The following is a 72,089-nucleotide window of genomic DNA, read 5'->3' as shown; positions in this document are numbered from 1 at the left end:
CACCACCGGCTCTCATTGGCATTTCAGCAAACACGCACAAGGCACTAGATCACTGGGAATGATTTATGTCAGCGGTCCAGCCATACACGAGGGGAAGTCCACTTCGTCTGAAGACGGAGGTCCAGCTATACACGAGGAGAAGTCCACTTCGACAGAAGACGGTGGCCCAGCACAGGCCCGGCCCAAGCGCGACAAGCGGGCCCCTTCCTGGGCCGGCGGATGGCCATTGGGTCACGTGAACGGTAGTGTAGCTATATAAGGAGGATTGCTAGATCCCGGGAACCTTGTCGAGTATTATCCCGATTGTAATTAAGCGGCGATGCCGTGGAGCACTGGCTGAAGGGGTGGTTGGTTGCAGCCAGCCTCCTAACAATTCCTCGTTTGAACTCTGAATCTCGCTACTACTCGAGAAGATCTAGATAGTTGTTCACAATTGGTAATCAGAGCCATACGATCTACGGATCTGGAGATTCCCTCCCACCCACACCACACCCGGTTCGCCGGCCGACGTAGAGCACAAGCCATGGAGAACCTCTCGCCGGAATCCAAGGCCTTGTACCAGCTCCTCCGATCGGAGACGAAGGAGGAGTACGAGATCCGCTTCGCCTCGTACAAGAAGGAATTGCTCGATGCGGTCAAGGTGTTCGTCGACGACACTACGGAGCAGATCACGGACGTCCGCACCACCATCGACGGCGTTCGCACGGCAGTGAGCACTGATCTTCAGGCGGCGAAGGAGTCCCTCGGCGCCGAGCTCGACGCCGTCAAGACCTCCCTCAGCTCCGAGATCGCCGGACTCGCGGCTGCTGTGGATCGAGCGATGCGGTGCGATCCAGGAGCCGTGGCGGGAAGGCCGTCGTCATCCGCATCCAAGGAGATCGACGCTCGTACCGCCGGCCCTGAAGGGCGCCACTGGGATCCACAAAACCGGGGAACGAACTGTGCCCAGCACACGAATTCCCCGGAAGGAGGTACAAATTTCGACCGCAACTTTTTTCCCCAGCGCCACTACAACAACTCGCGTTTGCCTGGCAGTGATTCTCATAATTTTGCTTCTGGTTTCCGTTCCGATCTGCCTCACTTCGATGGAGCCAACCCTAAACTGTGGCAACGGCGTTGTGAGGAACAATTTCGGAGGAACCTGACGGCATCCAACCTCTAGGTCACCCTTGCGGCTGATCAATTCATGGGCGCAGCAGCAACTTGGCTAGAGGCATACTTACATCAGTATCCGCAACCCAGTTGGATGCAGTTCACAGAAGCAGTCCTGGCTCGATTCAGCAGAAACCAACATCCGATACTCTGTCGGCGTCTGTTTCACATCAGGCAGGAAACTACTATCGAGGATTATGTATCTCGCTTCTCTGAGTTGATGGATCAGATCTCTGTATATGAGGGTAAGCCAGATCCAGTTCATTACACAACCAAGTTCATCGATGGTTTCCAGTCTTCAGTACGGGTTCTCGTGGCAATTCAGCAGCCGAAAACATTGGAAGTGGCTTATTCCTTGGCTCTTCTGTATGAGGAATTGGGCGATGACAATCAGCAACGATTTCAGCCAATAGCTGCATCTTCTTCGAGAAGGTCCATCTCTGCACCACCACCTCCACCGCCACCACCTTCCAAGTGGGTTTCTCGAACAGTGGAGGAGAAGAAGGTTGTCGACAGTCAGAAGCCTGCTAGTGTCGACAAATGGAACAGCCTCAGAGCCTACCGCCGCTCTAAGAATTTGTGTTTCACTTGTGGAGAGAAGTACAGTCGTGAACATCAGTGCAAGTCAGCTATTCAGTTACATGTGGTGCAGGAAATGATTGATTACATGAGATCATGCACAAATAGTGATGAAGATACTCTAGAAGCTGATCAAGAGCCTGTAAATCAGCAGGTGATGATGCTTTCTGTGGCAGCAGTTAGCCCAAAGATTAGTGCGCCAAGAACTATGCAGTTAAAGGTACACATTCAGGGACACGATTTCCTATTCCTTGTTGATTCTGGTAGTTCAGTTTGTTTCATCGATGAGGAGAAGGCCAAGCTTCTGACAGGCCTGCACCGTTTACCTATCCCAGTGTCAGTTAAGGTAGCGGGGGGTGCTGTGTTACAGAGTACCACTTTTTTCCCTGATCTCCAGTGGTCAGCTGATGGTGCCAAGTTCTCGGATACCTTCCGGGTGCTGCGTTTGGGTAGCTATGATGGTATCATAGGCTTGGACTGGCTGGGCAAGTACAGTCCTATGACGACTCATTGGGAGCAAGGATGGCTTGGCATTCAACATGAAGGGCGACAGGTCATCCTGCATGGTGATACGTCTCCGACGTATCGATAATTTCTTATGTTCTATGCCATATTATTGATGATACCTACATGTTTTATGCACACTTTATGTCATATTCGTGCATTTTCTGGAACTAACCTATTAACAAGATGCCGAAGTGCCGGTTCCGTTTTCTGCTGTTTTTGGTTTCAGAAATCCTTGTAACGAAATATTCTCGGAATTGGACGAAACGAAGACCCAGGGGCCTATTTTTCCACGAACCTTCCAGAAGACCGAAGAGCATACGAAGTGGGGCCACGAGGTGGCCAAACCACATGGCGGCGCGGCCAAGGGGGGGCCACGCCGCCCTGTGGTGTGGGCCCCTCGTCAGCCCTCCGACTCTGCCCTTCCGCCTACTTAAAGCCTCCGTCGCGAAACCCCCGATGCGAAAAACCACGATACGGAAAACCCTATCGAGACGCCGCCGCCGCCGATCCCATCTCGGGGGATTCTGGAGATCTCCTCCGGCACCCTGCCGGAGAGGGGATTCATCTCCCGGAGGACTCTACACCGCCATGGTCGCCTCCGGAGTGATGAGTGAGTAGTTCACCCCCTGGACTATGGGTCCATAGTAGTAGCTAGATGGTTGTCTTCTCCTCATTGTGCTTCATTGTTGGATCTTGTGAGCTGCCTAACATGATCAAGATCATCTATCCGTAATACTCTATGTTGTGTTTGTCGGGATCCGATGGATAGAGAATACCATGTTATGTTAATTATCAAGTTATTACATATGTGTTGTTTATGATCTTGCATGCTCTCCGTTACTAGTAGAGGCTCGGCCAAGTTTTTGCTTTTAACTCCAAGAGGGAGTATTTATGCTCGATAGTGGGTTCATGCCCGCATTGACACTCGGGACGATGACGAGAAAGTTCTAAGGTTGTGTTGTGCTCGTTGCCACTAGGGATAAAACATTGGCGCTATGTCCGAGGATGTAGTTGTTGATTACATTACGCACCATACTTAATGCAATTGTCTCGTTGCTTTGCAACTTAATACCGAAAGGGGTTCGGACGATAACCCGAAGGTGGACTTTTTAGGCATAGATGCGGTTGGATGGCGGTCTATGTACTTTGTCGTAATGCCCAATTAAATCTCACTATACTTATCATGCCATGTATGTGCATTGTTATGCCCTCTCTATTTGTCAATTGCCCGACTGTAATTTGTTCACCCAACATGCTTTTATCTTATGGGAGAGACACCTCTAGTGAACTCGTGGACCCCGGTCCATTCTTTTAATACTGAAATACAAATCTGCTGCAATACTTGTTTTACTGTTTTCTCTCGCAAACAATCATCTTCCACACAATTCGGTTAATCCTTTGTTACAGCAAGCCGGTGATATTGACAACCTCACTCGTTTCGTTGGGGCAAAGTACTTTGGTTGTGTTGTGCAGGTTCCACGTTGGCGCCGGAATCTCTCGGTGTTGCGCCGCACTACATCCCGCCGCCATCAACCTTCAACGTGCTTCTTGGCTCCTCCTGGTTCGATAAATCTTGGTTTCTTTCTGAGGGAAAACTTGCTGCTGTGCGCATCATACCTTCCTCTTGGGGTTGCCCAACGAACGTGTGAAATAAACGCCATCAAGCATATTTTCTGGCGCCGTTGCCGGGGAGATCAAGACACGCTGCAAGGGGAGTCTCCACTTCTCAATCTCTTTACTTTGTTTTTGTCTTGCTTTATTTTATTTACTACTTTGTTTGCTGCATTATATCAAAACACAAAAAAATTAGTTGCTAGTTTTACTTTATTTACTGTCTTGTTTGCTATATCGAAAACACAAAAAAAATTAGTTTACTTGCATTTACTTTATCTAGTCTGTTTTATTTACTACTGCTAAAATGGCCAACCCTGAAAATACTAAGTTGTGTGACTTCACTAGCACAAATAATAATGATTTCCTATGCACACCTATTGCTCCACCTCGCTACTACAGCAGAATTCTTTGAAATTAAACCTGCTTTACTTAATCTTGTCATGAGAGAGCAATTTTCTGGTGTTAGTTCCGATGATGCTGCTGCCCATCTCAATAATTTTGTTGAACTATGTGAAATGCAAAAGTATAAAGATGTAGATGGTGACATTATAAAATTAAAATTGTTTCCTTTCTCATTAAGAGGAAGAGCTAAAGATTGGTTGCTATCTCTGCCTAAGAATAGTATTGATTCATGGACTAAATGCAAGGATGCTTTTATTGGTAGATATTATCCCCTGCTAAAATTATATCTTTGAGAAGTAGCATAATGAATTTTAAACAATTGGACAATGAACATGTTGCTCAAGCTTGGGAAAGAATGAAATCTCTGGTTAAAAATTGCCCAACCCATGGACTGACTACTTGGATGATCATCCAAACCTTCTATGCAGGACTAAATTTTTCTTCGCGGAATTTATTGGATTCAGCTGCTGGAGGTACCTTTATGTCCATCACTCTTGGTGAAGCAACAAAGCTCCTTGATAATATGATGGTTAATTACTCTGAATGGCATACGGAAAGAGCTCCACAAGGTAAGAAGGTAAATTCTGAAGAATCCTCTTCCTTGAATGATAAGGTTGATGCTATTATGTCTATGCTTGTGAATGATAGGACTAATGTTGATCCTAATAATGTTCCATTAGCTTCATTGGTTGCCCAAGAAGAACATGTTGATGTAAACTTCATTAAAAATAATAATTTCAACAACAATGCTTATCGGAACAATTCTAGTAATAACTATAGGCCATATCCTTATAATAATGGTAACGGCTATGCTAATTCTTATGGGAATTCTTACAACAATAATAGGAATACACCCCTGGACTTGAAGCTATGCTTAAAGAATTTATTAGTACACAAACTGCCTTTAACAAATCTGTTGAGGAAAAGCTCAATAAAATTGATATTCTTGTTTCTAGAGTTGATAGTCTTGCCTCTGATGTTGATCTTTTGAAATCGAAAGTTATGCCTAATAGGGATATTGAAAATAAAATTGTTACTACAGCAAATGCCATCCAAGTTAGAATTAATGAGAATATAAGATTAATGGCTGAACTGCGTGCTAGGTGGGATAGAGAAGAAAATGAAAAACTAGCTAAAGAGAAAAATGTAGCTAAAGTTTGGACTATTACCACCACTAGCAATGCTAATGATTCACATGTTGCTGCACCTCCTACTATCAATGGTAAAATAATTGGTGTTGGCAATGCTTCTACTCCTAGTGCAAAGCGCGCAAAATTACCTGAAACTGCTAAAACTGCTGAAACTGCCTGTGATAAAACTGCTGAAATTTTTTCCAACCTTGGGGATGATAATCCCATTGCTTTAAATTGTAATGATTTAGATTTTGATGATTGCCACATCTCTGAAGTTATAAAGTTCTTACAAAAACTTGCTAAGAGTCCCAATGCTAGCGCTGTAAACTTGGCTTTCACAAAACATATTACAAATGCTCTCATAAAAGCTAGAGAAGAGAAACTAAAACTTGAAATTTCTATTCCTAGAAAGCTAGAGGATGGTTGGGAGCCCATCATTAAAATGAGAGTCAAAGATTTTGATTGTAATGCTTTATGTGATCTTGGTGCAAGTATTTCGTTATGCCTAAGAAAGTCTATGATATGCTTGACTTGCCACCATTGAAAAATTGTTATTTGGATGTTAATCTCGCTGATAATGCTAAAAAGAAACCTTTGGGGAAAGTTGATAATGTTCATATTATGGTTAACAATAACCTTGTCCCCGTTGATTTTGTTGTCTTGGATATTGAATGCAATGCATCTTGCCCCATTATATTGGGAAGACCTTTTCTTCGAACCGTTGGTGCTACTATTGATATGAAGGAAGGTAATATTAAATATCAATTTCCTCTCAAGAAAGGTATGGAACACTTCCCTAGAAAGAGAATGAAGTTACCTTATGATTCTATTATTAGAACAAATTATGATGTTGATGCTTCATCTCTCGATGTTACTTGAGTTACACTTTCTGCGCCTAGCTGAAAGGCGTTAAAGAAAAGCGCTTATGGGAGACAACCCATGTTTTTACTACAGTATTTTTGTTTTATATTTGTGTCTTGGAAGTTGTTTACTACTGTAGCAACCTCTCCTTATCTTAGTTTTGAGTTTTGTTGTGCCAAGTAAAGTCTTTGATAGTAAAGTAAGTACTAGATTTGGATTACTGCGCAGTTACAGATTTCTTTGCTGTCACGAATCTGGGTCTACCTCCCTGTAGGTAGCTCAGAAAATTAAGCCAATTTACGTGCATGATCCTCAGATATGTACGCAACTTTCATTCAATTTTAGCATTTTCATTTGAGCAAGTATGGTGGCCTAATAAAATCCATATTTACGGACTGTTCTGTTTGACAGATTCTGCCTTTTATTTCGCATTGCCTCTTTTGCTATGTTGGATGAATTTCTTTGATCCATTAATGTCCAGTAGTCTTATGCAATGTCCAGAAGTGTTAAGAATGATTGTGTCACCTCTGAACATGTGAATTTTATTGTGCACTAACCCTCTAATGAGTTGTTTCGAGTTTGGTGTGGAGGAAGTTTTCAAGGATCAAGAGAGGAGTATGATGCAATATGATCAAGGAGAGTGAAAGCTCTAAGCTTGGGGATGCCCCGGTGGTTCACCCCTGCATATTCTAAGAAGACTCAAGCGTCTAAGCTTGGGGATGCCCAAGGCATCCCCTTCTTCATCGACAACATTATCAGGTTCCTCCCCTGAAACTATATTTTTATTCCGTCACATCTTATGCACTTTGCTTGGAGCGTCGGTTTGTTTTTTTTTTGTTTTGTTTGAATAAAATGGATCCTAGCATTCACTTTGTGGGAGAGAGACACGCTCCGCTGTAGCATATGGACAAGTATGTCCTTAGGCTCTACTCATAGTATTCATGGCGAAGTTTCTTCTTCGTTAAATTGTTATATGGTTGGAATTGGAAAATACTACATGTAGTGATTCTAAAATGTCTTGGATAATTTGATACTTGGCAATTGTTGTGCTCATGTTTAAGCTCTTGCATCATATACTTTGCACCCATTAATGAAGAAACACTTAGAGCTTGCTAATTTGGTTTGCATATTTGGTTTCTCTAGAGTCTAGATAACATCTAGTATTGAGTTTTGAACAACAAGGAAGATGGTATGGAGTCTTATAATGTTTACAATATGTCTTTTATGTGAGTTTTGCTGTACCGTTCATCCTTGTGTTTGCTTCAAATAACCTTGCTAGCCTAAACCTTGTATCGAGAGGGAATACTTCTCATGCATCCAAATTCCTTGAGCCAACCACTATGCCATTTGTGTCCACCATACCTACCTACTACATGGTATTTCTCCGCCATTCCAAAGTAAATTGCTTGAGTGCTACCTTTAAAATTCCATCATTCACCTTTGCAATATATAGCTCATGGGACAAATAGCTTAAAAACTATTGTGGTATTGAATATGTACTTATGCACTTTATCTCTTATTAAGTTGCTTGTTGTGCGATAACCATGTTTCCGGGGACGCCATCAACTATTCTTTGTTGAATATCATGTGAGTTGCTATGCATGTCCGTCTTGTCCGAAGTAAGAGAGATCTACCACCTTTATGGTTGGAGCATGCATATTGTTAGAGAAGAACTTTGGGCCGCTAACTAAAGCCATGATTCATGGTGGAAGTTTCAGCTCTTGGACATATATCCTCAATCTCATATGAGAATAATAATTGTTGCCACATGCTTATGCATTAAAGAGGAGTCCATTATCTCGTTGTCCATGTTGTCCCGGTATGGATGTCTAAGTTGAGAATAATCAAAAGCGAGAAATCCAAAATGCGAGCTTTCTCCTTAGACCTTTGTACAGGCGGCATGGAGGTATCCCATTGTGACACTTGGTTAAAACATGTGCATTGCAAAGATCCGGTAGTCCAAGCTAATTAAGACAAGGTGCGGGCACTATTAGTATACTATGCATGAGGCTTGCAACTTGTAAGATATAATTTACATAACTCATATGCTTTATTACTACCGTTGACAAAATTGTTTCATGTTTTCAAAATAAAAGCTCTAGCACAAATATAGCAATCGATGCTTTCCTCTTTGAAGGACCATTCTTTTTACTTTTATGTTGAGTCAGTTCACCTATCTCTCTCCACCTCAAGAAGCAAACACTTGTGTGAACTGTGCATTGATTCCTACATACTTGCATATTGTACTTGTTATATTACTCTATGTTGACAATTATCCATGAGATATACATGTTACAAGTTGAAAGCAACCGCTGAAACTTAATCTTCCTTTGTGTTGCTTCAATACCTTTACTTTGATTTATTGCTTTATGAGTTAACTCTTATGCGAGACTTATTAATACTTGTCTTGAAGTACTATTCATGAAAAGTCTTTGCTTTATGATTCACTTGTTTACTCATGTCATTACCATTGTTTTGATCGCTGCATCCACTACATATGTTTACAAATAGTATGATCAAGGTTATGATGGCATGTCACTTCAGAAATTATCTTTGTTATCGTTTTACCTGCTCGGGACGAGCAAAACTAAGCTTGGGGATGCTGATACGTCTCCGACGTATCGATAATTTCTTATGTTCTATGCCATATTATTGATGATACCTACATGTTTTATGCACACTTTATGTCATATTCGTGCATTTTCTGGAACTAACCTATTAACAAGATGCCGAAGTGCCGGTTCTCGTTTTCTGCTGTTTTTGGTTTCGAAATCCTAGTAACGAAATATTCTCGGAATTGGACGAAACGAAGACCCAGGGGCCTATTTTGCCACGAACCTTCCAGAAGACCGAAGAGCATACGAAGTGGGGCCACGAGGTGGCCAAACCACATTGCGGCGCGGCCAAGGGGGGGCCCGTGCCGCCCTGTGGTGTGGGCCCCTCGTTAGCCCTCCGACTCTGCCCTCCCGCCTACTTAAAGCCTCCGTCGCGAAACCCCTGATGCGAAAAACCACGATACGGAAAACCTTACTGAGACGCCGCCGCCGCCGATCCCATCTCGGGGGATTCTGGAGATCTCCTCCGGCACCCTGCCGGAGAGGGGATTCATCTCCCGGAGGACTCTACACCGCCATGGTCGCCTCCGGAGTGATGAGTGAGTAGTTCACCCCCGGACTATGGGTCCATAGTAGTAGCTAGATGGTTGTCTTCTCCTCATTGTGCTTCATTGTTGGATCTTGTGAGCTGCCTAACATGATCAAGATCATCTATCTGTAATACTCTATGTTGTGTTTGTCGGGATCCGATGGATAGAGAATACCATGTTATGTTAATTATCAAGTTATTACATATGTGTTGTTTATGATCTTGCATGCTCTCCGTTAGTAGTAGAGGCTCTGGCCAAGTTTTTGCTTTTAACTCCAAGAGGGAGTATTTATGCTCGATAGTGGGTTCATGCCTGCATTGACACCTGGGACAGTGACAGAAAGTTCTAAGGTTGTGTTGTGATGTTGCCACTAGGGATAAAACATTGGCGCTATGTCCGAGGATGTAGTTGTTGATTACATTACGCACCATACTTAATGCAATTGTCTCGTTGCTTTGCAACTTAATACTGGAAGGGGTTCGGACGATAACCTCGAAGGTGGACTTTTTAGGCATAGATGCGGTTGGATGGCGGTCTATGTACTTTGTCGTAATGCCCAATTAAATCTCACTATACTTATCATGCCATGTATGTGCATTGTTATGCCCTCTCTATTTGTCAATTGCCCGACTGTAATTTGTTCACCCAACATGCTTTTATCTTATGGGAGAGACACCTCTAGTGAACTGTGGACCCCGGTCCATTCTTTTAATACCGAAATACAAATCTGCTAGCAATACTTGTTTTATCGTTTTCTCTCGCAAACAATCATCTTCCACACAATTCGGTTAATCCTTTGTTACAGACAAGCCGGTGAGATTGACAACATCACTGTTTCGTTGGGGCAAAGTACTTTGGTTGTGTTGTGCAGGTTCCACGTTGGCGCCGGAATCTCTGGTGTTGCGCCGCACTACATCCCGCCGCCATCAACCTTCAACGTGCTTCTTGGCTCCTCCTGGTTCGATAAACCTTGGTTTCTTTCTGAGGGAAAACTTGCTGCTGTGCGCATCATACCTTCCTCTTGGGGTTGCCCAACGAACGTGTGAAATACACGCCATCACATGGTGAAGGGGAATTCTGTCGACACATGCCTTGATTGAATTGCATCTCATCAGGGAAGGCCAAACAGATCAGCCAGTTGAGCTACCTCGTGAAGTACAGTCAGTCCTGGATCAGTACTCGGCAGTTTTTGATGCACCTACTGGCCTGCCACCGCGCCGCCTCTATGATCATCATATTCCATTGATTCCAGGGGCACGTCCTGTCTCGGTTCGACCCTACCGCGTGGCACCTGAACTCAAGACAGAAATTGAGAGGCAAATCAAGGAGCTACTCGATCAAGGTGTTATCACACACAGCAACATCGCTTTTGGTTCTCCCATCTTGTTGGTTAAAAAGGCAGACCATACTTGGCGCCTGGTGGTGGATTACCGTCACCTCAATGCACTGACGGTGAAGGGAAAGTATCCACTACCAATAATTGATGAGTTACTGGATGAGCTCGCCGGCGCGCATTGGTTTTCTATGCTCGATCTCAGGGCTGGCTACCATCAGATTCGACTGGCGCCTGGTGAAGAGTATAAAACGGCTTTCCAATCGCACAATGGCCACTATGAGTTCAAAGTCATGGCGTTTGGACTGACAGGCGCCCCAGCCACCTTCCAACACGCCATGAACGCGTCCCTTGCCCCTGTTCTCAGGAAATTTGCCCTCGTCTTCTTTGACGATATATTGATCTACAGCGCTACCTATGACGAGCACCTGCAACATCTATCAACAGTTCTGGGAATATTGAAGCGTGATCAGTGGAAAGTAAAGCGTTCCAAGTGCGCTTTTGTTCAGCAGCGAATTGCTTATCTGGGACATGTTATCTCTGGCGAAGGTGTAGCAACAGATGACACTAAAATTCAGACGATCAAAGAGTGGCCGACGCCTACAACACTCAAGGAACTAAGGGGGTTCCTAGGCCTAGCTGGGTATTAACGCAAGTTTATCAAGCATTATGCTATCCTGAGTCAACCTTTAACCAATCTCCTGAAAAAAGGTGTGATGTTTATTTGGACAGAGGATACTGAAACTGCTTTTCAAGTTCTGAAGTCTGCGCTTATATCGGCACCAGTCTTGGCACTTCCCAACTTTTCGCTGCAGTTCACCATTGACACTGACGCCTGTGATGTGGGTATTGGAGCAGTACTCTCTCAGCAAGGTCATCCATTGGCTTATGTGAGCAGGGCATTGGGTCCACGGAATCGCACACTCTCAGTGTATGAAAAGGAGTACCTGGCTATTCTCTTAGCAGTACAACAGTGGCGCTCCTATCTGCAAGTTGGAGAGTTTATTATCAGAACCGACCACAAAAGCTTGACTCACCTCACTGATCAGCGCTTGCACACCGAGTGGCAGCAGAAGGCTCTGACCAAGTTAATGGGGTTACAGTATAAGGTGCAGTACAAAAAAGGAATTCACAATGGTGCAGCTGATGCTTTGTCGCGCAGACCAAATTCAGATTCCCAGCTGTTCTCTGTTACGACAATCCAGCCTAGTTGGTTGTCCAAGGTACAAGCAAGCTACAGCTCCGATGCCACAGCTCAGAAAATTTTGCAGAAACTGGCGGTCGACCCCGAGTCGGATGAACATTATACTTTGAAGCACGGTATCCTGCGCCACAAGGGAAGGATTTGGGTGGGCAACGACTTGGTGCTCCAGCAACAGATTATCTCTGCCTTCCATGACAGTCCGCAAGGGGGTCACTCTGGGTTTCCAGTTACCTATCGTCGGCTCATTTCCCTCTTCAGTTGGCCAGCAATGAAAACCATGACTAAGGATTATGTCCGCTGCTGTCGCATCTGTCAGCAAGCAAAACCTGAACGATTGCCACCTGCTGGTCTTCTGCAACCGCTCCCTGTTCCATCTGCACCATGGGAGGTAGCTACTATGGATTTCATTGATGGACTGCCCAAGTCCCGGGGCTACAACTGCATCTTGGTAGTCGTTGACAAGTTCAGTAAGTATGCACATTTTATTCCTCTCAGCCACCCTTACACAGCTAGCAAAGTTGCAGAGCTGTTTGTTGACAATGTTTATCGTATGCATGGCATGCCTAAGTCCCTGGTATCTGATCGTGATCCCATTTTTACAAGCATTTTCTGGCAGTCCGTTTTCCGAGCAACTGGAACACAACTCAAAATGAGTACTGCTAATCATCCTGAGACTGATGGCCAGACAGAGCGAGTGAATCAGTCGCTGGAATGTTACCTGAGGTGCTTCATCAGTTCACAACCACATCACTGGAGCAAGTGGATTGCCTTGAGTGAGTTCTGGTATAATACAAATTGGCATTCCTCGCTTGGTAAAACTCCCTTCGAGCTGTTGTATGGGCGGCAGCCTCGTTACTTTGGCGTTACCGCGACCGACAAGATAGCTTCCCAGGATGTGCAAGAATGGCTCCAGGAGCGTTCCCTGATCATTGCGTCCGTGCGTCAGCACCTACTCCGGATGCAGCAGAGGATGAAAGCACAGGCTGACAAGCATCGCACCGAGAGGACATTCGATGTGGGTGCTATGGTTTTCTTGAGACTCCAGCCCTATCTTCAGTTGTCGGTTGCTCGCCGCGCAAATCACAAGTTAGCATTCAAGTTCTTCGGTCCCTTCCGTGTTCTGGAACGTGTAGGGCAAGTGGCGTACAAGTTGGAGCTGCCCAGTACGAGCAAGATCCATCCCGTCTTCCATGTGTCCCAGCTGAAGCAGTGCATTGGACCGGCGCAACAGGTATCTCCGGTCCTTCCTCCACCTGACGCTTTGTTTCAGATTCCTATCAGAATTCTGCAGCAGCGCGTGCACCAGAAGGGAATTCGTACGGTCGCTCAAGCTCGCGTACAATGGAGCGGTGGCACCGAGGATCAAGCAACCTGGGAGGACATGGACGCTCTTCGTCAGCAGTTCCCGTATGCACCTGCTTGGGGACAAGCAGGTTTTCAAGAGGAGGGGATTGTCAGCGGTCCAGCCATACACGAGGGGAAGTCCACTTCGTCTGAAGACGGAGGTCCAGCTATACACGAGGAGAAGTCCACTTCGACAGAAGACGGTGGCCCAGCACAGGCCCGGCCCAAGCGCGACAAGCGGGCCCCTTCCTGGCTGGCAGATGGCCATTGGGTCACGTGAACAGTAGTGTAGCTATATAAGGAGGATCGCTAGATCCCAGGAACCTTGTCGAGTATTATCCTGATTGTAATTAAGCGGCGATGCCGTGGAGCACTGGCTGAAGGGGTGGTTGGTTGCAGCCAGCCTCCTAACAATTCCTCGTTTGAACTCTGAATCTCGCTACTACTCGAGAAGATCTAGATAGTTGTTCACAATTTACCACTACAGAAATTGAGAAAGAAAGAGCAGCTGTAGCTGTATGTGTAGTACGAAAGAAGCAATCCAGCAGCACTGCTTCAAGGCACGCTAGAAAAAGAGAGAACATCAGCTGATCCACGACTGTGCGGGACTGCGGGGGGAGAAATAAAGAGCAACTGCTGCTGCTGCACGTAGGATGGGGCTCCGGTCCGGCGGCGTACAGGGCATCACTGGCGGAGATAGGAGGTCGACGGGATCCCCAGAAGGCGGCGGCGGCGCATGAATTTCTGGAGGTGGCCGGCGATGGTGCGGCTGCTTGGGGAATTCGGCTGTTGGTGATTCGTGGGGGGCTGTTGAGGCTGGCCGGAAGAGGGCTTGTGGGTAGTGCGGAGGGAGTCCTGGTCGACGGCGACGGGTATTCTGGCCGGGGAAGGTCGGGCGGGGCTGATTTGCCACGGATGGCTGCCGTGAGGAGTTCGGGAACGAAGGTGTCGATGGGTTTTTTTTTTCGCGTGTGCAGAGTTGGCTTGGTCTGGCCGTTTTCCATCATATCATGTTAGACTGCTAAGTGCCCACACGTTGCAGCGGAACAACAAAAATATTAACTTAAAAAATACAAAATAACTCATCTACATATAATTTACACTAATTAGGTTTATGTTGGACATGTTGCTTGCATAAAGTTTCAAAAAAAATTACTTTAATATCTCCTTTCCCCTCTCCTGGCAAGAAGTGTAGGCAAACGGTGAGAATGCATACATGATGTAGTGCATGGTAAATAACAGCCAGAGGCCCAGAGTAAGCTAGCAAGGCTTTCCCATGCATGCAATGCATATTCCGATGACATGTCATGGGACGCTGGCTCGGCAGAGCAACCAATCAGTAGTTTAGTGAGCAGCTGACTCGTGGGTTCTGATTAAGAGAAGAATAGATGTGGTCGGCCATAGAAGTTGTCTCCTAAATCAACACAGGCCGAGAAAGCCATCTATCGTCGTCATCCGTTGAAGTTGGGCGAACCAGCAATCGCCGTCTCGGTTGAAGATTCTCACCCAAGCCATATTTGTGGCCTTGCGTCACGTCCACGGCGGCAACCGCCGTTGCGTGCGCCTCTTCGGGTGTGTTCGGTTTCAGAATGAGGAGGAATGGGATGGAACGGTTCCGCACCTAGATCCCATTCCAGTGTTCGGTTGTGTGGAGGAACGGAACCAACTAGTTCCACAAAAAGGAATATTCCCTCTATATGCGGAACCAACCCATTCCACCAAATCGGTGGAATGTGGAGGAACGGCTGGCTAAACAACTTTGTCAACCCACTGTCAACAAGAAAACGACATAATCTCTCCCTTGCCCCTCGTCTCTCCCTTGCCACACCGTCTGGCGGCTAGCAGGAACCACGCGCGGCGGCGACTTCGGGCGCGGCGGCTGCGGCGGATTCAGGCGCGGCGGCAGCAGCTCCAGGCGCAGCGGCGGCTTCATGCGCGGCGCCCGCGGCGGATTCAGGCACGCGGCGGCGGCTTCAGGTGCGCGGCAGCGGCAGCGGCGGCTTCAGGCGCGGCGGCGTCTTCTTCAGGCACGCGCGGCAGCGGCTTCAAGCTCGCGCGGTTCTTCGCTGCTCTTCCTCTGTCTCGTGCGCGCGACGGCGGCGGTTCCTGCGGTCGGCGGCGGGGCTGCTGTGGCGGCGGCGGTTCCTGCGGGGCGCGGCGGCGGCGGTTCCTGCAGGTCGCGGTGGCGGCGATTCCTGCGAGCGGCGGCGGCGGTTCCTGTGGGGCGCGGCGGCGATGATTCCTGCGAGCGGCTGCGGAGGTTCCCGCGGGGCGCGGCGGCGGCGATTCCAGCGGGCGGCGGCGACGATTCCAGCGGGCAACGGCGGTGGTTTCTGCGAACTATTGCTCGGCCTGGTGCTGGACAAAACTAGTTTAGCACAAAGTAAATTCAGTTTAGGCTCAAAATTAAGCTTAGATGGAGACATTCCATTCTACCTATTTTCCTCCCAACCGAACACGCGAATGGAGTGGAATGGAACCGTTCCGTTCCAGTGGAATGGAACCATTCCATTCCATTCTATCTCATCCTACAACCGAACACACCCGAAGTCGAAGCCGGTCTGCTTACCCACTCGTCCGATTGTCCCCAGGTTTCTGTCCGCATGAACTGCGATGTAGGGGTGGTCTTATTCGGGATTGAACTCCTGCCTGGTGCCAGCTCACATCCGTACGTTGTAAAGTTTCCTTCGGAAGGAAGATAATCAGACCGTTGTGCCAGATCGCACGGAGAATATCTTGCAAATCAGTCAGAGTCTGGGAATCGAATTTGTTGTTGTGGGCTTGTGGCCTAGCCTATCGCCGAGGCTTGCCATTCCGTGAAGGACGGTCGGTATCGTCGCCGAACTAAGTGCTTTTGGAAGAGATGCAACAACCCTTGTATTAACTTCATGGTAGCAGCACATCGAGATTCTATTGAAGAGCCGTGTACGCCGGCGAGAGCCCACAACGCCGGCTTGTTCATCTGCTCAACGCACACCCACTCGTCCCCGGGTTACTCATCTAGCTCGCGCAGTCTTCGTCGCGATGAGCAGATCTGGTTTGAAAAAGAAGGCCCTAAACTCTGAGCTGTGGACGCACGTACCTCTAGGTCAGATTATATCACTAGTGGAAAACGGGGCTATAGGCCCGGTCCATTTGGGCCTTCAGTCTCGGTTCCCAAACCGGGACCAATTAGGCGGGACTAAAGAGGTACCCTTTAGTCCCGGTTCAAAGTTGAACCGGGCCTAAAGGCCTCGACACGTGGTGCGGCCAGGGAGCTCGCGGTGGATGGCCTTTGGTCCCGGTTCGTGGTACGAACCGGGCCTAGGTTTCTCTGCCGCGGCAGAGAATTGCTATTTCTCTGCCGCGGCACAGGTTTAGGCTGTACCAGCGTTTCTCTGCCGCGGCAGAGTTTCAGCAATGCATATATATCATTCAAGAAACCACAAAAAATCGTCGTGAATATATATAGACATCGTCAACAGTACACGTAATGCATGCATATTTACAATATAAAAGCTAGTCGGATCTCTTTACTAAATATCTACGCCTCTACGAAGATCCTCCATCGTCACGATCTGCCGATAGTGCTCTCCACCTAGGGTAAGGGCCTCGGTAATAAAGAATCCCGCGATTTCCTCTTGAATTGCTTTTATTTGATCCTCCGTTATGAGACTGTCCCGCAGGCGTATCATCTATATTTAAAAAAGGAGATCAATATATGAATAGAACTCAATACAATAGATGGTACTAATTAAGATTAACTAGATTTTAATGTGCGCCTTGGCGCACGACCCCGTGAGACTAATTGTAGGAGGGAAAATGATAATAAATTTTCTGAGATTTTAAAAAATGTAGCGAACCACACAAAATTACAAATAGAAGAACATTCATTTACTTACCACCAGGGAAACATATATAAGAAAAATATATTATACCAACTAATAGTTGTTCATTCTGCCGAGAGCAACAAAAACAAGTGAACACCAAAGGCCACAGCATGGTCTTTAAAAGGCATGGCAGAGAGGACATATAGAAAAGATAAGCAGATTACATATCATCTGATAGCATGCCGACTAACTAAGAGGATCTACAGAGCCAATAGAACCAACGCAAGATACAGCCATCCAAACTAAGAGACCGCTAGAACAACAGCACACCGCGCAAGTCCTATAGGCTTGCATTCCCACGTAGTTTTAGTCATGAACATGAATCCATATAAACCCTGAAATAAGTGTGCAACTTGCATGGCTGATTCGTCGCACTGAGATCGCGAACTAAACGACACAGTTGACCAAAAAAAGAACCAGGTGAGCCCGGCTCCCTCCTGGACAACAATGATCTCAAGCTCCATGCCTCCATAGATGGAACCATCACCGTCCACCTCACGTAGGTTCTTGGGTCTAAATTAATTCATCTTCTAGGTATAAACCTGAAAGAACATAAAAAACAATAGTGATTTAATAATTTGGAAGAAAGAGCTAGGAAAACATAAGTGTTATAAAAAAATCTATTCTATGCAAAGGCAAACAAAAATGCTGACATATAGCAAAGACCATCGCACTACTTGTTCTGACAGAAAATTAAGTAATTCGCGAAAGGGAACCTAGACCAGCAATATGTGTGTTGGATGGACCAGAGCACAGTTCATACTACAAAATGCTACTCGGTAAGCTATTTGTCTGTGAGAGTGATATGAACTGTGTCAAGAGAGGCGAGATAAGAAAAAAACACAAGTATGTGAGAACCTCCAAACCAATAGATATATGATGTGGCAACACAAACTCTTGAGCATACACATCTTCTTTGAATATAAAAGTTTCACTTTCTGTAAGCATAACCTAGATGACAAGAGGGGATAATGGTGGAAATGATTAAAGGTTAGGCATAGAAGAAGTTTTCGATTGCAGTATTTTGCTTTCTTTAACACACATATAAATGACACCTCCTCTTCCACCTTTTTATCCATTTTAAATTAAATTCAAGCTATTAAATTTGTAGACATATGTAATATGAAATTTTTATAACAATGATAGAAAGACATATACTGCAAAGTTCGGTTCTTGCTATGCCCTAACCATTCTAGTTCTGTTAGTCTATCACCTTATTAACCCTTAATTACTTTGAGCAAAACAAATTGGCATAGGACCCCATATTACTCTCATCTGATGGTTCAGTTTGGGAAAACGTATGTTAGTTGAAATCATGCTCTATGGATTGGGAAGCCTATTAAAAAAAAAGTGGTATTGGAGAATAAACCTGAACGTGAGGGCACAGGAATTAGCACACTACAACCATTCAGCTGTCATTGGGAGCATTTTAAGCCAGATTTTGAGTAGCATAAATTAGATTGGAAGAAGACCTAAAATAAACAACCCGGTTAAAATTTGGTGCCTACTTTTCCAACACATCAAGAAAGAAAATACTTGAGCCCGTGCGAGGTAAAGATCAGCAAGTAAAACAAAAAAAAGTAGACTGCAAGAAGACCTAAGCACATCTAGCTAAGCATAAGAGCAAGGTGGTTACCACTTTAGTATAAAACCAACATCAGATCCTAAAGCTTACTCACAGTAGAGGAGGATAATCCAGCAGTAAATGTACCACCCGAGGTAGCTCTCAGGCAACAATTTTCAGTAAGATGACAACATGCAAAAGGAAGGAAGAATAGAGGAACCATACCAAGCAAAATTCTAGAGAAGCAAATTCTCAAGGCACAGGAAAGTAGAAAGTGCAAAGGTGCACCAGAAAGGGAGAAACCGGATATAAATCAGTGGACAGAAGCATAGCATAATAACACAAATCAAGCATGAATAAATCGCAACCATTACATGTCATACAATATTTGAAGCACAATTCAAGAAATAAGTCTAAAACACTGTGCATGTACCTGGTGCGGTGGTGTCAGGCTGCATCAGCATTGTCACTTCAGCCTTTTATCCCCAGTTCCCCACTAACTTTCTGAGCTGCTGAAGGAATAAGGGGATTATCAGCCAACGCACACACACACATAAAAAAACAGAGAGAGGGAAACGTACATGTAGATCAACAGCGATGTTGAGATTCATCCCCAAGCACCTGATCTCATGATGGTGGCAGCATACAGGTTGTGAGGCGGCAGATAAGGCCAGAATCAACACAGCTGGAGGTGAAGATGTTAAGATAGAACTTCTGGGAGATATAGTAGTTGTTGAGCTGGATACATTCGGGGTGGCTGGCTGGAAGTTTACCTTGGCTCGATGTACTTTTGCCCTTCTCTATGATGGCGGCGGCCACGATCCTCCTGCAATTAGATATAGTTAAATTGCATATATACAATCACATACACCAAATCTCTCAATGAAGATCAATGTTAGGCAGTCATTTTTTCCGATAAATAAAAGGTGCAATATAAGTAACTTAAATTTGAAAAACAACCCACTTTTGGTTCTTCATATTTGTTCAACAACAAAAATTAAAAGAGCATAAAACAAAATCGAGACCAACTGCGTGGATTTCTATCGAACAAACACAACATGCACAAACAAAAAGGATTTGTCATTTGCAGGGATTAAATCGAGAGAGAATCACAAGGAAAGAGAGGGATTTGGGTACCTAAGCTCCATTTGAGATCAGCCATAGCAACCACCTGTGTTACTCCATGAAGACAAGAGAACACCACAAATAATCTGCAAAGCAAATTAATGACATGCCAAAAATCCAAATGGTCAAAGGCAAAACCAAATCGACCACCGTGACAATGAACTCCTAATCGGGCAAAACTTTTAGTTACTGTAGACACCAGACATAATTCCCAACAACTCATAAAAAAGTTCTGATATATATAGCCATTGTAAACACCAACAACAGCTTGGAAGACAACAACAGATCTACTTTCATAGATTTAATGTGCGCTCATCTATATGTGAGGAAACAATGGTCACATGGTTAATTAGCAGCCACCAGGCAGTAATACGAACATGAAAAAAATAACGCTAAACGGAAGAAGATATCAGAAGTTGCAAACCTGCACAAAGTTATGATAGTTTTAACCTATAAACTCGAAAGAAGGCAAAGGGAAACAGAAAACTATTCTGATGTTTCAAATTATTGTTTCATGATGAACGGCTCAAAGTGTCCAGCTTTCAGAATGTAGTGCCTAATATATGAACTGGTAGTGTCCAGAGGTAAAATAAATTGTGCTCGTAAGGGATTGATCCCCCCTCCTATCATTGCTCATATTTTAAAAACAATAGAGATGCAGAAGGTAGTAACTGCTCAATGTAATAGTATGGGAATTTACCTAATCTATAAGCATCACATGCGGAAATTAATTTTGATTCTTTGGAAAATATAGCAGCTGATGAGCTAGAAGAGAAACTATAGCAGCATGGGAAGCTGCTCCAGGAGGCCGTCCTTGCTCAGGTTTCTCAACCTTCTCTTACCAACGAAACAAATCAATCAAGTATCAAACCATGATGACACGAGTAAAACTTAAATAGGAACAACTGGTTTAGAAGAAGTTGCAAGTAAAGTCACGAACCTTGAGAGATATACTTGCCGCTGGTGCCAGCGTTGGAGGCATGAACCCCCTAACTCATGAGCCAGAGTATGCGCACACCCTCATACTGTCATACACGATCACCGCAAGCTGGTAAACGTGTTTTCTCAACTGTCCACAACAATTGAGCAATATTTACTGCCACGATGCAACGGTTAAGCAGCCAACCAAGCAATATTTAGAATATAACAACAAGCACTGTACCTCTTATAAACTGAGTCCATCAACATGAACCAAACTAAAAATTTGACTACCCAAGTGAAAATTGGTGTAGGCATATATCAAGAAACAAAGAGAAGTTCCTAAAATTATCCCAGTAATTCACATTCACGGAGATCAATGGCTTAGTTCGGCATCATTTGTTCTGAACGGTTTAAAATGCCTAACGCCAAGCAAGCTACCTTGATAACTTCTCTAGGAAAAAGAAACTTTGTAATACTGGCAGCTGTCTAGACATTGTAATACCGGCAGCAGTCCAGTTAGCACCAGCGCCACAGAAGCAAACCTAGCCAGCATCTGGTCCATATCTTCTTCTCTGCCAGGACTGTAAGAAAAGACACAAACCAAGCCTATTTGTTTAGAATTCACAACAATAATTATATACGACATTTCTTATGATTCATCATGGATAATAAAAAATATGGACATAGTGCTCGCTCACCGTCTGCGGCCACGAGCATCTTTAGAGGGTGGTAAGCGGTGGAGCTCATCGACACCGATGCACATGAGGTGAGGAGAAGGCACTGCAGCTTGGCAGCATGTCATCGAGCGAGCTGCCGAGGTACACCCGCACTAGCTTGATACTGAAATTCCATGGCTGATTATAGTCCCTGCATCAGCTAGTCGGGTGAATTGTTGTTTATACTCACTACACCACATCAGACTCATATGGTAGCATTTGAAGAAAAACTCACCTTGGTCTCGCAAGCCTAGAGAAATGGCTGCTGAAGCCCTGTCAGTGCGATCAGGTTAACTATTCTGCAACTCAAGAGACAGTAGTTCATTAACATGAAACGACCTATCAATTGGACAAATTTAACATCTAATGAAAATAGTTCCTATTTGTCTCCTAAAACCACACGGCACAGTCCCTGACTAACCTAATACCATGGAGATGAATGTCCAATCACCTGCGATACCTGGTATGTCATTTGGAGAGGCTTCCAGCACATCTTTGATTAGCCCTGTGACATAGGTACATAGGTACTGTACTTAGGTTACTCTGGATCAAAACTGAAGTTGATCTTTGAAACTAATATGAGCACATCCAGGGGAGGTATAGAGGACATAACCTGATGCGAGCTCACCCATCCCAACGCTGGCCGACGCAGCCCTCTTTTTTTTTCATCCATTGTGGTGTTCCTTGCTACTCCCGTTGTCTGCAATAAGAGGAGATGAGAAGGCGACGGCCAGTCGATCTAAGGTTAGGGAGCTACAGAGAAAGGACAGCTTAGGGAGAAATCACAGAGGGCAGAGGGAGGGAAGAGTGCCAGGAAGGAGGAAGCATGAAGAAGGAGGCCCCTACCTGCGCCGCCGTCGGGCTGTTGTTGCTGCTCGCGCGGACCAGCACGAGCCAGACGTCTGGAGCCTGGCCTCCTTTGCTGAGGACGACAGGGACGGTGAGGACAACACCGAGGGAAACATGTAGTATTGCATTAGGCAATTTCAACTAATAATTTCCTACGATCATTTACAACGTAAAAACAAAAATTAACAGTACATTAAATTCATGCTCAGTTTATAGATAACAATCTAGAGAGAGAGGGAGGGAGAGGGAGAGCTATTACATTTAACAATGAATAAAGCAGAAATGACTAAAATCCACATGAATGAATCAAGGAGCTATCCCGAAATTCCCAATAGGAAGACGAAGGTAAGAAATTCACCTTGAAACCTTGGCCGGCGCAAGCCAATTATGAAATTGCTTGAACACTGTGTAGAACCAGCTGTAACAATGTTGTGCCATGACCCGTGCACAACAAAGGAGAAAACTGAAAAAACCCTAAGAATGGAGGATGCCCGGAAATACCATATGAAAGCCATCACATACATTTTATGATCAGCAGGATGAGACGAAGAATACAAAAATTAATAAAGCCAAACAAAAACCAGAGGTGTAACTATGGAATCCACAACACCATCATAAAAAGCAGGAATAATTAGATAAATATCTCTATATCTTTGCAAGGGAAAAATCACATAAATGTCCATTCATTCAAAGATAGTTTCAATACTACTATTGCAAGAACTATCCAAACTGGGACTGTCATGTACCTTGTTAGATTACTGGGACTGCATTAGAATTCTTGTTGTATACTATACAATTAGAGAGAGCAATTAGCTCTTTTTAAAATGGTCCTATCCAAACTCCGGGGCATATCAGATTTGGTTCCAATCACAAGCAACCTGCTAGATAGAGCTAGATAGAAAGCTTGTAGGTATAAGCAAATGATGATGCCAATTCACATGGTACCTTTTCTAGACAAACAACATAGCGTAATAAGAGGAAATATCTATCTTTGCAAGGAAATAATTTACATTCCCAGACTTTAAACATAGTGCCTCTCTATAACATGGATGATGACATGGCTCTCTCTCTAAAATCAGGAATTCCTCATCCCATCTAGCTTGCCCTGAAGAACAAAATTCTTGGAGGAATTGTCAACAAACAAAAGGCACAGGAAGGCAAAGCCTAGTAATCAAGTGAATGGTAAAGCAAATTCGTGATTCAAAGATTATATAATTTATGTGCTCTTTTGGACAGAGGGGCGTTATTTAAAAACATCAAGTGCATCACAGTTCCTTGTTTCTCTTTTTGTCTTGAAAAAATTAGGCTAAAACAATTACCAAGAAAAGTCAAAAAAATCAATGATTAACATATTTTAGCAACATCAGATTATATGGTCTAGATTTAGAATCTAGTCAATCAAAACATTAGCGTTCTGAACAAGGAAAGGGAAAGAATGTAGAGGAAAGAAACTCAACCTCTGTAACTGGTTGCTGCCACTGTGGGTATCTTCTCAGCGCGGTGGCGGTAGAGGCCGAACCCCTCAGTCCATCCACATCCCGCTCGCCCGCTCCCCCATGTCAAGCTCTGCCTCCTCTAGACATGGCACCCTGCTGCCCTTCCCTTCCTATCGGCGGCCAGTCATGTGCTCCTCCCTACGAATGGAGGCCTACCGGTGAACGGAGGCCAGGATCCTTGATGGCGCGTCCAGCCGTGGCCGGTTCTTCTCCAGGAAACTTCCGCTACGGCTTGGGTCAGGAAGAAGAGGAGGTCAGAGGGGAGGAGAAGAGATCGAGCAGAGATTGGAGGAGAAGGCGTCGATGCGAGGTACCTGCTGCTGACGGCAGGGGCAAATCGGCCGCCGACGGTTGAAGCGCGCGGTCGGTAGAGGCGGCGCGGAGAGGAGAGCAGGGGCGGCGGCTCTGAGGAGGAGGCAGGGGCGGCGGCGCTGAGGAGGAGGCGGCGTCGGCGCTGAGGAAGACGCAGGGGCGGCGGCGCGAGCGCAGAGGATGGCCGGGAGGATGGCGAGGCGGAGCGTCGCTGCCGCCAACTCTCTTCGGCGACCATCGCCCCTTGCCCGGGAGTATGGAGAGGGCGGCGGCGCGAGAAGGGCGGCCGGGGCGAGGCGACGGAAGAAGAGCGGGACCATGCACCCGATTGGTGCGCTCCCGCGGCGCGGCTGGTGCTGGGCGTGCTCATCGGCTCCGCTGCGCTGCTCGGCTGCGGCGCGGCCCTGGCGGCGGCGGCGGCGGAGGACTCCATCAGGGCTCGGGTGGAAGAGAGGCGATGCGGGGATTGGGGAGAACCACCCCACGTCCTGTCCTGGGATTGGTGGAGCGCTAGCGACGTCGGGCCGAGAGGGCTTTTAGCGACCCATGGATAAAATGCGGGTTCGTGCGAGGGCCTCGCGCCCTGGATGGAACGGCCGGCCGAGATCGCTCCACATCAGCTCGATCGGACGGCCCAAAATCCAAACGTCTGGGAGAGCCCCATGGGGGTGCAACAATTATATCTTTAGATTGTAAAAAATTGTTATCGTACACGAGTGTGGTGTATTTGGGCATCCCCACCCTTGGGACAGGCCATGTCACGAATGAAGGTGCAGACGTAGTATCCACATAAGTTATTCCCGGGTTCCTGCCTCATACACTTTACGAAAAAATAGTTCGATCAAACTAATAATCAAGCATCGTATTGAAAGTAAATATCATATATAGAGTTTCACGGACATAGCTATATATATAGTACTACTTACAGGGTAATCTTGAAATGTAAGCTCCGGTTTCCATTTACCCGGAACAATATTGATGAACCATTTCCAAGCCCTGCCCGGCAAAAAATAATGAGTAAATGAGTAATTGATTAGTTGATGATATCTTCGAATTAGAACAGATGAAGATGCCAATACGAAATTGATTGAAACTACCTCTGGAGGATGGCAGCCATGTCCGCCCATTCCACATATTCTTTACGTTTCGAGTCCATGACTTTTACGACTCCAAGGCGAAGATCAATGATTAGGAGAATAAAGTGGAATCTGCACAAGCATAGCTCAATGATTACGAGAATAAAGTGGAAGGTGCACAAGCATAATGTATGTTATATATAACACTCACTTGAAGTTGTAGGGAAAGAATATATCCTCTTTGTCTGCTTGCTTCTCTAAAAATATTACGATGTTGTCCTCTGTGTCCTTGGCGAAGTCTCGAACCGTAACTTCATGAACTGTGTTTGGGTCTATGAACCCCAGCGGTAGGAGCTTGCCTCTTTTGTATTCCAGCTTCTTCATTCTGCATAATTAAATGTATAGCGTACACAAAGAATATAATGAGGATAATTGTTAGTGCAAATGAATGAGCTACAGACTTAATTACATAAATAAATCACTTACGAGCGGTAGCAATCGATGACAGCTTTGTCGAGGGCGTCTTGATTGAATAACTGAAACGAGTTCTTCTAACTCAAGGTTTATCTCGTCTTTCCCCGGAAGTAATGCTCATCTCTAAGATACACCGTGAGGTAGGCATCACCTCTTCGACGAGGCTTTCGGGTACCATTCATGCAACCTTCGCATCCGAGTCCCTAGACGCGCGAGCTCGCCGGGTTTGACGAGATCGGATCCGTATCTATACTTGTTTACCACTTGAGCCGTTGGATAGTAATCTTCGTACTCAACCGATGCTCCCCGAGCTCTAGCAGCCCGTTCGATCATCGATGCCGTCTCCGGATCATGATAGGGCTCCACGACGAAGTGGGGTACGGCCTGAATGTCCTGCTTGTCCAAGGCTGGGCGACTTTTTTGCTTCTTTGCTCGCTCTAGAGGACTGTCCAAGAGAGCGGTCATAATCAGCTCTCGGGTCAGGTCTCTTCATTCTCGTCTCGGCAAAGTGCTTCACCGTCCGCGGTGGAATAAACATCTTCTTCGGCGCAAGAAACGCCTTTTGCTCTTCAGTCTGCTCATGTGGTAACAACTCTGGAGTCTGTGCCCTCATCGGAGTTGATGATCTCTTCGGAGCTGTAGGAGGTGCCGCGGACCGCTTCCTCTTTTGCTTAGGTGGAGGCGGCGGAGTCTCCTGACGAGGAGGAGGAGGCGGCGGAGTATTTTCACGCGGAGGAGACTGGTCATGCATAGGGGAATCATCATCACGCAGAGGAGAATCATCACGCGGAGGAGAATGCACAGGTGGCGGAGGAGGCGGACGAGGTGGCCTGCTTGTTGGCTTCTCACCTGGAAACACAATGTTCTCCTTCCGCCATTGCACGGTGGTTCTACGGGCTTCTCCCAGTTCTTTGATTTCCCCATCTTCACCTGCGGGGTGCTCAAGCACCAACCCCTCATAATCTCTCAACACTTCATCCACCATCACAACAGCAAAGTCGTCTTGGACCGGACGGCAATGGTAAGACCTTGTAGGTAAGAGGATGCCGACCGCCGCCTTGAAGGATAGGTTGAAAACTTTAACATGCAACTCACAAGGACGGCTCTCAGTGAGATCATCCACGGGGGGGTAGCGAGGAGGCTCCACCACCTGGTCATCATCATCATTATCCACCTGCTGAGAGGAAGCCACGCTGCTTTTCCGGTGTGGTTGAGATTACAGCGGGACGATGGCATTGACCAATGCAGGATCTACAGCCTGCCCCTGAGCCATCTGAGATGTAAGTACTTGGGTTACCATAGTTAATTGGGCTTTCATGGTGCTAAAACCCTCCTCTAAGTTAGCTAGGCGGTCTGTTTCCCTTGCCTTTCTCCTCTCATGGCTTTTATCAGGAAATCTCTTCCTTTCCGCATGAAAGCCATACTTCCACGGAACGGAGCCTTCTGTGCCTCGTGTTCGTTCGGCGTGTTCTTTGTTCCCGAGGGCGCGTGTCAGCTCATCGTTCTCTCTTTCGGGCTGGAACCTCCCCTCCTCCACGTCCCTATGTGCTTTTTCTAGGGCATTAATGGGAACCTTCAGATGAGCTTTCTTATAGATGCACTTCCTCGTTTACGGATGCAACGTTCCCCCAATCTCGTAGAACCACTCCTTGCACCGTTCGATCCAACCGTGTGTCCATAATCTGATCCCTTTCCTGGTCGGTTCCGCCTCAGCTGCACTGCCACTTAGGACGGTTAGCCCTGTATCCACCTGGACCCAGAATTTTGTGATATAGCTTTAACGCAGCATTTGCCTTATTTGTTTCCGACCTTTTCTTAAATTCTTCTGACTCCGTGTTGTACTTCACGAATTCGTCCCAGTGATTTTTTACCTTCTCACTGTCCGGAGTCTTCTTTTTCTTGATAAGGCCGCGCAATCTTTTCTTGTGGTTCTTAAATAGTTCGGCCATCTTCTTCTTGCCAAACTCGCGGAGGGCCTGCTCCATCTTTGCCTTTTCAGCGTCATCCCCCTCTTCGGGTACTATGTTGAAATGTGACATGAGCTTGTTCAGAATGCTGTTTTTGGCTACATCATCGATATAAAGACCTTGAGCTTCTTCCTCTGCAGACAACACTAGTCCCTTCGGCTTGTGCCATTATCGAACGGTGATCGGGACGTGGTCCCTAACAAGCACTCCGCATTGAGCTATAAATGCCTTTGCACCTTTCTCTGGAGCAATCGGTTTACCATCCTTTTCGATGTGGGTGATGTCGTGCCTAACACCGTCATCTAACTTTTTGGCCGGGCCTCGCTTCCTCGACTTTACAGAAGAAGTGCTCGATCCGGAGGGGTAAAAAAGAAATAATTCATAGTCAGTACAATTTAATTAGTTAATGCATCTAGTCGATCAACAGCGGCTTAATTAATTTATATACCTCGGTGATAACTACGGTTCGGGAGCCATTATGATGATCTTGTTCCTCACCGGCGCCACTAGGATCTTCTTCCTCAATATTCTCCGCTCCCTCACCGGAGTCATTCAAATAAGTTGCGGTGACATCGTCACCGCCATCATCCGGAATAACGTCGTCGTCGCGATCATCCGGAGTACCGTGGGCTATGAGGTTCTCCATGAAATTTTCTTGAATTTCATCTCTGTCCATGCTTTCTACAACGACCTGCAAGCTATATATAGGAACCATCATATGATCAAATTAAGGATAATGCAGAAAACTGAAAATGGATTTACATATGTAGTTCTTAACTAAGGATCGATAATATAGTGCTGAAAGCGAGATAGTGCGATTACATGCATACATAGATCGGATTCATGTTTATTTAACCCTAATACATCAATCACTACTACAACCACTCAACCGCGCAGACCGGGTCCTAGAGGGCGCCGACCGGGTCCTGAGCCGCGCTGGGTGTACCCCCAAAGCCACGGAACAACAACGGGAGCATAGCTAACATGAGATCCCCGCATAACGCTCCATCCGGTCCTATACATGTTGTCTAACGCGTACATGTAACGGCAAACGTGCTTGTCCTCCGCTTCAATGCGCTGAGCTACCTCCTCCGGCGGGGCCGGCTCCCTCTGAAACGACCGTGGCCCATAAGTCCTCCACCAAAGAATATCTGGGTCGACGACGGGACCCGGATTCCGCACCAAGGTGTGCGCCCCGGAAGCTAAGACCTCCCAGTGCCACCCCGGCGGAGCCCAGTCCCGGACCTCCCCCATCTGCTCCATCTCCTCGGTGAGAGTCAGACCACGGCGCGGCAGCTGTCGCGGCATCGTAGCTACGAAAACAAATCATATATATATATATATATATGTACCAACGTTAACATAAATTAAAAAATAACTTTACTACTTTTATGTTAGTCGGCGTCGGCACTATTTAGTCGGCGCCGGCACTACTCTATTTAGTCAGCGCCGGCACTACCGTTTGAGGGGCGCCGGCACTACCGTTTGAGGGGCGCCGACACTACCGTTTGAGGGGCGCCGGCACTACCGTTTGAGAGCGCCGGCACTACCGTTTGAGGGGCGCCGGCACTACCGTTTGAGGGGCGCCGGCACTACCGTTTGAGAGCGTCGGCACTACCGTTTGAGGGGCGCCGGCACTACCGTTTGAGGGGCGCCGGCACTACCGTTTGAGAGCGCCGGCACTACCGCATAAATTTCACTATTTTCTATATAACATTTTTTCGAATTAACTATACTAACAACTATATACTAACAATATATACTAACAACTATACTAATTAACAACTATACTAACAAATTTTATAATTAACTATACTAACAATTAATAATATGCTAACAATATACTAATTAAAATATATACACTAATTAACAAAAATAAATAAGAAAAAAATATGAAAAAGGGGCCGGGGCGCGCGGCTCACCTTGCCGCGCAGAGGAGGCCGCGGTCGAGGAGGACGGCGGCAGACGCGGCCAGCGGCATCGTGCGGCGGTGGTCGAGGAGGAAGGCGCGCGCGGTGGCCGGCGGCGGCGGAGGGCGCCGACAGCGGCACCGGGCGGCGGGCGTCGGTGGGCGACGCGGACGAGGGCGCGCGCGCGGCGGCAGGAGGGGGAGGTGGCGTCGGCGGCGGCGGAGGACGGCGTCGGTGGCGGCGAACGGCGGCGGCTACGGCGCGGGAGTTGGGCGGCGGCGGCGTGGGCGCGCGGCGGAGCAACAGCCTGGCGGCACGCGTCTGTGCGTCTGCGGCTTCGTCTCCGCGGGATTGGTCTCCGCGGAGACGAAGCGGTTGCACTTATACCCCCCCCCCCTTTGGTCCCGGTTTGTAATACAAACCGGGACTAAAGGCCTTTTTTGCTGCGATTTTCGCTCGCGCGCAAAAAAGGCCTTTAGTCCCGGTTTGTAATACAAACCCGGTCCAAAGACCATTTTTTAAAAAAAGTTTCATTCCCGCCTTATTTCAAATGAAAAAAAAGCCACCGCACTGCCACACGTGTCCACCGCCGCCACCGCCACCGCCATGCATGTACAGGCCACCGTCGCCACCGCCGTGTACTGGCCATGGCCGCCACCGTCGCCACCGCCGTGTACTGGCCACCGCCGCCACCGCCACCGCCATGTACAGGCCACCGTCGCCACCGCCGTGTACTGGCCGCCGCCATGTACAGGCCACCGTCGCCACCGCCACCGCCTGGCCACCACCGTCACCGCCATGTACTGGCCACCACCGCCACCGCCATGTACAGGCCACCGTCGCCACCGCCGTGTACTGGCCACCGCCGCAACCGCCACCGCCATGTACAGGCCACCGTCGCCACCGCCACCGCCACCGCCTGGCCACCACCGTCACCGCCATGTACAGGCCACCGTCGCCACCGCCACCGCCTGGCCACCACCGTCACCGCCATGTACGGGCCACCGCCGTGTACTGCCCACCACCGCCACCGCCATGTACTGGCCACCACCGCCACACGTGTCCCTTCCCCGTGCCACGTGTCCCTTCCCCGTGCCACGTGTCGCCGCCGCTTCCACGTGCCTCGCCCCGCCGCCACCGCCGTGCGACGTGTAGATCCCGCTTCCACGTGCCACGCCCCGCCGCTTCCCCGCGCCACCTGTCGCCGCCGCTTCCACGTGCCACGCCCCGCCACTTCCCCGCGCCACCTGTCGCCAAACTTGCCGTGTCGCTGTGCTATAAAGCGCCGCGTGCGCGCGGAACCACACGTCGCCGTCGCCTCCGTTCATTCGTCGCCGGGATGCCGCCGCGCCGTCGCGGCTCGTCCGGCTTCCGTGGCGTCCGAGCGCGTCCGAACGGTAGGTTCTACGCCGAGATGCGCGCCGGTGGCTTCCGGCTCACCCTCGGCATGTACAACACCCCGGAGCTGGCGGCGCGCGCTTACGACGCGGCCGCATGGAGATTTCGGCGGCCACGGTGCGACATGAACTTCCCAGACGTCGAATCGCTAGAGGAGGCGGAGTTCCTCGCGCCGACGCCGTGCCTCGTCGACGACGAGGACTGTCGCCGCCACCGCCAGGTGCAGCGCCGGATCGCCATCGCCGAGCACGACGAGGAGTTGATGCGCCAGTGGAGGGCGCAGTTCCCCAATGACGTCGACAACACCGCCGCGTTCTTCGCTGACCTCCGGGCACAACGCAGGTCCAACAGGCGCCACCGTCGGGCCGTCGCCGTGTTCGAGCTCGACAACCCGAATACAACTTGGGCCGACAACGACCCTCGGTGGGACGACATTTGGACCGAGACAACCTCCGACGACGAGTAGATCGACTAGACTAGTTGTTTATCTATTTTAATTGTATTTTCAATAAAGTCGTTGTGGCAGACGCTGATGATGAGAAAAGTTTCTCGCCAGATTACATATGGAATTAAAGTACAGAGCTCAACTGAAAATCTATAATAACTAAATAGGAGCAACCCACTAAAGGTATATATCTCAACATGCAAGGTGTCCACCTCGTCAAGCATCCTTAACCAATTCTAGGCTGCCACATCATGCAATTCTCCACATCATCAACCACATCTTAATTTTCACTATCTATTTTTCTAGCTCTCTTTAGGCCAATGCCATACGATGTGTCCCACTATCTTCAATTATATCTTTGCATTCTGAGCGGGCACACATCAGAAAAGGCAACCATTTATGATGCTAGATAATTTTAGTGTAGTATGGTAAAGCCCTTCATGTTGTGGCGCTACGGTCATATCATGTCCTTAATAAATTTCCTCAACCAGTGATTATTTTTCCTGTTCACATTCGACCTTAAATCTCTTCATTTTCACCTCCTCCACTACTACAACACGACCTAATGGATTTCTTTTACCCATTTAAACTGCTCCATTCCCTTCGGTTACACAAATGATGGATTTACTCTAAGTCTTAGGTGACGCTGAGTTGATGCCCATCCATTCAACTTCCCACCTTCCTCTCTTTCTAATGGGTTGTAAATGTCCACCGGACCTCCACTTCCATTTCCAGGCTCGTGTATATATATCTCAAATTCTGAACATTGTGACCACACTCCTTACTTCTTCCTCAATCTTCGGCAGTAGTTCCTGAGGCTCTTCCAGTGACCATACAGAGAGCCTCTAGAACGCTGTACGAAGGATACACCATGCCGGATCAGTGGATTAAGACAAAGAGCTCCAAGAAGGCGGAGTGATTGCGTTCAGATCAAGGCAAGGAGGTCGTCGTGGAGTCCCACAGGTCGAGGAGGGTCAGTATTCAGTAATTCAAATGAGAGGAAACGGTGGCCACCAAGCAAACAGAAGACACAAGGCAGGAAGACTTCGACTTCCTTGAAGCCATGGTAATGGGCCAAATGACGGGAAGTTGTGTATTTCATTCTTTCCTTTTGACCGTACTGATAGTTACGGAACCTGCTTTCTGGTGGGTATAATCAGTTTCCATACTAAATATTGGCACATGTTCCCTTTTTTCTACTTATTCTAACTGACTTTCCTAAGTTTCATGCAACTTGGGTACCTGCGAAATCAGTATCAGGAATATGGAGTTCACGGCATGAGTTACTAACATAATAATTCATGATCTAATACTTTGCTTCCAACTAAACCATATTTCTTATCATTTGTCCAGGATGAAATAATTATAACGGCTAATCCGGATGCAAGTTTGAACTTTTCATCCATGGATATTTTGATGGCACACAGCAAAACCTGGGGTTTGGGACCAATTCTGCTTACATTATTGATTGCACTGCCAAAATCGACTGGGCTTCAATCAAAGGTTTGCCATTGTGTTCATTATGGTTGTTCAATGTTCAGTCTATTTCATCACCGAGTGGTTTGTGGCTGTCAAAATCATATTGGCAATTCAATCATCTTATAATACTATTACCAGTCAATACCTAAATTTAACACTTTATTCTTTTATACAATCTTATATTTCTATGGGCTTCAATCAAAGGTTTGCCACTGTGTTCAGTCTATGTTAACATGAATAGTTTTTTGTGTTCAGAGTTCACACTGTTTTATCACCGACTGATTTGTGGCTGTCAAAATCATAGAGGCAATTAAATCATCTTATAATACTATTACCAGTCCATATCTAAATTTAGTATTTTATTCTTTTCTATAATCTTCTATTCTATGGTAATTATGTTAAAAATCATGCGTTCTATTTTCAGGTACATTAGGCAAATAGTTCACATGTCCAAGGCAGGCAGGTTTATTGAAGAAAGACATGATCCCTATTCACATCTATTAGCTTGGTGCTCCACGTCCGTACTCAAAACTTTTCAGATGGTTACAATGCAAAATATACCCTCATGTCTTACTGATATCTTCCCAAATTATTTTGCACTACAAAAATGTTTATTCAACCGTGTGACACATTTGTTTGTGTTCGGTTTCCTTTTTTTTCTCATTTCAAACCACACATGTTTGATCATCCTGGGTACATGTATGCACAATTTTCTATATTGTGAATTTCAAATCATAGCATGTGTATTCAATACCATAGAACTTTGAAATATTGTTCATCTTTATCGTATGAGTTTGCTCACTTTCGTTGATATAAAATGCCGCAGCAATGCGCGGAGCATCATCTAGTTAATTAAGATACATGGCCAGATTCGACTGTTCGAGTCATTCAGTCATACTCGTGCCTAGCCCTATAGTACTCGCCACTGTAGTCGTCGTAGTCGCCGTCATCATCGTCGCTGGCATCGGGGTCGCGGTAGTCAAACCTCGGCGGGAGAGCACGCGTGGGCTGGGACTGAGGGTAGCGCAGGCGGGAGCCACGGTGGGCCATGACGCCCTGGAGAGTCCGGCCGCGCCACCACAGCCGACGGCCGGCCTCGTTGAAGTTCGAAGGAGGCGGGCCGCCCTCCTCGTGCACGGCAAGCGCCCTCTCACGCCGATTGATGAAGAAGCTTTCCCAAGTCGGGCTGTAGTCGGGATGCCATCGGGGATTCCTCTCGCTGCTCGGCGTGAGCTCGAAGTAGTAGTGGTTCGTGATGGCCATCTCGCGCGCCACACCTAGAGGGACAGGAGGGACCGGTACGCCTCCGACAGCTCAGCAACCAGCCGGTAGGGACGCGGTAGCCCGGCGGACAGGGGTAGTTCGACGCGCAAGCGCCTCCGCCTCCCGGAGGGTTAGAGATACGATGGAAGCCATGTGACCTGGTGATGAGGTTTGCAGATATGAGTCTAGATGTGATATGTAAATGGAGGCCAAGCCAACATATATATAGTGAAAAAATGGCGGGAGGACGGAGGCGGGAAGCAATGGAAAGCGCGGGAAGAAAAATAGGCGGGAACGCAGTGGCGCCCAAAACTGTCGGTGGGATAAGGACGTGTGGGTAACCTTTAGTCCCGGCTGGTGGGTACAACCGGGACTAAAGATCCTTTTTGTGTCATCTAACAAAACTGTCGGTGGGATAAGGACGTGTGGGTAACCTTTAGTCCCGGTTGGTGGGTACAACCGGGACTAAAGATGTCGGCAGGATAAGAACGCATGGGTGGACGCACCTGCTCGATGAGATAAAGCATGTAGCGCACGACGCCCTGTCGAAGGAACAAGACAAAGTAGAAGAGGTGCCGTGCCTATAAAAGGAGCATCGATACGCCTTGCCAAGCGAGATCAACAAGCCAAGCAGAGTTTCATTCCCATGGATGAAGGGAAGGGTTGGGAAATCTCCCGTGGCGCAGCTTCTCGAAGATGTCGTTGGTGCACACGCCCTACGGCATCTTCGGAAGCTGCTCCTCGGAATTTTTCCCTGCAAGCCCCTAAACGACTACATCTCATCTAACAGTGTTGGAAAGGGTTGGGAAATCTCCCGTGACGCAGTTTCTCGAAGATGTCGTTGGTGCACACGCTCTACGGCATCTTCAGAAACTGCGCCTTGGAATTTTTTCCTGCAAGCCCCTGAACGACTACATCTCCTCTAACAGGGTTGGGGAAAGGGTTGGGAAATCTCCCGTGGCGCAGTTTCTCGAAGATGTCGTTGGTGCACACGCCCTACGGCATCTTCAGAAACTGTGCCTTGGAATTTTTTCCTGCAAGCCCCTGAACGACTACATCTCATCTAACAGTGTTGGGGAAAGGGTTGGGAAATCTCCCGTGGAGCATCTCCACTTTTAATATCTTACATACGGTTACATGATTACACAAAAATAAATGGGAAATTGATTGCCATGTTGAGATACTCATTTGTGCCATGAACATTCTTCAATTAACTTGATGATGGAGCATCTTCATCATTTAATCTTCTTCGGCCGTAACCATGGAGCATCTTCATCATTTAACTTGATGCTTGGATCAATGTTCACTCGAAGGGTGGAATTTCATCAAAATGATTATAATCTTCCGACATGTCTGTCTTGTCCTCCACTCCCACGATGTTTCTTTTTCCGTAAAGAACTATGTGGCGCTTTGGCTCATCGTTTGATGTATTTGTTTCCTTATGTTTCCTTTTTCTTGGTTTGGTAGACATATCCTTCACATAGAAAACCTGGGCCACATCATTGGCTAGGACGAATGGTTCGTCTCTATACCCAAGATTGTTGAGATCCACTGTTGTCATTCCATACAACTTGTCTACCTGAACCCCGCCTCCTGTTTTGTTGACCCATTTGCACCTAAACAAAGGGACCTTAAAAGAAGGTCCATAGTCAAGTTCCCATATATCCTCTATGTAACCATAATATGTCTCATTTGGGCCTTCATTCATTATTGCATCAAATCGGACACCACTGTTTTGGTTGGTGCTCTTTTTATCTTGGGCGATCGTGTAAAATGTATTCACATTTATCTCGTACCCTTGGAAAGTCACTACAGTCGAAGATGGTGTCTGGGCCAGCAAGTACAACGGATCTTCAATATCTTTGTTATTCAGGAGATGTTTTTGCAACCAACCGCTGAAAGTCGACATGTGTTCACGTCTAATCCAATCGTTCGACTGCCCGGGTTCCGGGAGCGTAGAAAGTTCTTGTGGTCACCGATATACGGAGCCACCAAGGTGGAACTTTGTAGAACCGTGTAGTGTGCTTGAGTCAAAGAAATCCCGTCCCTACATATCATTGATTTCCTTCCTAGCGTGCCTTTTCCACTTAGTCTCCCTTCATGTCGCGATTCAGGAACACCAATCGGCTTAAGGTCAGGAATAAAGTCAACACAGAATTCAATGACCTCCTCTGTTCCATAGCCCTTGGAGATGCTTCCTTCTGGCCTAGCACGGTTATGAACATATTTCCTTTAAGACTCCCATGAACCTCTCGAAGGGGAACATATTGTGTAGAAACACAGGACCGAGAATGGAAATCTCATCGACCAGGTGAACGAGGAGATGTGTCATAATATTGAAGAAGGATGGTGGGAACACCAGCTCAAAACTAACGAGACATTGGACCACATCATTCCGCAACCTCGGTAGAATTTCTGGATTTATTACCTTCGAGAAATTGCATTGAGGAATGCACATAGCTTCACAATGGGCGATCGAACATTTTCCGGTAGAAGCCCTCTCAATGCAATCGGAAGCAAGCTGTGTCATTATCACGTGACGATCACGAGACTTCGGGTTCGGAATGTTTTCTTCTCCATATTTATTATTCTCTTTATATTGGAGGAGAAGCCGGACGGGACCTTGATACTCGCTCGAGACATTCAAAAAATATTTCATTCTCTGCTTTTGTAAGAGCGTAGCTGGAGTAATGACGTCCTTTAACTCTCTCATGCAGTTTTTTGGGGTCTTTCCTACGTTGCTGGTCCTCATGTGCTTCTGGTGTATCTTTTTTCTTCCCGTACACGCCCAGAAAGCCTAGCAGGTTCACGCAAAGATTCTTCGTCACGTGCATCACATCGATTAAAGAGCGGACCTCTAAGACTTCCCAATAGGGTAGATCCCAAAATATAGATTTCTTCTTCCACATGGGCGCGTGTCCGACATCGTCATTTGGAACAGACCGTCCGCCAGGACCCTTTCCAAATATTACATCTAGATCCTTGACCATACCAAATATATCAACACCATCACGATGGGGAGGCTTCCTCCGGTGATCAGCCTCACCGTTGTAATGCTTGCCTTTCTTTCTTACGGGATGGGTACGCCTAAGAAATCAACGATGCCCCAGGTACACGATCTTCTTACATTTTTCCAAATAATCACCTTCGAGCTCATGTAAACAGTGCGTGCATGCATTATATCCCTTGTTTGACTGTCCTGAAATGTTACCAAGAGCAGGCCAGTCATTGATGGTTACGAAAAGCAGCTCTCTTAGGTCAAATTCCTCCTGCTTGTGCTCGTCCCACACACGTATACCTGCTAGAGACCACAGCTGTAGAAGTTCTTCAACTAATGGCTTCAGGTACACATCAATGTCGTTCCCGGGTTGCTTCGGGCCTTGTATGAGCACTGGCATCATAATGAACTTCCGCTTCATGCACAACCAAGGAGGAAGGTTATATATACAAAGAGTCACAGGCCAGGTGCTATGGCTGCAGCTCTGCTCTCCAAAAGGATTCATGCCATTTGTACTTAGACCAAACCGTAAGTTCCTTGCATCCTGTGCAAAGTTTGGGCACTCTCTATCGATTTTTCTCCATTGGGAGCCATCAGCAGGGTGCCTCAACATCACGTCTTTCTTACGGTCTTCTTTGTGCCATCGCAACAACCTAGCATGCTCTTTATTTCTGAACAAGCGTTTCAGCCGTGGTATTATAGGAGCATACCACATAACCTTGGCGGGAACCCTCTTCCTGGGCGCTCGCCCTCAACATCACCAGAGGTCATCTCGTCCGATCTTATACCGCAATGCGGTGCACACCGGACATGCATCCAAATTCTCGTACTCACCGCGGTAGAGGATGCGAGTCATTAATGCATGCATGTATCTTTTGCACATCTAATCCTAGAGGGCGAGACAATCTTCTTCGCTTCGTACGTATCGGCGGGCAATTCGTTACCCCTTGGAAGCTTCCTCTTAATTATTGTCGATAACTTTCCAAATCTTGAGTTAGTGACACCGTTCTCTCGCCTTCCATTGCAACAATTCCAGAGTGTCTTGCCTAGCTTTTTATGGCCATCTTCGCAAGTTGGGTATAACAATTTGTTGTGATCTTCTATCATCTTGTCGAAGGCCAACCTTTCCTTTTCAGTTTCACATTCTCTCCTTGCATCGGCAATGGCCCGGCCAAGATCATCATCGGCGAGGCTTATCTGGTGCCTCTTGATCTTCTACTTCATTGTCTTCATTGCCTTCTGCAGTATCACCGTATTCAGGGAAATTGGGATAACCGTCATCATCCTCTTCCTCTTCTTCATTGTCTTCCATCATAACCCCTCTTTCTTTGTGCTTGGTCCAACAATAGTAACTGGGCATGCAACCGGATCGCAGAAGGTGGCTGTGAATGAGACTCGAGTGAGCGTAATTTACGGTATTCTTGCAGTCCACACATGGACAATACATGAAGCCACCATGTTTGTTTGCCTCCGCCACGGCCATAAAATTATCCAGACCCGAAGTGAACTCGTCAAACCGTCGGTCAATGTACATCCATTGCCGATTCATCTGCATGATATAATTAAGCTGATCAAAACCATTACGGAACATCACGATGTATATATACACATGCATTTTATCAATTGCGGATGAAAAGGATAAAGTTGTTAACCTCGATGAAGAAGAAAAAAACAAGTTAAGTGTGGCTTGATTTGTGTAAACTCAATCGGCAAATCCTCTTAAGCATTTCATCGAACACCTCTTGTGCATGTGAAGAAGAGAGGAGAGCAATACACCCCTCTTGTGAAGAAAGTGAAAAAATGGCCAAGTGTGACTCACACTTGGGCAGGGGCAAGGTTATATAGCCAGAGGCGGGGCCTTTGGACCCGGTTTGTATTACAAACCGGGACTAAAGGTTTGCCACGCCTGACACGGCCTGCCGCGCCCTGCTTTGGACCCTTTAGTTCCGATTTGTAATACAAACCGGGTCCAAATACCACTACAGGACAGACGCCAGCTTGTGGGGTCGCCCTGGGCAAAATCGAACCGGGACCAATGCCCCCCATTGGTCCCGGTTTGGTTCAGCACTGGGACTAAAGCTTGGTACCAAAGACCTCTTCTCCACTAGTGTATCCAAACACGAACCCGTCGACGGAGGCATTGACTGCTGCGAGCGTTCGACGGAATTGGGAAACGACTCCCGAGTCGACGGGAAGATTGTGCTAATCGAGTCACGCGGTCGGACGTTGTGTATATATAAGCGTTTACATAGAGGTATCAATCTGGACTGGAGGCAGGAGACCGGAGCTGAAACATACGTACGCTGATACATACGTGTTGTCATAAAAACTTTGAAATCTATTGTGGGACGGATTCCATCTGAACTCTATATAAGCATGACGAGATAGTCTTCGATCCTTTTTTTGGCTGCTCCGATTGGTATTTGTGTTGGCGTCCAGGCACCTTACGTAGATTGGTTTTCTTTCTTTCGGTGCTCTCGGTGCGCGGGACCGTGGACGGCGTGGGTCAGTTGGCTTTCCGTTTTATTCGCTTCGTTTGGTATGGCTTCCGGTTTTTATTAACGAACTAGTAAAAGTGTCTGTGCGTTGCACCAGAAGAAATAAAATGCTTACATGCTCTATTAGACAATCCGTGCTAACACTTCTCCTCTTTTTCACCATGTTAATGGTGGTCAAGTTTTCTACTATTCAAAATGAGAATAATCATATTAACTTTCATATCTACACAAATAGTACCTATGTTTCGATGAATAAGGCACGGATGCATTTTAAGATGAAGTTTCATAAAAAAACTCAATAAAATCTTGATTATATTGGACATATTTAGTATCGTAAAATTCGTATTGAAAAACACTTTCTAATGTTGCTAATTTTATACCAATAATTTTTTTTTATGTTTGGAGTAATTTTTGATGAAAGAAAATAATACAAAAAATGAGGACACCTTATTCATTGTAATGGAGGGAATATGCATTATGACATCCAACATCTGTGAACATGAACAAAATATTTTGTGCAACTTGTATGAGAATAGAAAAAGTTTTGGAAGCTTGCATATAGGTCGATTTACATAAACTATAGTAGCAGGTTGGTCCATCATCCGAGGCGGTAGCCCGACGGCAGCCAAGAGCCTGCACAGTGCTACTCGCCCCTCGGAGCAGCAGGCGAGGCCTGATCGGCAGCATGGAATGCCTCCGAAAAATTGTTTGCAAGTGTATGTGAATTCAACATAAGTCCTTAACTTTTCCTATTTAGCCTCTCTCTATTTATATTTTCCACGCCGACCTGATAAGTGAGTCCGAACAGCAGAAAACTATTTAAAAACCAAATTAGTTTTATGTGTCACATACCTACAAAAAAGTGATATTTATGTGTTGAAAATATAAAAAAGGTAGTTTAAAAGTGAATAACAATGTTCAACGAAAAGAGATTAGTAAAAAAATATAAACTTGATTCAGAAAATGAGATTATAGTTTAATGACATCGGCAACGTTTTCTTGGTGGTCCAGCACTCGCTCGCGCCGTATTTTCCTTCCTCATCCTCATTCCACAAGGCGGCCTAACCATATTTTTTATACGTCAAGTACTTTCCTTCCCCTCCCACAAAGCCAGAAGCCGTCCGACCATACCCGGCGTGTTTCCATTGTCATGCAGCATCATACGTAAATCCTCTTTCGTTTTGCTCACACACCATGGTTCTCTCCCCTCTGGTTGGGGCATTATTTGCTTCCTTTATCGTTTACCAACCAATGTGGCTGCTGCCTTTGCTCTTGAGGTGGCTCGTATGATTCTAGGAAAGTAAGATATATAAATCGGCATGACTCAGCTTGTGGAAACGAGGTGGGACTATTGAATGATACTTGCGTAGGTTCCTGCTGCACATTAGATAATTTCTAAACGTAAGTGTTGTGGCCCAGCAGCGCAGCTACGCCACTACACGGCCCAGTACGTCGCTAGCATGGACCAGCCAAACTCGCTGAGGTCGCTATGGTCCGCGTTCGTCCCAGAAAATTAAATCGCTACGGGAGAACGTTTCGCGTTTGTATAAGCGGTGGCAGTAAAAGTAATTTGAATGATAAAATAGGGGTATTAATAAAACGGACGAAATTTTTGGGGAGAAACCTTACTTCCTTTATTAGTAGGTATAAAGATTTGCTAAGTTTCATTCAGCTGAAACTTATGTTATGTCTCAGTTGTTTTTCTGTCCGTTGGATTTGTATGTGCATCAAGATTTGTGTCAGCCCAGTCAGCCCGTTATGTTGTCTAGTTGGGCCCAGATTGTTATTTGGGTTGTGGTCTGGTAGTTATTGGGCTTTTTTTGTTGCCTACCGTTGCCTGTGTGGGTCCCGCTTGTCTGTGTCTGGTAGTTGTGAGCGTATCGTCCACCACTTTTTTCCTCTCCTATCCATTCCACTGTTCAAACCACGGAGCGGCAGAGGGAGAAGCAGGGGATGGGGGGCGAGGAGTTGCTGCCGTCGGTGGGGAGGCTTCGCCGGCATCGCAGGAGGGAGCCGTCGCCGGCGTCGCAGCAGGGAGCCGTAGCCGGCGTCGCAGGAGGGAGGCGTCGCCGGCGTCGCTTTAGGGAGGCGTCGCCGGCGTTGCCTGATGGAGGACTCGGCGGCGTCGCAGGAGGGAGGTGTCGCCGGCGAAGAAGGAGAGATGGTTTTGCCGCCTCGGAGGAGTGAGGCGTCTCCTGTGTTGGAGGCGGTCAGGATATCGACGGGGGAAGGTGAGAAGGTTCTCTATCTGCTGGTTTTTTGCTCTGTATTTGCTAGTTGCGGACCAAATCTGGGTGTCAATTCGTCGAATCCCTATGTAACCAGCCTTGAATATGTTGTCTATATGATGGTGCTAGTCGATTATGCTTGTTTTTTGAGCATTACTGTTGGTTCATGGAGAGATCTGGTAGGTTTTTGTGTTATGTTCGTGTGCGTTTTTCAGGATGGAGAGATCTGATAGATTTGCCTCGTTGTTTGTTCATGTCCTTTTCACTTGCTATTTTGAAACCTGGAATGATAGGGAGAAAGTAGTTGTCCTCTTGTGTGGGTTCGTTGTCTAGTTGGTGCGATTTTCGTGGATCTCTGGCTGGTAGTGTTCTATAATTTTTCAGAAGTGAAATTGGTTTGGCTGTACTGCATGCCTTCAAAGTACAATAGCTGGTCCTGTTTTTTTAAGTTGCTTAATGATTGGATTAACATAGTTTCAAACTGCCTATAGTCATGTTTAATTGTGTAGTTGTCTTGAGTAATTGAAAGTAAAATCAGTGGTGAGAACAAATAGTTTTAAAGTTCTTGGATGCTTGTATCCTAAATTTAATTTGCAAGGTACTACCCCTTTGGTCATGTTTTTTCATCTTTTTTATCTGATTCTTTGATAGCGAATATGGAAACTGAAGTCCAAATGGATTATTCATTTGATGGGTATTATATGAATGATGGCCATCAGAATGTTGCAGAAAATGAAGCCAATCATTATGAATATGTGAGTGATGATGATTTATCGCAGGAGATTATAAGGCTGGTATGATCCTTTGATCTTTTTTTTTGCTTTTTGCTGCTGTTGAAACTGAATTTGTTACTTTTGCTCTTATATTTTTGGAGCTTCAATCTGAGCATTCTCTTTTTACTTTTTTATATATTATCAATTGTGTTCAAGAGAAAGAGAGATGTAATAGTGCTAAGAAGCAGAAGAGAAAGGTTAGTCCCAACTTGGATTGGCATGTATGTAATTATCTTAAATTGCAACTCGTGTCGCAACTATCCATATTTATATATTACTTGCAACCTTAGTCGCAACTTGGATTGGCATGTATGTAATTATCTCAATTTGCAACTCGTGTCGCAACTGTCCATATTTATATATTATTTGCAACCTTAGTCGCAACTCGGATTGGGATGTATAATCTTAGCGCTTTTATCAAGGATTTTTTGTCAATTAATATGCAAGTTGCAACAACAGTTGCAATTGACCTTTAACCTGAAGCAGGGGCGGAGCTGGAGTAAATATTTCCCCGATGCATGGCTAAATTTGGAGTGTTTTGCTAGTTGAATTTTTGTCTAGTTGCAACTTTAGTTCGAATTGCGCCTTTTTACATAGTCAATTATGCTAATTGCAACCTTAGTCGCAACTATATCACTAGTTAGATTAATCGAAGCCGCTTAGTTGCAACCCTACTCGCAACTGCCTTTTATTGAAATTCTTATGTCAGTTTCAAGCGTAGTTGCAAATCTTTTTTTGATTTTCTACCAGCATTGCATACCAAGTTTCAATACTGGTTGCAACTCATGTTCCAATATTTCCAGTAGGAACTTAAAATGCTCTCGAGTTGCAAGTAAAGTTGCAACTGATAGTGTGAGTTGCAAGTTGCAACCACACTTGCAACTGAGTCAGGACTATATATTTTAGTATGTACTTCTGTTGTTTAATTTTCTACACTATCAGTTCTCACTTCTTCCTTTTTATGTTTCTTTATTTTTGGTAGAGGTATAATTTTGCAAGATCTGAAGTTAATGGCAGTGAAGCAGATAATGAGTTGAAAGCTTATAGCAGATGCAGTATCTCGTTCTTAAACAAAGTGTTAACAGCAGTTCGATCTAATAGCAACTATGTGTGTCTTGTCAATTGGATGGGTTTTGGCGAGGTTCTGAATATGGATGATTGTTGCGTGCCAAGGGCATTTGTTCAATGGGTTGCAGACAATGTTTCTTGTTCTGATGAGGCTATTCAACTTGGCTCCAAATCAATCAAGTTGTCACCTGAAGCAGTTGTTGATACTTTTGGAACTCCTTCCGGTGAAATCCTTGTTGATAGTGACGCAGAATTAGGAAAAGCTGCTTTTCTTGCTCTTTTTGGCCTTATTGTTGTTCCTTCAATCAAATTCTTTGGGAAAAAATTCTGTCTAAGGAGGTTCTCCCTGATGATGTTTTTTTGCCATTGTTTCATGGCGGTTTGTTTAGGAACTCTCTTCTGTCCAAACTCAAACACAAAAATTAGTACCAAGTACATGGGAGCTCTAGTAGTTGTTGATAGAATAAAAGATCGCAACTGGTCCAAGTTTATTCATGAGTGGATGATGATTTACATCAGGAAGTACCAGAATGAGCCACTTAATGCAAAACGACTCAATCGAACTCTTGGTGGATGTATTTATCTTTTAGCGGTATGATTATTCTTCTCTAATTTAGTTTGTTAGTTTGCTATGAGCCACTTAGTTTGTTAGTTTTTTTCATAACTAATTTTGGTTTGGTTTTTCCAGATTCATTGTCTTGATTTCGTGGACTTCAGTCCAATTCATATACCGTCAACATTGCCAAAAATCAGAATCTGGAAAGGGAATTTAATTAAAGTCTTCAGTGACATGTTCATTGGCACTAATGGAAAATACGGCGCATATCCAGTAAGTTATCTCTTTTCTTTTTTTCTTATTATTATTTTTTATCAGTAATGCTTATGTTTTATCAGGTATAATAACCTTTTATATTATTTCTTAGATCAAGGATATATCTGAAACATGTTACTCAACAAATACCAACACTACAAATGAGTTTGCATGGTCCAATGAAATTATGAAGCAGTCATTACATGCAGCTCTTGGTGGTCTTGTTAACAACAAGGTATCCATAGCACAGTAGTTTATATTACTATATAAATGTCCTTTTTCATTTTTTATAACTTTTCTGAATTGTTGGTACATTTTTCTTTTCTTCAGTTGAAGGAAGATATTTCTTCTTCATTCATAAGTATCATGAAAGATGAAGGAACAAGTTTTTGTATGAAAGCTCAAGAGCTAGTTGTTAAAGTGGTTCAAGCTTTTCAATCAAATAACTTTGGATCCCAGGATACTTTGAAGTTGAATTGTTCCGATGATGGTTCTGACAAAACTGCAATAGATTCTCGCACTACTGAAAAGTTGCCATCTAGTGACCAAGAAATAGCTAGCGATGGTAAATTTTTTGTCATTTTTAATTAGGATTTTTTATCATGTATTTTTTTTTGGATCATTCATTCCTGCAAATAATAACTTCATTTTTATCTGTTAAGAGTAACATCATTTTTTATCTGTTTTGGTTCTGTATGGAGGGTGCTTTATATCATAGGAAAAGGAGACGAATAGTATTGAATAATACTTCACAGCATTCAAGTAATTCCCAAACAGCCAACATGAGTTTTGAGGAACACAATGTACCATTCAAGGTAGAATGGCAAATGAAAACTAGTTCAAAGCATTTTTTTGGAGTGTCTCTTACATACTCTCCTTTTGATTGTTTTCTCTTATATCTATGAAGGATATACCTGGAAATGCAAATATTGTGTCCCAACCTGTCCACTCAGCAAGTCTTGGATATATGCTGCCCACAAATATTAATTAAGAGAGAGCATCAATTGATGATGATTTATCTTCTCGACAAGTTAACAGACCCACTCAAAAAGTTGGTGTAAAAGAAGGTACATTGCAAATCTTCAATAGTTACTTTCAATTTATTTTTTAATGAGTTACTGATAATATCATTTTGTTTTTTTTCATGAAGTTTCTCTTAATCCACTGTTTTCTTTTGATTTTGTTCAGTAACGTCAGTAAAGATGGATTTGAATAAAAAATGTATTGAACAAGAACAAGAAGAATTCAATGGATTCAACACAACTAATACTGACCAGGTAAAATTATACAGTCCCACAACTTATTTTATTCTAAAATTTAGTAGTTTCTACACTCGTTTCAGTATCAACTTGTATGTGTAATATTCAATTCAAGCTCCTGTGGAAAGACTCTTTCCCCGTGCTGGCTCTTTTTCACTTTGTTTTTTGTCCCATGTTGTTGTTGCTTTCCCATAGCAGGACATTACTATGCCATTCATACCATCTGAACACTCAGTATTAATGTTTTTATTATTAAATAAGTGTTCTAGAATTGGATTTGTACTTTATTTTTGTCTATGAAATTTGTGTGGCGTCATTAACAGCATACTTCTTTTATTATAATTACAGCATACTTCACACCAACTAAAACACTGTGGCATCCTTCAAGAAAACACGGATCAAAAAGAGGCAGGCAGATCAATGGATGTTGATGCTCTCAATATTCAGAACTTTGGTACTGTTTTTTGATTTATTCTTGTTTTTTATTAGCTAAAAACCATTTGTTTAATTGATTTTACTTCATATATCATTAGGTTTTTTATCATTGCTCTGAATGCTTATACCGAAACACATATTTTGCAGAGAATAGAGGAGAATATCTACAGATTGCACGACACAAGTACTATTGGAATGACACTGGAATATCAATTAGGTTGTTAGAAGATGAGGATGACATGGGCAAATCAATTCAAGAGCCTTAATTGTTTCGTCCAATTGGTATGAATGATTACGCATATAATAAGCAGATTGAGGTAATTTTGTATAGCCTTTTTTATTATTTTAAAGTCTGTTTTTCTTATATTTTTATCTTTTTTTGTAATATATTTTTTCTCATCATTTTGCAAATCCACAGTTAGCTATATTGAATTGCAAGAAGGATTTGAGCAGCACATGTTCAATCAAACAAACTGTCACTCATTCTGTTACCAAGATAGATAGTACACCAGAGGTGCCAATCTACTTCCAGATTTTTCAGTTAACTTGTATTAATTGTTGTCTCCTATTTATGTTGTTTTAAATTATATTATTTTTGTCATCAGAGAATTGACACTTCCGAATGTGACACTACCATTCAATGTGCACAAAATCAGCCTAGTGTTACTGGTCTTACCAACTCCCCAAGATGGCCATCGATATTGGGTCAGGATTTTATAGATCTTGTAAGTTGTTTTTTTACTTTTGTTCTTTTAAATATTAGTTTTGGGTGGAGCAAATTTTGTTTTTCTAAGTATTTACTTTCGCTCTTTTTCTCTTGTTTCTAGGTTTCACCAGAAACACATGACAGATATATAGATTCCGTGGATCAACATGACACTTCATATAAATCAACACCTGTGAGATTCTTGTATTTTCTTTTATTCTAACTATTCTAATTTTTTAAAAAAGATAATAGTGATTTTTGATATATTCTTCCTTTTTTCCTTTCTTTTCCTGCTATAATAATGCAGACCTACAACAGAGCTTCAATTGTTGGCCGTAGGCTTTTTGAAGGGAATCAGAATTATGATTCCAGCTCAATGAGCAAGAGTCCTGTCAAGCAAATGTTGAACAACTTTGGCAAGGTATGCACATCATCAAATACATGTCTTCTATTTTTATTTATCATTGCCATTTTTCTTCAGTTGAAAGTGCAAGACTAACCTGTGTAGTTGCAACCTGAGTCGCAACTGCAAAAATAACCCAGTTTGCAGCCCATGTCGCAATCCACTGATTTTATATATCGCGTATAGCCTTGTTAGGTTTATATATCACAGTCGCAAGTGTAAACATTTAATTTGCAACCTTAGTCACCACTTGGACTAATATCTATCTCAGGTTCCATAGTTTCAACCTGAGTTGCAAATGCCAAAATAAGCGAGTTTGCAACCCATGTTGCAACTGATAGTTTTTGCAACCCTAGTCGCAATTCAGATTGGCATTTGTAAAACTTATCTCAATTGCAACTCCTATCGCAACTGTCCGTCTTTAACCCTAGTCGCAATTCAGATTGGCATCTGTAAAAATTATCTCAATTGCAATTCCTGTCGCAATTGTCCGTCTTTAAACCTAGTCGCAACTCGGATTGGCATCTATAAAACTTATCTCAATTGCAACTACTGTCGCAACTGTCCGTCTTTATATATTACTTGCAACTTTAGTCGCAACTCGGATTAGCATCTGTAAAACTTATCTTAATTGCAACTCCTGTCGCAACTGGCTGTCTTTTATACATTACTTGCAACCTTAGTCGCAACTCGGATTGGCAACCTTAGTCAAATAATATGCCAATTTCAAGCATACTTCCAACTCCCTATTATCTCTGTTAAGTTTCAAAATGTCTCGCAACCTATGAATTCTCGAGTTTCAACAACACTTGCAACTGAGTCATGACTATAGCTTTTCGTAGTTGCACTTTTTGCAATTTAGTATGTAATTATGTTGTTTAATTTTGTAATTCAGGAGTCATCATCACCAGAGGTTCAGATTTTGGGTGAAAAATCATTCAAAGAGAACTGCAATACTATGAATGATGAAGCAGAAAAGTTGTATAATACTAGCTTGTCACTTGGGAGTTCCTCATGGCATGGGAAAGAAAATGTGCTTCCGCAACGAATACCACAACGCAGCAAGTACATATGTTCACCTTTTGATGTCAACCCAAGCCCCACAGTGGCAGTACAACCTTTTCAGCAAAAAAATTGGGAAGCTGTCACTTCTCTGTGTGATGTAGAACCTGATAGATTGTAAGTTTATTTCTGTAATATTTTTTTTATTCAGTTTGCATTCTCTAAACAAGTTACTTTTGATTTTTAATGTCTTGCAGGATATGGGCAATTAACATTGATAATATTAGAGTATCCATGTTGCAGTTAGGAAACTCAATGAAAGTGAACGGTTGGGTTGAGGCTTAGCTAATGAATGCATTCTGTCGCAAATTATTCAGAGACAAGCATCCTAGAAAATCTAACAAGCATTTCTTCTTCAATACTACTTCGGTAAGTCTTTTTGCTGAAACTAGTATCTGTTGTTCAGTTTACTTGTACAAGGGTACATCATTTATGTTTCAGTTTTGTATCTCTCAAACATAATTATCTTCTTGAAAAATGGAAAAATGAAGAAACTAGGATAATTTGGAAACAGAAAGCAGTAGAATCATTCACCTTATCAAATAAAGCCAGATCATTGCACTTGTCAGATGGGGTATTTTTTTGTTCTTCTATGATCCCAAATTTCATTATCTGTTGTTTCTATTATTCTAGCTTATCTAATTTTGTATTTTATATGCTCCAGCTGTATTTTCCTAGTGTGTTTGATGATCATTGGTTCGTGTTCATGGTTGACATCAAATATCGCAACTTCATATTCCTAGATTCATATTATTCTCAAGAAACTAGTTATCAGAAGAAAGTTGCAAACTTGCTGGTAATAACAATTTTCTTCTGTAGTTTCTTTTTTCGTAATCCTTTCCTGAATTTTGCCTCTTGCTAGTAATACTAGCTATCATTGTTTTTGTGGATGAAACGGATTAAAAGCTTCAAGGCAACCTGGAACGAGGCCGGGCTAAAGAAGTTGGACTTCAACAGTTTTGGATTAGCATATCCAAATGTACCTAAGCAAAGGAATGGGTATGCATTGTTTTTTCTTGTGGCACTTTCTTTGATTCCTTTATGCATTTTTAGATGTTGTGCTTCTATTCATCTTGCCTTTCTTTTTGTCTGTCTTTGCCGCAGGAATGATTGTGGAATTTTCAGCATGAAGTATCTGGAACTCTTTACTGCTAGGAATCCTGCTCAGTGCTCATTTTCTCATTTGGACATCACGGCGTTTCGTATGAAATATGCTCATGACATCTTTATGTGCGACTACAATGTTGAGAATGATGCCAAAAATTTAGCCATTCAGTTTTCTTCATAGGTATAGTGTTATATTTTTAGGTCAATATATTACAGTTGTTTGCTAATGATTTTTATTAGAACTAAATTTATTGTGTTTTTGTTATTGTCAGGAGAAGAATATCAAAAGAAAACATGGAAATGGTGAACTTCAAACAAAATTGCTGCATAAGCTGTGAATATACTCCCAAAGTGACTACCACAGTGCTCGAAATAGTTAATAATTTGTTGTTTGTTCTTTCTCTTATGTAAATTCAAAGAGATGTGTATATAAGTACTGTCGCCCTGTTATCGGAGAACATGGCATGTTATCTCAGACCTTTTGAGTGTTGTCGGAGAACAACGTTTCTTGTCGCCCTGTTATCGGAGAACATGGCATGTTATCTCAGAACTTTTGAGTGTTATCGGAGAACAATGTTTTACTGTCGCCCTGTTATCGGAGAACATGGCATGTTATCTCACACCTTTTGAGTGTTGTTTTAATTTTTTATGGACATGCGGAAACAGCCTCTGGTTGCTTTACTGTCTTTTTCTATAAGTACCATGACAGCTGCATATTTTCACTTTTCATAAGTAAAGACATGTATGACAAGCTTTTGTTAAGAAATGCAGAAGACATATCAGAATCTGACACAGAGAAGAAATGCAGAAGCTTTTTTCCAGGTATGACTAGTACTATTACATTTATTTGATCCAGTATCTCGGATTCATTGTTTAGAATCTACTTCACAATATCAATAAATAGCTAGAATCTTTTTCACACAAATTTCCAGCTTGCTGTTTTAGAGGCATGTTTTCCCCTAGCTTTTTGACGATGTCTTCTTCATGTTGCCTGTTGATTTCGCCTGGTTTCTCTTTTGTGTTTGCTTCTTTGTTGTATTCTCACCATCAGCTTTACCTGCAACAAAATGAAAATTATCTAGCAATTAGTTTCTAAACATTATAAACATAGGAAATACTTTATAATTGCTCTTTTTTTAGCTAATGTTTTGTTTTTACCTGCTGTCTTCTTGTTGCTGGTTTTCACACTTTTCTCAAAAAATGACTTGGGTATGTGCCTCATTGTACATGTAGCAATGTTATGTTGATGCGAACCACAGTGGCTGCATGTAATTTGATTTTTTGACATCAATTCTTCAACGAATGTCCTTTGTCGTTTAGAAGTTTCTGGACGTCCTTTCGAAGGAACAACATCAGGATCTTGTAGGTTATCAGGGAAACCATCTTTATGTTGTTGTTCACTTGTTTTTTGTTGTTCACTGGTTGCACATGGTTGTTTGCCCTTTCCTCTTTTCTGGAATTTCGCAGTTTCATCTTCTTGAGTCATTTCATCTAGTCTGTCCTCTATCCTTTTGATTTCATCCAGCAAGAACAAGTATTTCCTTTCAGTCACAGCTCCTTCCGAGGAAATATTGCAAAATTTCCTAGATAGCACACAGTATCTCAGATGTTTGTTACTTGTTTTTAGATCTATTGGGATGGACTGCTTATCTCTCATGTATTTTCTATCTTTTGGCCTCCACCTACTGATGTAGTACTTTTCAGAAAGCTCTGACAAGTTAAGGTGGATGAGGACCCTCAGTATATGTGCACATATTATGTCATCCTTCTCAAACTTGCAGCATATGCTGGCGAATTCTTGTGCTTGTAGGTTTACAGAAACAAGGTACTTTCTGGACCTGAAATCTTGCGGTTGTAGCATAGGTGTCTTGTAGACCTCATACACGACAAACTTTTGAACCTCCTGAACATGCAATTTTGTTGTGAACATTATTTGTTTTTGGAACCGATAGAATATCTTCCGGTTGTACATGCGACCAGCTTGAAGTTCTATCTCGCTACGCACCCAATAGTCCGGCTCTGTTATCCTTGTTACTGAATCATGTTCTCTTTCCAATTCCTCTATGTTTTCAGATATTTTCTGGTATTCACCCAAGAAGCTGATAACACTATATGTAGACCCTACATTGTCTTTGAAGATTGCATTAGTGCCCTCACTTCTTGCAGTTGAGTGAATGAAAGGTAAGAAGTTATGCTTGAAGTAAACGGGGACAAACTTCTTTCTGTTTTCCCACATAATTTTCAAGTATTTCAGGTGTCCAACATTGTATCTGGAAATCATTTCTGGCCACAAATGCTCAAATTCAGCTATAGTCAGTGAGTTGCGCAGAATATCAGAGAAATCTGCATGAAGGTTTGGTATTTTACTAAAGCTTCCTCCACACTTCTCTTCCGACTTTCTCTTTATATGGAAGAAGCAGTTTCTATGACAAGATTGTTTGAAAACTTCATTTATTGCTCTTGCCATTGCAGCATCTTGGACGCCGCGTGGCCAGTCGCTGCCCTCGTGGCCAGTCGCTGCCTCGGTTTCCGCGCGGGAGGCCATTTAAACGCCGACGACCAACCTTCCCGCGTCGTGGCCAGTCGATGCGAACCGTCGCGTCCTCTCGCTGACAAGGCGCCTCCACCAGCGAAAACCGTCGTTCCGCGAGGCACCCATCTGTGATAATTGTTGCAGGATGCTTCCCTCCCATACATATGAGGAATTCCTCGAATAACCACTCAAAGGTACTTGCTTGTTCATTATTGATTATTGCACAAGAAAATAGGCAATTGTGGCCATGTCCTGTCACTCCGACAAAAGGAGCAAATGGGAGGTTATACTTGTTAATCTTGAATGTTGTGTCAAAGCTAAGGCAATCTCCGTATAAGTCATACATGTGTCGAGAAAATCCATCAGACCAAAAAATGCATTTGACCTTGTTCCCTTCTCCAAGATCAAAATTATAGTAGAACCTTGGATCTTCTTCTTGCCTCTGCCTAAAATAAGATAGAACTTTCATCATATCATTTGTGATGTCTTCTAATCTGATTGCAGTCATGACATTGCTCACATATTTCTTGTTGTAAGGAACATTCTTTGGCTTTCCTCCTCGCAGGTATGTGAGTATTGCCATTATCTTTCGTGCTGGAAGCTTCACAGAAGTGAAAGTGCGAATGAAGAGCTTCTCTTGATCGGTCATATGTCTATGGGATGCCAGGAATTTGCTCTCATCAGGGCGACTTAACTCATGGTTGTGGTGCAACTCTAGGTTTGTCACAACCCACTTGTCTCCTTTTAGTGTAACCACCATTTTGGCTTTGCAACCTGAAACAGGATTTATATTTCTTCTTCTTTTTCTTGTTTTAGGTGGCGGTCCAGAACCAGCTTTCTCTTGGTTTCTCTCTTGTCTCCTCTTCTTCCTTTCCTCAATTACCTCAGGTGCAACTACTTTGCCAAACTTACTGCATGTGTAAGTTCTTCTCGTGCCAATAGCATTTCCAATATTTTTGCCTTTGTAGTTTCCCGCTTTCTTCACAGAGAATACACAAATTGAAGCATATTGATACGTCTCCGACGTATCGATAATTTCTTATGTTCTATGCCATATTATTGATGATACCTACATGTTTTATGCACACTTTATGTCATATTCGTGCATTTTCTGGAACTAACCTATTAACAAGATGCCGAAGTGTCGGTTCCTGTTTTCTGCTGTTTTTGGTTTCAGAAATCCTAGTAACGAAATATTCTCGGAATCGGACGAAATCAAGACCCGAGGTCCCTATTTTCACCGGAAGCATCCGGAACACCCAGGAAGGACCAGAGGGGGGGGCACTGGGCCCCCAGACCATAGGCCGGCGCGGCCCAGGCCCTGGCCACGCCGCCATATGGTGTGCCCACCCCTTCGACCCTCCTGCTCCGCCTCTTCGCCTATATAAAGCCTCCGTCGCGAAAACCCTGATGCGAAAAAACCACGATACGGAAAACCTTACTGAGACGCCGCCGACGCCGATCCCATCTCGGGGGATTCTGGAGATCTCCTCCGGCACCCTGCCGGAGAGGGGATTCATCTCCCGGAGGACTCTACACCGCCATGGTCGCCTCCGGAGTGATGAGTGAGTAGTTCACCCCTGGACTATGGGTCCATAGCAGTAGCTAGATGGTTGTCTTCTCCTCATTGTGCTTCATTGTTGGATCTTGTGAGCTGCCTAACATGATCAAGATCATCTATACGTAATTCTATATGTTGTGTTTGTCGGGATCCGATGGATAGAGAATACCATGTCATGTTAATTATCAAGTTATTACATATGTGTTGTTTATGATCTTGCATGCTCTCCGTTACTAGTAGAGGCTCCGGCCAAGTTTTTGCTTTTAACTCCAAGAGGGAGTATTTATGCTCGATAGTGGGTTCATGCTGCATTGACACAGGACGAGTGACGAAAGTTCTAAGGTTGTGTTGTCTTTGTTGCCACTAGGGATAAAACATTGGCGCTATGTCAGAGGATGTAGTTGTTGATTACATTACGCACCATACTTAATGCAATTGTCTCGTTGTTAGCAACTTAATGCTGGAGGGGTTCGGATGATAACTTCGAAGGTGGACTTTTTAGGCATAGATGCGGTTGGATGGCGGTCTATGTACTTTGTCGTAATGCCCAATTAAATCTCACTATACTTATCATGTCATGTATGTGCATTGTTATGCCCTCTCTATTTGTCAATTGCCCGACTGTAATTTGTTCACCCAACATGCTTTTATCTTATGGGAGAGACACCTCTAGTGAGCTGTGGACCCCGGTCCATTCTTTTATCTTGAAATACAAATCTGCTGCAATACTTGTTTTTCTTGTTTTCTCTGCAAACAATCATCTTCCACACAATACGGTTAATCCTTTGTTACGACAAGCCGGTGAGATTGACAACCTCATCTGTTTCGTTGGGGCAAAGTACTTTGGTTGTGTTGTGCGGGTTCCACGTTGGCGCCGGAATCTGCGGTGTTGCGCCGCACTACATCCCGCCGCCATCAACCTTCAACGTGCTTCTTGACTCCTCTCTGGTTCGATTAAACCTTGGTTTCTTGCGAGGAAACTTGCCGCTGTGCGCATCACACCTTCCTCTTGGGGTTCCCAACGGACGTGTCAACTACACGCATCAAGCAAATTTACTGGCGCCGTTGCGGGAGGATCAAGACACGCTGCAAGGGAGTCTCCACTTCTCAATCTCTTTACTTTGTTTTTGTCTTGCTTTATTTTATTTACTACTTTGTTTGCTGCACTTATATTAAAACACAAAAAAATTAGTTGCTAGTTTTACTTTATTTACTGTCTTGTTTGCTATATCAAAAACACAAAAAAAATTATTAGTTTACTTGCATTTATTTTATCTAGTTTGTTTTATTTACTACTATTAAAATGAGTAATCCTGAAGTTGAAGTTCGTTCATTTAAGCAACAAGGGGAGAATGTTTAAAAGATGCTTGGTATAGAATTAGTGATGCCCATAATAGGTGCACTAAGAAACACTCCACCACTATCCTACTCGGGAATTTTTATGTTGGTATCTCTAGTCTGGAATAGATATGTTCTTGATTGTCTCGCGGGAGGTAACTTCCTAGACGCTCCCGCTTTAGAAGCTAGCTGCATTATTGAGAGTTTATTTGGAACACCACCTGTTAATGAAACTAAAATTGAAACCTCCCTTGAGGATGTTATGAAAAAATTGGAAACCATAGAGAAAAATTTTCCGAGTGTTGAAACTAAGTTGGAGATATTACTTGATAAAACTGATGAACTTGATAAATCCTTAGGAGGAATTGATGAAAGAATTAGTGTCCTAGGAACTTGTGTTGACCATGATAATCAAATTAATAGGATTGGCGAACTTGAAAAAGCTATGGGAACCTTGGGTTCAACCTTTTCATCTTTACGAGTTTAGAGAGAAAGCTTATGTGGGAAAGGAGCAAAAGTTTATGTATGTCTCTAAAGTGCCTAAACCAAAGAAATATTATTATAGGCCTAAAATTGACAAAGCCCCTAGTACCACTACAAATGGGGGAGCTTATGATATCAATGCTTCATCTCGCGATAATACTTGAGATACACTTTACGCGCCTAGGCGAAAGGCGTTAAAAAGCGCTTATGGGAGACAACCCATGTTTTTACTACAGTACTTTATTTTATATTTGTGTCTTGGAAGTTGTTTACTACTGTAGCAACCTCTCCTTATCTTAGTTTTATGTTTTTTTGTGCCAAGTAAAGTCTTTGATAGAAAAGTAAGTACTAGATTTGGATTACTGCGCAGTTCCAGATTTCTTTGCTGTCACGAATCTGGGTCTATCTCCCTGTAGATAGCTCAGAAAATTAAGCCAATTTACGAGCATGATCCTCGGATATGTACGCAACTTTCATTCAATTTGAGCATTTTCGTTTGAGCAAGTCTGGTGGCCTAATAAAATCCATCTTTATGGACTGTTCGTTTTGACAGATTCTGTCTTTTATTTCGCATTGCCTCTTTTGCTATGTTGGATGAATTTCTTTGATCCATTAATGTCCAGTAGCTTTATGCAATGTCCAGAAGTGTTAAGAATGATTGTGTCACCTCTGAACATGTGAATTTTTATTATGCACTAACCCTCTAATGAGTTGTTTCGAGTTTGGTGTGGAGGAAGTTTTCAAGGATCAAGAGAGGAGTATGATGCAATATGATCAAGGAGAGTGAAAGCTCTAAGCTTGGGGATGCCCCGGTGGTTCACCCCTGCATATTCTAAGAAGACTCAAGCGTCTAATCTTGGGGATGCCCAAGGCATCCCCTTCTTCATCGACAACATTATCAGGTTCCTCCCCTGAAACTATATTTTTATTCTGTCACATCTTATGTACTTTACTTGGAGCGTCGGTTTGTTTTTGTTTTTTTTGTTTTGTTTGAATAAAATGGATCCTAGCATTCACTTCATGGGAGAGAGACACGCTCCGCTGTAGCATATGGACAAATATGTCATTAGGCTCTACTCATAGTATTCATGGCGAAGTTTCTTCTTCGTTAAATTGTTATATGGTTAGAATTGGAAAATGCTACATGTAGTAACTCTAAAATGTCTTGGATAATTTGATACTTGGAAATTGTTGTGCTCATGTTTAAGCTCTTGCATCATATACTTTGCACCCATTAATGAAGAAATACTTAGAGCTTGCTAATTTGGTTTGCATATTTGGTTTCTCTAGAGTCTAGATAACATCTAGTATTGAGTTTTGAACAACAAGGAAGACGGTATGGAGTCTTATAATGTTTACCATATGTCTTTTATGTGAGTTTTTGCTGTACCGTTCATCCTTGTGTTTGCTTCAAATAACCTTGCTAGCCTAAACCTTGTATCGAGAGGGAATACTTCTCATGCATCCAAAATCCTTGAGCCAACCACTATGCCATTTGTGTCCACCATACCTACCTACTACATGGTATTTATCCGCCATTCCAAAGTAAATTGCTTGAGTGCTACCTTTAAAATTCCATCATTCACCTTTGCAATATATAGCTCATGGGACAAATAGCTTAAAAACTATTGTGGTATTGAATATGTACTTATGCACTTTATCTCTTATTAAGTTGCTTGTTGTGCGATAACCATGTTTACAGGGACGCCATCAACTATTCTTTGTTGGATATCATGTGAGTTGCTATGCATGTCCGTCTTGCCTGAAGCAAGAGAGATCTACCACCTTTATGGTTGGAGCATGCATATTGTTAGAGAAGAACTTTGGGCCGCTAACTAAAGCCATGATTCATGGTGGAAGTTTCAGTTTTGGACACATATCCTCAATCTCATATGAGAATAATAATTGTTGCCACATGCTTATGCATTAAAGAGGAGTCCATTATCTGTTGTCCATGTTGTCCCGGTATAGATGTCTAAGTTGAGAATAATCAAAAGCGAGAAATCCAAAATGCGAGCTTTCTCCTTAGACCTTTGTACAGGCGGCATGGAGGTACCCCATTGTGACACTTGGTCAAAACATGTGCATTGCAAAGATCCGGTAGTCCAAGTTAATTAGGACAAGGTGCGGGCACTATTAGTATACTATGCATGAGACTTGCAACTTGTAAGATATAATGTACATAACTCATATGCTTTATTACTACCGTTGACAAAATTGTTTCATGTTTTCAAAATAAAAGCTCTAGCACAAATATAGCAATCGATGCTTTCCTCTTTGAAGGACCATTCTCTTTACTTTCATGTTGAGTCAGTTCACCTATTTCTCTCCACCTCAAGAAGCAAACACTTGTGTGAACTGTGCATTGATTCCTACATACTTGCATATTGTACTTGTTATATTACTCTATGTTGACAATTATCCATGAGATATACATGTTACAAGTTGAAAGCAACCGCTGAAACTTAATCTTCCTTTGTGTTGCTTCAATACCTTTACTTTGATTTATTGCTTTATGAGTTAACTCTTATGCAAGACTTATTAATACTTGTCTTGAAGTACTATTCATGAAAAGTCTTAGCTTTATGATTCACTTGTTTACTCATGTCATTACCATTGTTTTGATCGCTGCATTCACTACATATGTTTACAAATAGTATGATCAAAGTTATGATGGCATATCACTTCAGAAATTATCTTTGTTATCGTTTTACCGCTCGGGACGAGCGAGAACTAAGCTTGGGGATGCATGATACGTCTCAGACGTATCGATAATTTCTTATGTTCTATGCCATATTATTGATGATACCTACATGTTTTATGCACACTTTATGTCATATTCGTGCATTTTACGGAACTAACCTATTAACAAGATGCCGAAGTGCCGGTTCTCGTTTTACTGCTGTTTTTGGTTTCAGAAATCCTAGTAACGAAATATTCTCGGAATCGGACGAAATCAAGACCCGGGTCCCTATTTTCACCGGAAGCATCCAGAACACCGGGAAGGACCGGAGGGGAGCCACTGGGCCCCCGGACCATAGGCCGGCGCGGCCCGGGCCACGGCCGCGCCGCCATATGGTGTGGCCACCCCTTCGACCCTCTGCGCCGCCTCTTCGCCTATATAAAGCCTCCGTCGCGAAAACCACGATGCGAAAAAACCACGATAAGGAAAACCTTGCGAGACGCCGCCGCCGCCGATCCCATCTCGGGGGATTACGGAGATCTCCTCCGGCACCCTGCCGGAGAGGGGATTCATCTCCCGGAGGACTCTACACCGCCATGGTCGCCTCCTGAGTGATGAGTGAGTAGTTCACCCCTGGACTATGAGTCCATAACAGTAGCTAGATGGTTGTCTTCTCCTCATTGTGCTTCATTGTTGGATCTTGTGAGCTGCCTAACATGATCAAGATCATCTATCTGTAATTCTATATGTTGTGTTTGTCGGGATCCGATGGATAGAGAATACCATGTCATGTTAATTATCAAGTTATTACATATGTGTTGTTTATGATCTTGCATGCTCTCCGTTACTAGTAGAGGCTCTGGCCAAGTTTTTGCTTTTAACTCCAAGAGGGAGTATTTATGCTCGATAGTGGGTTCATGCACGCATTGACACATGGGACGGTGACGAAAAGTTCTAAGGTTGTGTTGTGCTTTGTTGCCACTAGGGATAAAACATTGGCGCTATGTCCGAGGATGTAGTTGTTGATTACATTACGCACCATACTTAATGCAATTGTACTGTTGTTAGCAACTTAATGCTGGAGGGGTTCGGATGATAACTCTGAAGGTGGACTTTTTAGGCATAGATGCGGTTGGATGGCGGTCTATGTACTTTGTCGTAATGCCCAATTAAATCTCACTATACTTATCATGTCATGTATGTGCATTGTTATGCCCTCTCTATTTGTCAATTGCCCGACTGTAATTTGTTCACCCAACATGCTTTTATCTTATGGGAGAGACACCTCTAGTGAGCTGTGGACCCCGGTCCATTCTTTTATCTTGAAATACAAATCTGCTGCAATACTTGTTTTTACTTGTTTTCTCTGCAAACAATCATCTTCCACACAATACGGTTAATCCTTTGTTACGGCAAGCCGGTGAGATTGACAACCTCATTTGTTTCGTTAGGGCAAAGTACTTTGGTTGTGTTGTGCGGGTTCCACGTTGGCGCCGGAATCTACGGTGTTGCGCCGCACTACATCCCGCCGCCATCAACCTTCAACGTGCTTCTTGACTCCTACTGGTTCGATTAAACCTTGGTTTCTTACTGAGGGAAACTTGCCGCTGTGCGCATCACACCTTCCTCTTGGGGTTCCCAACGGACGTGTCAACTACACGCATCACATATTCATTGTAAAATTTATAGGCTTCCTCTTCAGTGTTAAATACCATGTTTAAGTGTGGAGCATGATGCCCAGTAACTTCCTGACTAGCTTGTAATGCTGCAACAACACTTTCATTTTCAAGGAAAATACGGATATCTTCTTGAGTTAGCTGCTCCACTCCTTCGGGCATCTCCATAGCTGCTTCTTCACCATCTTTATTATTGTGAGTTTCTTTGTCGAAACTATTATTTTCGTCTGGAATATGCTGCTCATTATGTACTGGATCATTATTCTGATTTTCATTGTCATCGAATTTCCAATTGTAGTAGCTATCTGAACCATAATTCGGCAAATCTTCATTTCCGATATTTGTCTCATCTTCAGCTAATTCTTCATCTTCATCACCAAATACTGGTTGCTCATAAGCTTCTTCTTCTTCTTCTTGTACATCTAGGAGCGTAGACTGGGAACTTGCATATCTGCCAGTTATCATAAATGTCTTGTTCTGCACAATTTTTCAATTTTTTGTTATCTATAATATGCAGCTAAAGATAATCCACAGCTAATTTGTAGTCACAGTTATCTTTTTACCTCTGAACCCATTCCCTCTCCCATTCCATTGAAATTGCTTTGTAAATAGCTCTGCAAATTTATATTTTTACAATAATAGTCAGTTTAAACAACCAGGAACTTTCTTATAACAACATTTTCGCTGCGCTATGTATGTTGCTTCTTACCTGTGATGTTGATGGTGCTTCGACAGACAACAAGATTTCCGTGAAGGACATACCATTACCTTGTGATAAGGATATCTGCATTTTTAGTTTCAGATAAGTCATTAATCCATCTGTCATCCCATTATCCCATATTTCAATGTTTTTTACGATCACATTATGTACTAAAGTTAGTATGGAACAACTTACGTCATAGCGATCTTCAAGGTCACCTTGTTCAGCTTCCTTTGAGTTGTAGTCATATGTCCATGCTGGTGTCTTAGTCTAAACATCAAGTTCATTAAAACATATGTAAGCAACATTAAGTTGACAATGTTTGATTTGTAATTCATGTTTTGATATATAGGTCAGAAAGTAAATCAAACTTACCTGCATATTAACATAGTTGATGTTCAAAGTATAGCTTGCTGTGTGAGCTTCAATTTTATTCTGCATGGAAAAATAACAGTCATATACTCCCATCATAGTCTTGATAATTAATGCAGAAGTAAACAACTTATATAGTCTTGGAATAAATACCAGAAGTAAACATTTTTTTTGTGTTTTTCAGATATTTGCATGCTTATATAAGTAAACAACTTATATAGTCTTGGAATAAATACCTCACATTTGCATGCTTTTCTTTGTTTTCATACTGCTGGTAAGGCTCAGTATATTGTGCTATGTGCAAATACTTCCGTCTGAAGAAGTGCAAACACATTTTTTGGGTGGATAAGTAGATGCTTGCATTTGGTGGGAGATATATATACGGGCATTTTTTTGCTTGTAATAAGTGTACAACATGCTATTGTGAGGTATAATTATTTCATCATAACCATAGTAGCCTGTAGAGGAGATTTTTTTGGATATGTACATGCTTGCATTTGGTCAGACATATGTAGTTTTAGCAAGGCTGGTTTTTGGGCAAGGAGGCATGCTCAGGACAAACATGTAGATTTTGCATACTCACGACCATCGAGTCTGAACTATTAGATTACATGATATCAGATTTTGAATGCACGTACTCGATTATATGATCTTTGATACTGTATATTTTGCAGGTATGATGCAGGTACATGCATAAGTTCATTCGGAGAAGAGGTACCTGATTCGGGCAGAAATTGCTATAATTCTTGCTACTGCTTCCTCCATCCTCCAGGTATGTGTACTTGGGTATCTGAAAATGTATGCAGTGTTGGATTTTTTGAACTCAGTATATGAAATTTGATACAAATTTGTTTTTATAAAAATTGAAGCCATTTTTGTGCTGTTTACCTGGGTTCCTATTATGAAATCAACCTCCAAATTCGACTCTGTTGCAAATGAAATTTAAGATGTCAGCTATTAGCAGTTAATGAAATTTGAAGAACTGACCAATGATGCATCATGTTTTAGCAATTTTTTTTTGGGGAAAGGGCTGAGCAAGGTTTTTGCCCTCTTTTTGTTCTTGATGCATCAGGTTTTATCAAGTTTGGTTCGTTTTCTTCAAGAACTGACCAAGGATGAATCAGGTTTTAGCAAGATTTTTGGGGGAAAGGGGCTGAGCAAGGTTAAAACCTTGGTAAGACAATGCATCAGGTCGTCAGAGTTTGGCCAGAAAGACAGACCGAGAGAGATTTACCATGGTAAGCCTGATTCCCTTGATCCATTGTTCCAATTTCTTCAAGAACTCTTCCCCTCTGTCAGATTCCTTGATCCATTGTTCTTCCTGTAGTTTAGCTGGAGGTGGAAGAAAGAAAAACGAATCTGGGAGTGGTTGCGTTGCGTTGCGTTATTTACTGCTTCTGGTAATCGTCAGGGGCATTTTTGTAATTTTTATCGTCCTTTCTGATGATCGAGAGAGATCTGGGAGTTGTTGATTTCGTACGCTTCAAGTTGGGCTTTTGTTTCTGAAGAAGCCCAATAACAAAAACTGGCCCAACAAAGTTAACTGGACAGCCCAAGACAAAAAAATACAAATAACAAAAAAGATTACGTCAGTTGACTGAGACATAACTTATGTCTCAGTCGACTGAGGGTTAAAGACGTCCATTTATTAACTGGTTTTCTCTCGCGGGACAAAACATAGGAACGATGAGAGATGGGTTTTTTTCTGACGTACCAAAGGTTTTCAGATCGGTTTATTTGACGGACGAAAAATTAATCGGTTTTTTTGACCTACCAACACCACCAATCCATAACTTATTATTAGAGACTAGCAAAAGTGCCCGTGCCTTGCTACGGTTTATTAACTAAATATTTTATAAATCACCAATTCACTATGAATTTCACTATATAAACGTAGGTGCATTTCTACAAATATAAAATACATCTTGTTTTTAACTATGTCTTTACTTTAATGTGGTTATTCTATCATGCACAATGCGATGAATATTAATCAGATTTATATAGAAGCTAAAATATAATATTTTCTCTTGTATCATTTATTCTTATATTGCTTATTGACTTCATCAAGATCTCTAGCTATCAATTTAGACGAACATTATATTGTATCTATATATAATTTTTTTTAATTTGGATCGTTAAATTTATTTCATCTAGTTATTAGTGTCTAATTTGAGTTTTTATATTATGAAAATAGATTTCTTAGAACAAAAAAAACTTCTTCTCCGTTATAATGAAAATGAAGTGCGTATTTTATTTAGGTAACTTTAAGATAGTTTTACCTGGAAAAAACTTTAAGATGGTTTACGAGATCATAAAAGTGTAAAAAAAAGCTTTAAGATGGTTTAGGAGAACATAAAAGTGTAAAAAAGAACTTTAAGATGGTTTATATAAATCTCTCCTGAGAGTCAGACATGTACATTTCCCGGTTAAATAGGTTCTTATTGGCAGCCGAATTCCTTTTGCTTCGGCCCAATCCGTAAGCTTAAAATCTGAAATCTAAAAAAAAAAAGATAAAAAAACAGCTCTAGCTTTCGATAAAAAAGAAAAAGAGAAGATAATCTCTCCTCTGCCTCTCAAGGAGCTAGTGGCAACCACGTCTGTCATTGGCCTCGCGATCTGAAGACGAAAGTCCACCGTGGCAGCACTCCACGCCGCCGGCTGTTCGTGTTCTGGCGCTCAGCGGCTCGGCGCCGCTCGCTCCCCAGCTCTGATGCTTGGGCGTGCCGGCCGCTCCGTCGTTGTTGGGCGTCAGCAGCTGCAGCACACATTCAGCAAGTCAACGCATGCCTTATTGCTCATGTATCCCTTGCATTAGACACCGCCGGAGTAGATACCGAGTTTCACCAGTCGCCACCATCCACTCCATCAGTGGGGTCACTTTCTCGAGATCATCCTCCTCCCCTCCGTCACGACGTTCGTATGTGCTGCCTCACGACGCCAGTCCGTGACGCCCTCACCTGAAGAGCGTGGGGTCTCGCCATGACCTCCTCACCGCCCTTTCGCAGCTGCTCCGGAGCAAAGCGGCGGCGCTGTAGTAGCGAGCCACGGGACGATGTGGGGAGGGTGACTGAGTCGCCGGAGACGCTTGAGCCAACGCGAAAATGTAGCATCTAATCGGGAGTAGGAATTTCAGAATCCAATTCCACGGAGAGAAATTTTGTATCGTGAATTGAGGATTTGGGGATCTGCGGCCGCGTTTCCCAGCGGGAGGTAGAGGGGATCCAAGGGGAGCGACAACGTACGACTTGCTAGGCGGGGTCGTGGCCTTCGTCAAGAAGGGTGTGCAAGGTCCGGTGCGTAGTGCTGCCTTGAGGGCATAGATGCCCTAATGGCGAGCATGGTGCGTGCGCAGCCATCTGCGAGGCCTCGTTCGGTTGCATGGGGTTAGTTACACTAGAGGTTTAATGCCCGCAGGGATTTAGCTGAACCCGAACCACCACCCTAATCCCGAATGCCCCTTTCCCCACGTTCCCGGCTATTTTTTGCCATTCGGATAATCTTTGCATGCCGCAAGCATCACATGCGACGGACGGCAAACAGCAGGCAGCAAGCAACTCAGTTGCCATGCAGAAAGCAGCAGTATATGGGGCAGCAGTATATGCGACAGCAGTCAGCAAGCAGCAGTAAAATACAAACAGAAGAGAAAAAAAGGCACCAACTTTAACTATGCAAGAACAACATGATTTTAGTACTACGTAGTTGTACTTAAATATAGTTGATAATAAAAAGATCCCAGAACTGTCTTCTTTTGGATCCATCCGAATTTTAAGGGAAAACACAACAAAATTCAGCAAATAAATATTTTGCTTCTCCGCAGTAAATACGCAGAAACTGATCCAATACGCGGCACCCTTGTCTATCTTCCTCTGGAGGTTCTTCATGTGAACTCTAGCCATTTTTCCTCTACCATGTACCTATAATTTCAGAGAAAAATGTAAGCAAAATGCACAATACCCTGTAAAAATACAAGCAATCACAGTTGCCCTGGAGGATGCACAAGATGATCATGGCATGTTGTGCACCAGCGTACATGTACTCTGTAAAGTATGCTTCCAGCAGAACATAGATAGAACAAATATTGATGAGATCACATAGGTACAGATAAAATGAGATCACACAGGTAGAGACAAATATTGAAGCCTACCAAAATAGAACATCTCAAATCACTGTTTTTTGTAAGAATTGTCTGAAATTTAAGCTACTGTGAGCCTTAAGGCTGTAAAATATGCTAATTCAAGAGCAATTCTTTGATCTAAAACCCACACATACATCGTGCAGTACTGTATCAAACTAAATCAGAACTGATCCAAAAATAGAACTGGGCTTTTGTACCGAATAACTACAGGACTACACTACCAAATAATTAAAAACTTATAATTACTGCTGTTATACATACTACTATATAGAGCAGGTTGCAATAGTTTGCTTGCTCTATCTAGGATAGTTGCAGTAGTTTGATTGCAGTTTTGAATACCACAACAAATTCGAGATACTAAGTAGGAACAAAGTGAGGTTTAAATAGCACAAATAGAAAGAGAACACACAAAGTATAACTGCAGGATTAATATGTACTCTGGATAATTGGTACTTGCTGAAAAGGATGCACTGGACAGTTGGTATGCAGCCAATAATTTCAGGTTTAAATTACTACAGCCAATAACCATCATGTAAAATTAAAACAGGATGGAATAAGTTAAGTTGAGTAGATCATTTACCACACAGAAGGAAGCTTACAACAGAAATACAACTATCAGGATTTTTCTTCTAGAGGAATTCCACTGTTCAATTAATATATATGGTTGCCTCGTGCTGAAACTGAACATTTTGCAATCAACATTTTCTTTAAAATGAACTGAACGAGAAATCTCAGCCAACTTTTGCTGAAGATGACAAGTTCATGCCATACAGTCAGATTACCAATTTTCACAGAGCATTAAGAAATATTCAGATTTGTTCCAGTAATACAGTACCTTAAGAGAGCGCTCAGAATTAAAATCATGCCTGAGCATTGTGCTAGTAATTCCATAAGACGTAGACAAAAATGCATCTAACATTCAAACTGATGAGGATTTTCGAGCCCCACAACCGGCATGATTTCCTACAGACAAAATCTCTTGTAGAGGCAGCGAAAATTGTTCTACACTTGTTGACCAAAGCATCACATCTACCAGATCAAGGAACCATCCAGCACACGCCTGGACAAGATCCATGCCAGATCGAAACCAACCAACACGAACTGATCGGATTACCTTCTACCGGCCGGCGTTCTCTGCAACCGAACGAGGCCTTATACAAGAAGAGGTGGATTGGAGGAGGAGGAGGAGGAGGAGATGGTTTACCTTCTACCGGCCGGCGTCGGAGGCGGGGAAGGGCACGACCTTGAGCCTGCGGCTAGGGATTTGGTCGGGCTCCGTGGCGGCGTCCGTGTCGAGGAAGGGCGGCGTCCGCGTCGTCGAGGATCTCTCCTCCTCCAGCCGGCCACCGTCAAGTCGCCGCCGCCGTCCCCTTCGCCCCTTCGTTCCAGTCACCGCCGCCGCCGCTATCGCGAGAGACGAGAGGGAGCGCCGTTTCGTCGCTCTCGGGATCCTATCCACGGGTCTCGAGCGTTTCTAAAAACCAGCGAAATCGATGGGTTTCAGGCAAAACCGGGCGGAGTAAAAAACCGGCGTGGTTTAATCGAACACGTCTCAGGCGCGGGCTGGTATCTAATCCCCGGGGGCCCAACACCAGTGTAACCACGTGGATTTCGGCCCAAAACCAGCCGGGTCGGGACCAACCGAACAAGGCCTGATGGGGGCGGCGATACCGCCGAGGTGATTCGCGGCGATTTGGGGAATAGAAAGACGGCGCCGTGGGCTTTTTTCGAACCGGTATCTTCACTCAACAATGGCATTGGTGGGTAATTTGAGGGTTTGTGTAGGGCAAATTCGTCCAGAAAAAATGGACGACGGAAACCCTTTTTTCTTTATTATTAGGTATAGACTAGCAAAAGGGTCTGTGCGTTGCACCGGGAGAAAGAAATACCATTATGATAAGGTGTTGCTAGATAGGTGGGCCTTCCTCACCACCGTCGGGTTGAGGATTTCACTCGAAGTGGTAGGTTGGCGGCGCGAGGATTTCCCTCTAGCTAAACTGGATGGCCCGTCGCTGCCCACCGGCGTGAGGATTCCACTTCAGCTTCAGCTTGATGGCCTAGCACCATCGTTGGCCTTCTCCTGGGCGGCTTTTCAAACGCATGCACACACCCGCTCCGTCTCCCTAGAGGCTCTTTACGCCCCTCTCCTCTCTGCCTCCACCATCTCTGTGTGTTTCATGGCGCGCACGGCGACACGTGTGCTACTCTCGGCGTCCCGACGTGCTCGAAGACAGTTACACCGTCAGTTCCCGAGCCGGCATGCCGCACGCCACTCCAGCCCTCGCGCTCCATGATGGTGTCGTGTTTCGCCTCCTCGTAGTGTGCCTGCTGGTCGGGCACGGGCATCTGGAGCAGGCGCTGGGCATGCGCGACGACGAAGATCTCCACCCTCCGTGTGAGCAGGTCACCGATGGCCTGGCGCTCGGCTCGCCGCGCGCTTTCGGACTCTATGATCACGTGGGACAGCTTCGCCATGCGCTCCTCGATGATGGCTTTCACCGCCGCAAGGTCGCGCTCATGAACCACATCCAGCTGAGAGGTCTCTAGCGAGGCCACCGTGCAGCTTGATGGCCAGGCGGTGGTGCGTCCTTGGTGGTGTCGTGCCACCCATCGTCGTCCTCCTCCTCCTCATCCTCGTCGACGTCCGGGTCCATCTCCGCTTGCTCCTTGCCCTCTGCTGCCTGCCTCCACGCGCGCCTTGGCCTCGCGCTCCTCCGCTGCATGGAACAGCTCACGAGCGGCCAGCGTGAGCTTCACCCATGTTGTTTGATTGTGAGGCATGTTGGCGAGGAGAGGGTGACGGCGAAGGAAGATGAGGAAAATGTTGTCGGTGGCTGATATGAGATAATGAGGCCGCAAGCATCGGCTATTTCAGCCAGCGGCCGTGGCAGGAAACTGGTGGGTGCGCTCGCGTGCAAGCAGTGTTTCCAACTTATTAAGGTTGTGACCTATATTCTGTGCAATACCATCCGTACAAACATAGTTCACATATCATGCATGTACTTCAAAAAATATTAGAGAAATACATTAAAAAGGGTGAATTTAAACAACTTTGGTTGATTACAGAAAGGAATTTTGGGTTATTAAATGGGAGAAACAACTGAAGCTTATTTGCTTTGTACATGACTAACAGGATGAAGCCTTATGGTGAGTAAAAAGCAGGCCCAGAAATCCAACCGGCAATGCAAGCTAGTCCCAAGGCCCAGCCGACCCTACTCGAATCATCTCATCTCGTCTATCTCCCAGCTTCCCCTCACTCCGCCACCAGACGCGCGCACACACGACCAGACCGTTTCCAGGATGGAAAATGGTCGATTTCCTCCAGAGGATGCGTCGCGCGCGGCCTCCGAGTGCGTAGCCGTTGGATGTCCGCATCCAGATGCCTCCTTTCCACGTCGTCCGTTTATCTTGGGGCCCACCAACTCCACTACCTTATCTTTTCGCATTGCTTTTCTTCATACTCTCCCGTCTGCACGCACTCGCTGCCATGAATTGCCCCCAAATCAACCACCCGCCGCTGGTGCTCAGGACCCCGGGAGCAGGAGGAGGAGACGCGGCGCGGCCCGGCCCGGCCGGTGAGGATGCGGCCTGAGCTGCTCGCTGGAGGAGCCGGGGCCGGTGTTTGTGGAGATTGCGATCGCGCCGGTGGTGTATGGCGATGATGGAGGCGGCGGCGCAGCACCATGCGCCCGCTATCGCACAGAGATGGAGGCTGCGGGGGAACACGAAGCGCTACCTCCCCGGCGCTCGCCGTCGTCGGAGATGGAAACCACGGCGGAGGTCCGTAAGCCCAGCTCCCTTAGCGCCCTGCCGTCGCCGGAGATGGATGACATGTGTGCTACGAGCCAAGAGCACTTGTTCTGCCACGCGAGATGCACTTGTTCGCCGTCGATCTCCGCCGCGCTTCCTTGTGCCCCGAGAGGGCTGCCGCCGTCCAGCACCCCGCGGGCCACCAACCTGGAGGTCCACCGCATTACTCCCGCGCCGATTTCTCCTCTCCATCTCAGTTGTCCATGCACCCCTAACCGCACGCTGTTGAATGGCGCTGCCCAGCTCTGCATCTGTTCCCGTATGTGCCTACTCTTCCGACGCTACACGCAGGCGAACGGAGCTACAAAGGTTTCCACGCGGAGCTGCAAAAAAAGAGGGCGATGCTGCAAATGGTAAGAGGCGGAGCTATAAAATGTCAGCAGCGGTACGTGCTGCAATCTGCTAGCGGTGGTGCTGCGAAATGTTCAGCGGGTATGCTGCAAAGGCTGCTCGCCGGAGCTGCGAACGCTACTCGGTGGAGCTGCGATTGAAGGGTGGCGGTGCTGCAAAGGCCTCTCGCCGGAGCAGCAAAGTCTGCTCGCCGGAGCTGCGAGCGAAGGGAACCGGTGTTGCGAAGGCCTATCGCCGGAGCTATAAAGGCTGCTCCCCGGAGCTGCAAACGCTGCTCGTCGGAGCTGCGATCGAAGGGTGGCAGTGCTGCAAAAGCTACTATCCGGAGCTGCAAAGGCTGCTCGCCGGAGCTGCCAGCGAAGGGCGATGCTGCTGCAAACTCTGCTTAACGGAGCTGCAAAGGTCGGTCATGCCTGCTACAAAGACGTTCATGCTTGCTTCAAGAGGGAACTAGCTTCTTCGACGATGAGGAGGTCGGGATGCTGCATATGCTATGATGGTTGTCTTCTGAAATTGAGGTCAGGGTGGGAAGCAGGATGCTGGAAGAAGTGTATCCTCCAAGATCGAAGCCGGACGGACAAGCCCCCATTCAGAGACAGCCCCAACAATGACCTCTTTCCTTCCTCTGCGGACGTGTCGGTTGATGTGCTTCTGTGCAGCTCTCCCCATCCGAGCCCGCTCTGGTCCTTCCCAGCTTCCATATCCATCCAGATGCACCAACTCGTGTCATGCGTTTAATTAGCTCACACCACATAGATCCATCAATTGGCCAACCAGCTGCTTACGAGTATTTTGGAGACATGGACCTTGCTGATAATCCAGCCAATGTGCGGGTATATAAACCGGTGGAAGTTTCTATGAGGGATCGAGGTCGACAAGAAATCGAGACATACGAAAGGAATCGACCAGCGTAGCGTTAGCTTCTCAGGAATAGGCCCGATCGATTCTTTGCTGGTTAATTGGGCCGTTTGGTCCGCTCTCAACAAACCAAGCGATCGCTCAGCTCGCGTTCGGTCGACGCGAGAACACGATGCGCTTGGACCGATAGGCGCCACAAAGGATACAAACTGAACCGGTACGGGGGCAATTGCAGTATAATGCGATTTGGTGGGAGGGCAAAATTGTCCCAAAAAAATTGGACGAAAATTTTGGCAGAAACCTTAACTCTTTTATTATTAGGTATATATAGATTATGAGATATTTCTAGATCTAATCACCGTAATGGCCAAAACAATATTGCGGACGGTGTGCACCAGATGGAATGGATTCAGAGGTGTGGATTCAGAGGTGTGATTAGCTCGGTAATGGAGAGTAAAATTCTTGTATATGTTGGTACTTTCTCGAACACCCTCACTAAGGACGCAAAGTGATATGTATATTTATGATCATCGTAGCTGTGTAGAGATATGCCCAACTTCAGAAAGAAGTCCAAATCACCATAAGTATTGGGTTACGGGCGCTAACCCTCCTTATGTTTTAAGTGGGGCAAATTACCCCCTAAGTATGAAATACCGGACAAAATACCTCCTGGGCACTGGTACTCTGGTTTGTGATGGAATTTTGGCCACGTGTACTCTGGTTTTGGCCACGCTGGCACGATGGAGACGCACCGCACCTGGGCTGAGCCGCATCGGCCGATATTTCTCCACCCGCGTTGACCAGTGGCCAAAATCCTCTGCACGCGTTCTTCCTCTAGTCGCCGCGTTCTTCCTCCACCCTCCGCCGGCAAAAATCCCGTCGATTCCTCCAGCTCGTCGCGATTCGTCCACGTCGTTGGCCGATTCGTCCACCAAATCCTCCACGAAGCACATCCTCCACCAAATCCTTCCTCGCCTGTACCTGGTCGGCCTGTACCTACAACCGACGTCGAAAGAAGTCCAGGAGATGGAGGAAGCGGTGGCGGCTCCGATGGATATGGCGGGCGTGGACCAGGAGGAGATGTTTGCGCCTCGGTCCATGCTCACTATGAAGCGTCTGGGGGTGGCGTGCAGGCGCAGAGGTATGGAGCTTCTCATCCGCTGGGATTCCGAGTTCAAGGTGCGACATTTGGTGGAGATGCCATTGTTTGTCCTTGCGGCATACAGAGTTGGTGCTACGAAGGCCGGCGGTGAACCGGAGCACATGTAGGAGGTGATTGAAGTCGCCAAGTATGTAGATGTTGTAGGGCTTGGATTGAGGTAGATTTCCAAGGTTGAACTGGCTCGGTTGTTGATAATATCCATAGAGAACCCACCTGCGCCGCTTGGGGTGCTAATGGCATGGAATTCAGGTGGCCTAGGGCAGCCTACTCGTTGAAGCTAGTACAGATAATTGTAGATGAAGAAGAAGAAGTATGTGAAGAAGTAGCATGTCGAATTCCAGAAGATGAAGGACAAGTGCGCTTTTGGAGATGATTAGTACATGTGTAGTGGTAGCTTTTGAAGTAGTTTGTAGCAATGTACTGTCCATTTGGATATGCCAAGTACATGTCTAGTTGTAGCAATGCAGTAGTTTGTGTAGTGGTAGCAATGTAGTAGTTTGGAGCAATGTAGTAGCCTTTTGGAGATGGCCAGTACAAGCTTTGGAAGTTAAACAAAGATGTAGTTTGGTACTTACAGTAGCTATGTAATGTTGGAACCTTTTGCTGCCAATATATGTGAAATGATTGTCATATACTACAATATATGTGAAGGTTTGTTGGAATTTGTTTGCAATTGTTGTTGTTTTGCAATTGTTGTTATTTTGTCAGATTGGATTTAAATGGAGACAAGAAAAGGAGATGATATGTTGAAAAGCTATGGCTGTTGCTGATATGTGCAAAAGGTATGTACATTACACACTGTTGTAGCACATAAGCTCTTCATCTTGTGTGTAGTATAAATTAAAAATATATAGAGTTACAAGAATCAAGAATCTGTAGTAAACAAATTACAATAATCCAGTGGTTATGTTTTAATTAACACGGATAGAATCTAGTGGTAT

At 44.6% G+C, this 72,089-nt stretch overlaps 1 protein-coding gene across 1 annotated transcript; it reads right to left on the bottom strand.

The window, feature by feature from the left end:
* Positions 1-50,445: 50,445 nt before the first annotated feature.
* Positions 50,446-60,660, bottom strand: LOC124673572 (protein FAR1-RELATED SEQUENCE 5-like). Its single transcript, XM_047209621.1, has 9 exons — positions 60,656-60,660; positions 60,529-60,544; positions 60,324-60,374; positions 59,797-60,237; positions 52,142-52,998; positions 51,850-51,984; positions 51,458-51,723; positions 50,645-51,370; positions 50,446-50,543 (listed from the first exon to the last, which is right to left on the bottom strand). The coding sequence occupies exons 1-9, from the start codon at positions 60,658-60,660 to the stop codon at positions 50,446-50,448; spliced, it is 2,595 nt and encodes an 864-aa protein (XP_047065577.1).
* Between the last annotated feature and the right edge of the window lie 11,429 nt (positions 60,661-72,089).

This window comes from Lolium rigidum, chromosome 7, assembly GCF_022539505.1.
Source record: "Lolium rigidum isolate FL_2022 chromosome 7, APGP_CSIRO_Lrig_0.1, whole genome shotgun sequence".
In the NCBI taxonomy this organism is placed as follows: Eukaryota; Viridiplantae; Streptophyta; class Magnoliopsida; order Poales; family Poaceae; genus Lolium; species Lolium rigidum.
Note: the sequence above shows the minus strand (reverse complement) of the source record. Positions and strands in the feature narration are given on the sequence as shown.

Coding starts and splice junctions, on each gene's coding strand:
- LOC124673572 (XM_047209621.1), bottom strand. Junction 60,238..60,323: donor GAGAGGGAATGGGTTCAGAG/GTAAAAAGATAA, acceptor AAAATTGTGCAG/AACAAGACATTTATGATAAC. Junction 50,544..50,644: donor CAGCAACAAGAAGACAGCAG/GTAAAAACAAAA, acceptor ATTTTGTTGCAG/GTAAAGCTGATGGTGAGAAT.